This window comes from Propithecus coquereli, unplaced genomic scaffold, assembly GCF_000956105.1.
Source record: "Propithecus coquereli isolate 6110/MARCELLA unplaced genomic scaffold, Pcoq_1.0 Scaffold8, whole genome shotgun sequence".
Lineage (NCBI taxonomy): Eukaryota > Metazoa > Chordata > Mammalia > Primates > Indriidae > Propithecus > Propithecus coquereli.
In genome coordinates this window covers 15610640-15682728 of record NW_012154173.1, presented here as the reverse complement: position 1 = coordinate 15682728, position 72089 = coordinate 15610640, and the positions used below count along the sequence as shown (strand labels likewise).

Sequence of the window (72089 nt, the reverse complement as noted above, 5' to 3'; positions counted from 1 at the left end):
ACCTCAACCTCCTGGGCTCAAGCAATCCTCCTGCCTCAGCCTCTGGAGTAGCTGGGACTTCAGGCATGCGCCACCACGCCCGGCTAATTTTTTCTATATATTTTTAGTTGTCCAATTAATTTCTTTCTATTTTTAGTAGAGACGGGGTCTTGCTCTTGCTCAGGCTGGTTTTGAACTCCTGAGCTCAAACAGTCCGCCCACCTCGGCCTCCCAGAGAGCTAGGATTACAGGCATGAGCCACCGCACCCGGCCTATTTCTTTCTTTTATTTAAAGTTTTTTGGTATCGCTGTAAAATTAGGGAATGCTTTTTTACTATATAGAGCAGATAAGGAAATCACTTCAGGGAAGTATTATTTAGTCTACTCAGTTTTGTTTAAGGTTAGTTTCTGTACATAGCTTATAGCTGGTATTAATAAGTGTGGTATTTTATACCTACAGGCATAATATTTGTATTGACTTGTTTCATGTAGTGCATCCATAAGTGACTGTTCCAGAAGTAACTTCATTAGGGACAATGACTGGCTTAGAGTTCTAGAGTTTGTTGTAGGAACCTGGGACTCTTAAGAACTACTATATTTTTCTCTTCTGATCGGGAGTCTTAGCTGAGTTTAGTTATCCTCAAATAAATGCATCATCAGGCACTAGAGAGTCAGGGACTCCTCCCAGGCAACACTGGAAGTGAAAACAGTGTTTGAGAGTTAGATAACTCTGGCTGTGGACCCCTGCTCATCTATGATTAATTAGAGGTTAAGCCTCTACAAGGTGTTCTTTGGGGGTTTTTTTTGGATTTTTTTGGCTTTTTTTAAACATGGGCTGTGAAGTTTAATTTAGGTAACACTTGTAAAGCACCTGTCAGTGCATTGCACATAGTTGATACTCAATAAATATTAGTTCCCTTCTCCCTTTTCCTCTGTTTGGGAATGTGTCAGTTAAATATTTATTGGTAACTTAGTTAGAAAATACAAATACATAGGACATGGAGACTGTCTTCAAGAAAATTACAGTTAGTTAAAGAGATAAAAATCTACAAAGAGAAAAAGAGTTTAAAAAACTCTATGGTTAGCACATATTAGGCATTCAGTATTTTGGTTGAATCGAAATATATAAAATGAGGCAAAAAAACAGATGCCTCATAATAACTTATGATTACATCTGTGCAGGAAAAGCAGTTGACAGAAATTGTCTTTGATGCTTACTCATCCTATGAACAAAATGAATTAATTGATTTTTCAGTCAGGTTAGTGTTTTATATTTTATTTTTATTTTATTTTATTTTTTTCATATTGTCTTTTTTTTTTTTGAGACAGAGTCTCACTCTGTTGCCCGGGCTAGAGTGCCGTGGCGTCAGCCTAGCTCAAAGTAACCTCAAACTCCTGGGCTCAAGCCATCCTACTGCCTCAGCCTCCGGAGTAGCTGGGACTACAGGCATGCGCCACCATGCCCAGCTAATTTTTTCTATATATTTTTAGCTGTCCAGTTAATTTCTTTCTATTTTTGGTAGAGAGGGGGTCTCGCTCTTGCTCAGGCTGGTCTCGAACTCCTGAGCTCAAAGCGATCCACCCGCTTGGGACTCCCAGAGTGGTAGGATTACAGGCATGAGCCACCGCGCCAGGCCTGGTGTTTTATATTTTAAATAGGATTCGTTACTAGGAAAAGGAAGAGTTGAGTTATTGACCATGCTAAGCCTTGACATTTTTATAATGAGTGTTTCTAGCAGTTAATAGATTGCAAAATCCAATAGATTGCCAAAAGTATTTACTTCAATTATATATTCCCAAGTACTCTTCATTATAAAAGGATTAGAATCAGTTTATTTCCCTGTCAACAATGGGTGAAATGCATTCTGAATTCTTTTTTTTAATCCACAGAATTGAACTTATACTTCTAGCTATTTAATTTGTCCTAACTAGCATTGGTGGCTCAATTTTATTCTCTCAACAGTTGATAGTTTACTATAAAAGAGAAGAAATAATAGCAGCAATCTAAAATTCGCTAACACAAGCAATGTAATGGGTACATTATTATATTTCAAACTCTTTTTGCTATAAAACTCATCAACAGGTAGTATTTATTTATTTATTTTTGAGACAGTGTGTCACTTGGTTGCCCAGGCTAGAGTGCAGTGGCACAACCATAGCTCACTGTAACTGCAAACTCCTGGGTTCAAGCAATTCTCCTGCCTCAGCCTCCGGAGTAGCTGGAACTATAGGCACGTGCCACAATACCCAGCTAATTTTTTTTTAATTTTTTGTGGAGACAAGGTCTCTATACGTTACTCAGGCTGTTCTTGAACTCCTGGCCTCAAGTGATCTTCCCACCTGCACCTCCCAAAGTGCTGGGATTACAGGTGTGAGCCACCATTCTCAACCTATTTATGTTTTTTAGAGACAAGATTTCCCTGTTGCCCAGGCTGAAGTGCAGTGCTACAGTCATAGCTCACTGTAACTGAGCTGTCCTCCGGCCTCGGCCGTCCTCCGGTCTTGGCCTCCCAAAATGCTGGGATTATAGGTGTGAACCACTGTACCTGGCTCCAACAAGTGGTTTTTGATACCTTGAAAGATTTGTTCCTCAGTATACCATTTCAGAACAACCAAAACAAAACAAGTCCCTCCAAAATAAGCAATGTTCAGATAGGACTTCATTGAAACTCCATTTAAAATCTTCTAAACTACTATGGAAGCTTCCCCTAACACTCCTCTATGTTGGGTACATCCAGGTTGCCATCCTTGCTTCCACTGTAATCCTCAGATAACTTACTTTTTCATTGCTTTCATTTTGGCAGCTTCTGGAATACAGCTTCCTCAGGTTTTTGGCTCCCTCTTTGAAATATTGACTGTTCTGCATAGCTAATAGTTTACAGTTCCGTGACCTCAGTCCCCACTTTAGGAATTTTTGCTTATTACATACATAAAAGTCTACTGTGAACTTAGATTTAGAAAAGTATGAAAACAGAGTTGATTATTTGATGGGAGAGGGCTCACTGACATTTCAAATTAGGGGTTGCCAGGAAATAATCCCTAAATTAAAAGTGCCTTTATCAGTTGTCATATTAATGTATTCAATGTATTAAGCAGTTTGTAAACTATGAAAGCGTTATACAAAGGTAAGGTGGCTGATGCAAGTAGAATTGCATTGGGAATGATTGGCACACACATCTGTGTGAGTTTGGCAAGTAGTGGAGCCTTGCCCTGAAGAGATGGGATGTGGTGTGGAGCTGCAGTGCGAGTGGCCTGGCCATGCTCACAGGGTCATTCAGAAGCCACATCTGAGGGCTGAGTCTGGACCCCAGGGAGAGGCTAGTACTATTCTAATAATTCTATAACCTGAAAGAAAATGTTCATTCCTAGGTCAATGAATCACTCATATTAATGGCTTTTAAAATTAGTTCAGTGTACCAGGAATTGGTGAGGTGAGACAGGGTTACTGTGGAAGTATAGGGGTCTGGAAGGTTCAGATTGGCATAAGTGTACCTATTAGTACCAGGACATATTTATGCAATAAATTTCCAAGTAGAGAGGAAGAGAAAGGGAGTGAACTTTTAGTGATGTTAGGTCCTTTTTATATATATTACCTTGGTCCTCAAACATCTGAGAAATTAAATCCTAATATTACTTTATATGCATCCTTTTACTTAATCCTGATCCTATGAAATAGTACTGTTTCCACTTATTGTGGATAAGTTAACTGAGGCAAAGAAAAGGTTCGATAACCTGCCCTAATTTTAGTTAAAGTTGCAGAAATAGAATTTGAACTCAGGCACTCCAAAGACAGAGCCCTCATTCTTAACATAAACCATACAGTATTTTTGAGTATCTCTTATCCAAAATGCTTGTGACCAGCAGTGATTTAGATTTCAGATTTTTTTTGGATTATGGAATATTTATTTGCATTATACTTACTGGTTTGAGCATCTCAACTCCAAAAATCTAAAATCCAAAATGCTCTAATGAGCATTTCAAACTTTCAGATTTTTTATTTTCAAATTTGGAATGCCCTACCTGTATTATCCCTGTCAGTGCCAGCCATGAGGGCATCCATAGAATACTTATAAAGCCAAGTCAGAGAACATTTGCCATCGTTTATTGAGCACTTTCTACATGTCAGATTCTGGGAATTTTGTGTATTAATTCATCATATCCTCACAACAACCTTAAGAGGTAGGTGACGGTATTCTTATTTTACAGAAGAAGAAATAAGCTCATAGAGATAGATAGGGTAGTTTATATAAAGAATTACAGCTAGCAAATATTACAGCCAGAAATCAAGGGCCTATGGTTTTTCTAGGATTATATGTAAGAATTTGAGGAAAAAAATACATACACAAACACACATGCACACATACAATTTCTAGCATTCTTTGTCATCTGTGAGGGATTTTCTCTTACAGAGGGATCTAGCATTCTGGGTTTTCCTGGTCTCTCCTCTGCCCGGTTTGTGTACCAGGCTAGCTATTATCCTTAGCTTATGATATCTGCTCTGAATTCCTATCTGTTCACCTCAGTTACATTTGATGACTTGCACATTTTAAGGATTCCCTTTCCTGTAGAGCAGAAATAACCTAGAGCCTCAAGGATGGGCTTTAAGAAGGAATCACCAGAATTTGTAGCCCAGCTTTTATCTGCAAATGCATTGGAAGGGGAGAATCTGTTCGCTTGCATCAGGTTTGTAAAGGAAGGTTAAGAGCCACTGCCTTTGAGACACTGTCACCATGCTTCAGTTCCCACGTACCTGGACCCCATAGCCCTCCAGAGCTAAGAATGCCCTAGCCAAATGCGTCATGACCTTGTCTGTAACACAGTAAGAGTCACCTTTCAGAATTTTACTTAAAACCTTCTTTATACCTTCATCAGAAGGCTTCACCCACCCAGAATTGAGAAACTAGATGGGCAGGCATTTTGTGGAAGTTCAAATGCAAAATGCTATTCTGAAAACCTACCTGAGCCTCTTTTCTGAACTTTGAGGTGGTGATGGGTAAGGGAGAAAGGGGATCAGTTACAGGGCTTGAGATTCAAATAGCTTAGGTATGCACTCTGCTAGCCTTCCTCACCCTTCTCTCCTCCCCCACCCAACAAGAACCTTAACTGTTAGGACAGGTAACCTCCTCTAAATAATAAAAGTCTGGGAAGGAAAAGCAGAAAAATGTTTCAAAGAAATGAATTAAGAAGACATCCAAACTTGCTAGGAATAAATACACAAATTCTTTTAAGGGAGTTTTTAATAAAGGACTAAATTAATGAAAGGTAAGCTAAGGTGAATAATACCATCCTTTTGATGTTTCAGGCTGGACCAGATGATATCAGGAACTTTGACACAGCATTTACAGAAGAAACAGTTCCGTATTCTGTGTGCGTATCTTCTGACTATTCTATAGTGAATGCCAGTGTATTGGAGGCAGATGATGCATTCGTTGGTTTCTCTTACGCACCTCCTTCAGAAGATTTATTTTTGTGAATGGTTTGCCATTCAGAAACCATTGAGCAAATATAAGCCTAAGGATGGGACCGAAACTCCTATTTGTGTGAATATATTCAAATATGTATAACTAGTGCCTACTTTTTACATGTAATATTGAAAACTATGGAAAAATGTATTTTCTGCTATATGCAAGAAAATAGGGCATTTCAAAGAGCTAAGTTTTGATTAAAATTTGTATTCTTGTTTATTAAGCTTATTTTTAAACAGAAATTTTTAAAGCTATTCTTAACATTAACCTATTTTTAAAGAAAACTTTTTTGCTGTTGACTGTTTTTTTCCCTCTAAGTTTACACTAACATCTACGCATGATAGACTGTTTCTTAACAGTCTCTTTCAGTTCAGTTAACACATATTAATACCTTTGTAACTCTCTACTATGACTTTTGTTATCAAATCAGAACTATGCAATTGATACATGGTTGTTTAAGAAGAAATCATATCTTTCCATGATAAATCACTGTTCGAAACAATTAGTTCTTGGTAGGATTAAAATGTAAAAACGCATAATTAATGCACTGGCTGCTAGTTAACACTTTGAATAACTGTTCATTCACAAGATCATTTAAGAAGTAACAAAAGGATATCATTTGCTTTTGAAATACCCGTTCAAATTTGTGGATTATTTTTCCTCTAGAGGAAAAGAAAAGGTTTAATGGTTAGGAATTTTAAGTATTCCCAAAGATCTGAAGGGTAATAAATTACTGCTGGATTTTTTTAGGTGGTGTCACAAATGAATGTCTCTATGTGATATATTTATATTACAGATAATATTCTATTTATGTTCCTGTTGGTCTTTTGAATGTTTAATATACTATCAAGTAGTTCTAAATCTTTGTATTTGCTTTTGCAAATAGCTATTTAAAAATTCTCTTCCAAATTGGTTAAGAAAAAAAAACACTGAGCTTTCTAAAGCATTTGCCTAACTGGAAATTAAAAAGCAAAATAACAAGTTCTGGGTCAGTGTAAATATATATAGTTTCATTACAATGTGACAAAAGTTAAAAATAATTCAGGCAGATGCATATTCAATATTTCATGTATCTTAGAAAAAGTACAGGAAACTGACCTTAAAATTATACCATACCAACTAAGTCGTAAACTTGTAAGAGTAAAAGAGAATAACTACAGAAAACTTTGAAAGAATGCTTAACATGCAATTCTGATTCTTAGTTTAGAGGTTTTTCAAGTCACGTAGGAAACATTCTTGTGAAAGAGTCCAGTGACCTAGTTTATGTGCTCCAAGAACACACATTTCTTCATGTTTTTCTTGAGAAAGAAATCACCAATACTCTTTGGGTTAATAATGTTCAGCAGAATGGGGGAAGGGTTAGATGCTTTTGTTAGATTAATATTTACATTCAATACAAATACACTGAATCTTCCTTTAATATCTACGTTGTAAATATTTGGTTTATTTGGCACTACTGTAAGTTTTGCTTTTACACAAAGCTCTTTGCTTATTATAAAGCAAAATAAAAATTGTAGTTTCTTGTATGATTTTTTTTGTACTCAGTCATTCCTTAACTAAACTGCCAAAAACTAAAGTGCAATATTGTATATTTTTAAAATAGAATTTTGGTGTTTCTCAGATCACAAGAAATACAAATCTATATAGTATAATAAAATTAGCAAAAAGATTAATGATCATCTAATGTCTGTCATTATTTGAAATTAAAATTGGTGATGGCTACAGTGGTCATTACAAAATAAATTACTTACATGTGTGAGGGGGGGAAAAGTATAAAATTTTAACTGAAAATACTTGGACACAAATTACTAGATTATCATAGGTTGATGTATATAATATTCAGGGAACAAAATTTTTTCCATGTTTCAAGTTAATTTTTTCTTTATAGCATAAGTCTCTTAGAACAATGTATGCCCTTTGAATAGTTGAACCATTTCATGGTTATTACCAAAATAAACTCATAAATGAAGACTCTGCAACATTCTCTATGTTACCCATACCTCTTATTTTATTGCATATGGTACAATGTAGGGCTTTCCAACCATTGTCACATCATAATACACATGGAAAATTACAAAATTGGTTTGGCACACCTGGGGAGTAGGTGCCAAATGATGTAGACACTGGTAGCAGGTGCTCTATACAAAGTTATAATATGCCAAAATAATTTTTGAATTTAAGAAATTTAGAAAGAGTCAATAAATACAGGTATAATTTCAGCAACAGTAAACATTTTAATGGGAATTTAAATAAATTTTTATCACTATAAAATTTATCACAGGCCAGGCGTGGGTCACTAACACCTATAATCCCAGCATTTTGGGAGGCCAAGGAAGGAGGATCGCTTGAGGCCAGGAGTTCAAAACCAGCCTGTGCAACATAGCTAGACCCCATCTCTACAAGAAAAATTAAAAATTAGCCAGGCATGGTGGCATGTGCCTGTAGTCTCAGCTATTCAGGAGGCTGAGGCAGGAGGATCACTTGAGCCAAGGAGTTTAAGGCTACAGTAAGCTATGATCGTGCCACTGCACTCCAGCCTGGGTGATAGAGTAAGACCCTGTCTATTTAGAAAAAAAAAGTCACTGTAAAAATTTACCATTACCAATATCTTATAGCATGTTTGTAACTAGTATAGTGATTTTCCATAGGCATAATGATATAAAACTGTACACAAATATTGTAAGTCTTTCCTTTGTATATCAGACAGTCTATGAAAAGTTAGGAAGTGGATATGCAGGAACATTTTTGGTAATGCTGCAATGGCCTTTTCAATACATTACGTTAAAACTTAATTCCTCATATATGCAGTTTGGAAGTTAGCTCTGTTTTGAAGAGGAATTTTCTGCTACTTGCCTTTAATGGCAGTTTTTACTTTTATTGGTTTTTTATAGATTATTCTATTTCCAAGGTGATTGTTAACTTATATGTGTCTTAGTCCATTTGGGCTGCTATAACAAAAATACCATAAACTGCGTGTTTGATAACAAATATTTATCTCTCACAGTTCTGGAGGCTGGGAAGTCCAAGATAAAGGTTCAGTATTTGCCAAGGGCACATTCCTCATAGAACCTTCTTGCTGTGTTCTCATGTGGTGGAAGGGGCTAACTAGCTCTCTGGGGTCTCTTTTATAAGAGCACTATTCCCATTCACCTACAAAAAGCCCCACCTCTCAGTACTGTTCACATTGCAGATTAGATTTCAACATATGAATTTTGTGGGGACACATTCAAACCACAGCAATATGAAACCCTTAAGTGTACCTAAGTGAGTTTCAGGTGGCTTGAGTACCTTGAAATGACAGGCCAAGTTTTGTGTATAAATGAGATTGCTGGGAATAAGTGGGGCGGGGGGGGAAAGGGGAAGGGGTGCTACATAGTTTTATCAAAAGGATTCATGTGTATAAAAATATTGGGGCTCTTTGCCACTTTTCCTCTTCTTTACTCACCTAATATTAAGAGATATTGGGGGGAAAAGAAATTGCTAACTTCCCTTATAGCATTGCAATGGGAGATTTATCTTACTTATCTGACATTTTTGGTGTCTTGCCAGTGTTGTGTACGTCTGTAATCCTTTAAACATATCCCTTAGCTAAAGGACCCCTACACAAGCATTTCTCATTTCACTATTTCTTTACATAATGCCCATTTTTACAGAGGTAATTAAGTCCGAAAAATTGTTAGCTGTCTTAAAATGTAATTTTTTCTATAATTTACCCAAAGTCAAGACAGTAGAGAACAATTTAAAGCAATATTACACAAAGAAAAAAGCCAATAGAGAATTATAGAGAATGATATTTATAGCAGTGAAATAGCCAACGGATCCTACAAATGAAAAGTAATTTATTTTTACATATTGTATGGAAAATGATGGATCACCATGTGAATATTACGGGAATAGTTTAAAACAAGGATTTACTCTTCAAACAGTGTTACTGGAAGAACCAGGCACATTTGGTGATTTTGCAAATCTTGCATTCAAATGTGACTTGTAAATTTTTAATGTAAATTCTCTTTTGCAGGAATGCGTCTCATAGGTTCATTTTTTTCTAATATATTTTCTAGCAATTTATTAGGGAGCAGAGATTTCCACTTCAATTTTAGTTAAATCTTTGTGAGAAAGTCTACAATGAGTTGTCAATGTTTAGATGTTTTTGTTTTAATGGTTAAATCATGGGATCCAGAAGGCTTATCCACAGTAAAATCAATCCACTCAAATGGTGAAATTTAATCTCAGCAATATTGGATTTTTTTCAGTTCTTTCCAGATAGTAGTTAATATAGCCTGCTGTGTTGAATCTTTCTCTTATGTTGCCCCAATGATAGTAAATGATAATGCAAAAATTACAGCTTTCTTTGTTAATGATACATTGATGAAGTTTGGGGAGGTGATTTGTTTTGTTTTTAATTGAAACAGGGTCTCACTATGTTGCCCAGGCTGGTCTTGAACTCCTGGTCTCAAGCGATCCTCCTATCTCAGCCTCCTGAGTAGCTGGGATTACAGGTGTGTTGTTGAACACTAACACTTACCTGCTTTAGTATGATATCTCCTAGCAGTATGCATCAAGTAGATATCAAAACCAAAGCTTTATATTTGTTGAAACTCTTAAGACTTAACACTTAAGAGCTGTTCATCTTGCTGTATGTAAATTATATCTCAATGAAAAATATCAATAAAAGGCAAAAAAAGTCAACTATAAAAGGCAAAAATAAAAACAATTCATACTTCTACCACTTTAAAAGAAGTATTTGAACCATTTTACCAGATCACATGTAAGAGGATCAGGAATTTAGAGCAAAGGAAAAATTAAAGGGTGGTGGGGGGAAAGGATTTTGGGTTGCATAAAACAGTCCTGTTCCACACATACACACCCCCCAGGTTAAAAAAAATAAGATGAACATATTGGTTAAAAAGTATTCATCCATTCATTCATTTTTATAAATCTGCCCAACAGATGCTCTATGTGAATGTATCTAAAAGTAAATATTGTTCCTTATGTAAAATGGACTTGTTTTATACATTGGATATAACTTAAAATTTTCAACCAATTGGGAAATTTGTAATTCAAGCTACCCCTGAAAATTTGTTTCTGATGTTCCATGATGTTCTGTAATAATAAAGTTCTGTAAGTATTTATAGCAGTGTAGCAATAATTTTTAGTTGGAATAATTTTTAGTAGGAATAAGCAATGAAATTTTGATTTTATTTTTATTTATTTATTTATTTTTGAGACAGAGTCTCACTGTGTTGCCCGGGCTAGAGTGAGTGCCGTGGCGTCAGCCTGTCTCACAGCAACCTCAAACTCCTGGGCTCAAGCGATCCTCCTGCCTCAGCCTCCCAGGTAGCTGGGACTACAGGCACATGCCATCATGCCCGGCTAACTTTTTCTATATATTTTTAGCTGTCCAATTAATTTCTTTCTATTTTTGGTAGAGATGGGGTCTCGCTCTTGCTCAGGCTGGTCTCAAGCTCCTGAACTCAAACGATCCACCCTCCTCGGCCTCCCAGAGTGCTAGGATTACAGACGTGAGCCACCGTGCCTGGCCTGAAATTTTGATTTTAGATATCACTATCATTTTCAGAGAGTTTGCAACGTGTGGTAATTTGCTGAATTCTTAAGGTTTTAAATTCTATTCTCAGATCTAACCGGTATTTCAGAGGATGATTAAGTATATAAAAAGCTATTAGAATATTTACTAGATTTGGTTGATATAAAACTATTACTTTGGCACAGAAATGAACTGTTATGGCTATGAACTGATTAATCAAAACTTTTGAAGTATATGAATGCCTTCTTGAAGAACTGATTCTACTTTAAAATACAAGGCCCATCACCAAACCATAGCCTGTGCCCATCTAAAATAGTGTTCATGGCTGGGCATGGTGGTTCATGCCTGTAATCCTAGCACTTTGGGAAGCTGAGGCGAGAGGGTTGCTTAAGGCCAAGAGTTCAAGACCAGCCACATATCGAGACCTCATCTCTACAAAAAAGTAGAAAAATTAGCTGGGCGTGGTGGAGCGCGCCTGTAGTCCCAGCTACTCTGGACCCTGAGGCAGGAGAATCTCTTGGGCCCAGGAGTTTGAGGTTGCGGTGAGCTATGATGACACCACTATACACTCCTGCCCGGGCAACAGTGAGACCCCGTCTTAAAAAGTTTAAAATGGTAAGTTTTATGTATGTTTTACCACAATTTAAAAAGAAAGTAAAAGAACTTCAATATCCATTAGCAATCACTCTCTTTCTCTCCCCAACCCCAAACCCTAGGCAACCACTAATCTACTTCATGCATGGATTCACCTATTCTGGACATTTGATATAAACAGAACCATACATGTGGGCTTTTGTGTGTGGCTTCTTTCACTTTGAATAGTGTTTTTGTCATTACTTTCTATGACCAAAAAATATTCCTTTATATGGATACACCACATTTATCCATCGATCAATGATGGATATTCAGGTTGTTTCTACTTTGGGGCTACCAAAAGGTGGTCTTACTAATAACCTATCTAACAGAGGAAAATAAACTATCAAACAGAAAGTAAGACACAAACTGCCCTTTGTTTAATTAAAATATTTGTGGCCTAACTTGTTATCTCTGAGTTCTTTCTCAGCCTTGAAAAAGTTCCTGAATGGACAGTAGGACTGTGAGCTTCCTCTGCTTCCTCAAGAAGAGACAGTACCAGATGCCTCCTGCTATCCAGAAGAAAGAAGAAACTAATTTCTGCTATCAATCTGCTATGTGAGAAATGGAAAAGCCAACACAGCAGCTTCATAGCCACCTTTGTTATCAGTCCACTGAAGCAGAGGAAAAAAAAAAAAAAGAATCCATTTCTACCTTTTAAAAGCACCAAGCAACTTTCTTCACTGCCCAATATTTCTTCCCCTCCACCCCCCGTGTATCGTGGCCACACTCTCTCTCTCTCTCTCTCTTTTTCTTTCTGTCTCTTTCTCTCCCTCCCTCTCTCTCTTTCTCTTTCTGTCTCTACCTTTCTTTCTGTCTTTCTCAGGAAAATAAACTTTTATTTTACTTTTGTATATCCTATTCAGTGTCTGAGAATTCTTCCCCTTCCACCCCCAACCCACACATGGACTTCACACCCTAACATTCGGTGGCCCGTACAGGGAGGAGAAACTAAGTCACTGAGTCACTTCTCTGCCTCCAGATGAGGAGCTCACTTCCCAGCTTCTGTCTTGAGACTGCTCCCTCCTCTGCCTCACAGCTCCCAGGACTTCGTTCTCAGTGCCCTCATTCGGAATTTGGTAAGTCTCCTGGTCTCTGGAAACTCTGGGAATGGTCATATGCACAAGGTTGAGAGTGGTAGCTTTCTGGTTTGGTCAAGGGAAAACCCAGCCCTGGGTCTACCATTCAGGAGGGTGCCTTGGAGTGGTGCTTCATAATCACCCTTCCCCCAGGGGTGCCTTGGAGAGCTGCATGCCTACTAACCACCCCCATGGGTCTTCACCCAGACCCAGAGATGCCTGGCTTTGGGGAAAATCTCTAGGTCTTGGCCTAAGTCAGAACTTGGGGATGCCTATCTTCTGGCCAAATCTCTACATCTCGGTCTGACTCAGATTTCAGGGACATCCGATGTCTGATCAGCACCTCAGGTTGTCTAGTGGGGGACGCCCCACTCAGACTCTCAGTATCTCAAGGTATGACCATTCCTAAAGTCCTTCCCCTTCTCTTTCTCGTAGTAGCCATCAGGGGCAACATTGCATTAAATAAAATTTGGCCCAAGAATGGATCTCTTAATCCACAATGCTATTTTACCACTCAACCTTCTGTTGCTGCTGGCACAGCAAGGGGGTCTAAAGTTCTCTGTTCTCAGGCTTTCTTTAAACTTGCTAGAAATCCTAATCTTCACTCTGCCTGCCACGTTACTTTTTACTCCTGCATCTCTCTCACTGTCTTCACGTTCCAGATAAGGTTTCTCTTTAGACTCCCACTGTTCCCCCTCCTCCTCTTTCTTCTTCTCTGTCTCCGCCACTCTTTCCTGGCCACACTTGCTAAGGCCAGCCAGGCTCCCTCCCCACCTGTACACCAGCTCCCTCTTTGGGAGGCTGCAGGGTCAGAAGGCATTGTAAATTACTCAGAGACGCGATAAAAATCCAGTTCTTTTCTTTTCATGACTGTCCTCTTTACTACTTAGATCCTGACACCCATGAGGGACAATCCATCTTAGCAATGCACTTCATTTCCCAGTTGCCCCCATTATTCAACATAAACTCTGAAAACTTGAAAAGGGACCTCAGACTCCACAAGTGGAACTTTTAAGCCTGGCCTTCAAGGTCTTTGATAACCAAGATGGACAGAGGAGAGAGAAGGAAGGGTAGTGGGGCCAGCAGCAGGCTCTGAGAGCAAAAAAATCTTCTCAAATAGTGGCTGCTGCTATAAAAGAGTTTTCCAGAGACAGAGTTACTCAGAAGGCTCAGGCAAGAAGTCGCCAGGACCATGCCCTGCTCTGGTACCTACACCTTGTTTCCTCTACAAGCAGCTAGGTCCCTGGTGTACGAAATGCCCCAGGGAGCAGAGCTCACCGAGACTACATTCTCTACAAAAGGGAGGAGCCCTGGAGAAGAGAGTGCTCTCTCCTGAAGACAGGGGACCACACTCGCCCTCCGGAATCAGGAGCCCCACCATGAGCCAGCATCCTCCACACCCATGGACCCTCTAGGACTACTTCAGTCTGATGGACAGACCATGGCTTTGGAACAAGCTCACACCAGGATGGCCAAGCCTTAGGTAACTCTCTGTCACAGATAAGCAAATTGACTTTAATAAACACTGGGGCCACTTCCTCTGCTTTTGTTGAATTTTCAGGACCTCCGTTTCCCTCTCCTGTCTCCATCATTGAAGTGGAAGGTAAACTACAAACCACCTGTGTATCCCACAGTTTCTCTGCCCACTGGGAGATGAAATCTTTGCCCATTCTTTTTGTGCTTCCAAATTGCCCTTCCCCAGACTGGAAAAAAATCTTGTGATTAAATTAGACACCTAACTCCTTTAACACCACAGGCTTCCTTTCTTGGGCTCTTGGAAAGACTTAACTGAGACTTTACATGTAACCTTCTTTTTCCTTTTATCTAGGCCTGGAGTAAAACAACAAAGTTTTCTGTTCTCAGTTTATAAGACTTATGTTTGAAACCTCTTAAATTTCTGTTCTTGCACACATGTTTAAACTAATGGACAAAATACACCAAAAGTTCAAAACTCGAATGGTCAATCTACCACTATAGAGTTAAAATGCAAAGTTTATTAGACTGTCTATCTTTTGCCTGCTAAAGCTGCGGTTGCTAAGTTACAAACATAAGATAAAGCTCACTGTCTATGTCTATGTTATCAAGAATTCAGGGTAGGCCGGGCGCGGTGGCTCACGCCTGTAATCCTAGCACTCTGGGAGGCCGAGGCGGGTGGATCGCTCAAGGTCAGGAGTTCGAGACCAGCCTGACCAAGAGCAAGACCCCCCGGCTCTACTAAAAAGATAGAAAGAAATGATCTGGACAACTAAAAATATTATATATAGCAAAAACTAGCCGGGCATGGTGGCGCATGCCTGTAGTCCCAGCTACTCGGGAGGCTGAGGCAGTAGGATCTCCTGAGCCCAGGAGTTTGAGGTTGCTGTGAGCTAGGCTGACGCCATGACACTCACTCTAGCCCGGGCAACAGAGTGAGACTCTGTCTCAAAAAAAAAAAAAAAAAAAGAGAATTCAGGATCACTTAAAACAGTTCTAATAATAATGTAAACACTAAAAACTCACTTAAAACTAAAACTTTGAGAGAAGAGATTTATACCCACATAGCTTCCTACACTGCTGTTAAAGTTTTCTGATGACTATCACTCTTGGTTAAATAAAAGCCATTGTTTTATAGTGACTTGTGATTCTATTTAAACAAATGTTTTAAACCTATAATGTTTGGCAGGCTTTCCAAGAACAAAATTCTAAATCCAATCCTTTTAACCTCAAACTAGCTTTTAATAATAGAGCCACTAAAAGTCCAAGAGAAACCTACTAGGCTTATTGATATATTAAACCACACAGGAATGCATTGTCAAATATAAAATGTTTAACTTTCTTTGGATTGTATTTATATAAACATATTGTAAGGATCTGTTCCAAAGCTGTGTGAGATTTCTAAAGTTCTAGTATGCCTTAATATATATAATATCTATATAAATAATAATAATTATCTATGCTAAATTGTTGTGTGCCACAAAAATGACCAAGTCTCCTTTGCATCTTTGACCATGGCTATTATAAGACTTTTATCATCCACAATTACTATTTTACTTTGATTCTTCTTAAACAACAGTTTATAATCAGCTATGGTCCAAAATTTGCTTCTTTAAAAAAATATAAAAAGAACTAAAAATTTTTTATGTAACTTTTTGTTTAAAACATTGCTGATTTTCTTGCTTTGTTTTCCAGAGTCATGACAAGTATTAAATAAAATAACAAAGTTTATCTGATGTCTGCAGGATTTAAAAACTTTTAAATCCTGGCCCAAACTTATTTCACTACTGTTAAGGGCCGATTTCAAGGAATAAAATTAGTAAACATCTGATTCCCTTGTCATCTTTCTCCTCAATTTGTCCACTTCCACCCGATGCCCACCTGCCAGCCGTAAAACTCATTTGACAACTTCTTAAAGAAACCACAACATTTATAGCCTAGAGACTATATTTTGCTCAAGGACTTCCCAAGACAAACTGGGCCTCTTCAACCTTAGAAAAAAAGATCTTTTAAATAATTCTCACTACTACAGCTAAAATTCTGAGAATTCTGTCCTGAATTCATCTCCCACAGCTCAAGCCTACAAATCCTCCAGAAAAACCTGCTTCCACCCACAGCGAACTGCCTGAGAGTACACTGGGGGCTTATACCTGCCAGCCCATCATGGACAACAGACTCTGCTTCACTCAACAAAAGCCTCAAACCATGAGCTTTAATATGCTGTGGTACAGAAAACATCTTACTGTTCTTGTCCTCCTTCTTTTACTTCAAAGTATTAATACTTAACTCACATACCAAGACTATCCCTCTTTTGCCCATGCTGAGAAAAAGACTGTTGTTTCTTTATTGACTGACCAGAAAAAAAATACAGACTAACCTTCAAAACATTCTAAAAAAGGGCCAGGCGCGGTGGCTCACGCCTGTAATCCTAGGTCTCTGGGAGGCCGAGGCGGGCGGATTGTTTGAGCTCAGGAGTTTGAGACCACCCTGAGCAAGAGTGAGACCCCCGTCTCTACTAAAAATAGAAAGAAATTAATTGGACAGCTAAAAATACATAGAAAAAATTAGCTGGGCATGGTGGTGCGTGCCTGTAGTCCCAGCTACTCGGGAGGCTGAGGCAGGAGGATTGCTCGAGCCCAGGAGTTTGAGGTTGCTGTGAGCTAGGCTGACGCCACGGCACTCTGGCCCGGGCAAGAGAGTGAGACACTGTCTCAAAAAAAAAAAAAAAAATTCTAAAAAAGGACTAACACACTTTATGAACAAACCAACTTCTGGTAGATTTGACTGATAAGGTTTTAAATCCTGTCTGTGGCCATGGTTCTCTTGGTTAGCTCCTCTTAGGGCCTCTAGTAGATTTGCTTTTAGCTCTCATTTTAGGACCCTGCCTTCTCCACCGACAGCATTCATACAAAGCCAAATTCAAGCTCTCGCTGTTTCTCTTCAGTGAAACCCCCAATCTGCCTCTAACTTTACTTTCAAGACCTTCCGTTACAAACCCCCTCTCCCTTCATAATACAAATAAACTAACGGGCTGGGACATCTCAACCTCCATGTTCAGCAGGAAGCAACTCCAGAAGATGAGACATCCACCCATATTCCCCAGATTCTGAGTTCATTAAATAGAAATTTTTTTACTAAAGAGGGGGGGGAATGAAAGGTGGTCTTACCAATAACCTATCTAACAGAGGAAAATAAACTATCAAACAGAAAGTAAGAGAAATAAATTCACAACCACCCTTTGTTTAATTAAAACACATGTGGCCTAACTTGTTATCTCTTATCAGGAAGAAAGAAGAAAGCGCTTTTGTTATCGGTCCACTGAAGCAGAGAGACAGAGAAAAAAGTGGCCATTTCTACCCTTTGAAAGCACCAAGCAACTTTCCTCGTTGCCGGACATTTCTTTCCCCCTTCTGTGTGTCAAGGCCACTCTCTACTTCTTTCTTTCTCAGGAAAATAAACTTTTACTTTTGTATATCCTGTTCACTGAGAATTCTTTCTATCCCCCGTATGGATTTAACACCCGAACAGCTACTATGAATAACACTATGAACATTCGTGTATAAGCTTCTGTATGGACATTTCAGTTCTCTTGGGAGTGTGTATATATATATATATATATATATGCACACCTAGGAGTGGAATTAATTTTACGTTTAGTCCTTTGAGGGCGTACTGGAATGTTTTCCAAAGTAACTATGCCACTTTGCATTCCCACCAGCAATTTTAAATTTTTTAGACAAACATGGACGCCCTTGGCCTGTGATAACAAGGAAAATCAAAGGCAGCGCTATCTCTTCTTTGCTTTGGCGGGAGGGAGTCAGCGGGAAGAAATTAAATGGGTGGCGACAGGCCCGGCCGGTTGCCCTGGCGACCGGAGGGCGCATGCGGTCCCGGCAGCCCCCGCGCGCTGCCAACGGCCGGCGGGGAGAGCGCTCATGCGCGCGAGGGCGCAACTCCGCTGGCGTTCCGGGCGAAGCGCGACGGGCCCGCTGGTGGGTGTCAGGGTCGGTGCAAAGCACTGCAGGCCTCGGGGCCCTAGTACAGGAGGAGGTTGCTGCGGTGGGTGGGAGGGGTCCTGGATCCTAGTGTGTGAGGCTGGATTCGCTTTCATCCGCTTTGGTTATGAGGTGTTTTCCTGCCGTCCTCCCCTCACCAGTCCAGACCAGGTGCTGACGGGGTGAGGCGAGGACACGGTCCCCATCTGTTCCAAGTGAAGCAACACTTGGGTTCTTTAGACTATGGGAAGAGTTCGTGAATTAGAATTTTATCCCTGTTCACTTATTTAATGCTTTTCCACAGGCTCCCATCTTTACCGCTATTTAAGCTCTTTCCTTGAAAATGCTTCCGCTCCCCAGCCCTACAGCTTTACACGGTGGCACCCAGACTTTAGCCCTAGTTCTTCGAAGCTGCTGAGCTCCAGGCCCTGATTTACGTCCCCCGCCCCCTGCTGCCCCCCACCCCGCCCTTAGATCTATCGGGGCGTCCCAGGGGCCTGTCAAAGTCAGGTTATCTCAAATGAACTTTTCCTTATCTCCCTCCCCTTCTCTCTGGGGGCCACATTTCCATCAGAGCAGCATCACCCACTCACACCGTGTTAAAAATCTACTTACACTTTGACTACTTTTTCTTCCTTATATTGTACAGACTGGTTACCAACCAGGTCGTGGGTGAAATCTTTAAAATTCTAGAATCCGTGTCCTCCATTCCATTTCACTCCTAATGCCCTGGATCAGTCCATCCAGCTTTTAGGAATGTTGCAATGGCTAGAAACTCATTATTGACTCTTCCGCTAGTCCACCCTACTTTCCACATTGGTGGCAGGCATTGATTTCCAAAATAAAAATCTGACCCGATTACTCCCTGTTTTAAAAACTTTAATGGCTTCCCAAATAATCATCATGGACTTTGAAAGCTTTCATAATCTGGCCTCACCCAACCATTTCATTATAATTAGTCTCCCTTCATCCAATCCCGGAAACCTAATGTTCCGATGAAACAGAGATGTAACGTCCTGAATACAACACACATTTTATTTTTTTTATTTTTTTGAGGCAGAGCCTCACTCTGTTGCCCGGGCTAGAGTGCCGTGGCGTCAGCCTAGCTCACAGCAACCTCAAACTCCTGGGCTTTAGCCATCTTCCTGCCTCAGCCTCCTAGAGTACTAGGATTATAGGCGTGAGCCACCGCGCCCAGCCAAGATCATTGTACTTATGGCCACAGAGAAATAACAGAAATTTCACCCCTAAGTAATAGCAAAAGGGGCAGTCTCAATTATTTTTCTTTGGAAAGTAGCCTGAACTCCAGGTAGCAGGGGTATGGATCCAATAGTGTAGGACTGATAATGGAGGTGGGGGGTGACCCCTGTCTCTGGAACACTTCCTCCTCTTTCTCCTCACCTCTCCTCCAATTAGTGAAATATTCATCTATCAAATGTCCTCTTTAAAGTAGAATTCATAGCTTCTTCTTTATGACCCCACTGTCTTCAATTTAAAATGTCCTAAAACAATAGAAAATACCATGACCCATATACAAGGATGATCCCAAATTCTATGAAATATTTCATATATGTTGTTCTTTTGTGCTCCCTAGTATATTCATATTTCTATTATAGCACTTAAATTGTCACATAACTGTTTACATATATGTCTTTCCTCACTGTTTCTGAAGGATGGAGGCTACATTTTACTTATCTTTGTATCCTTAGTGTCTAGTACAGTCTGGTATCCAATAAACAGTAGATGCCGAATAAATATTTGGTAATGAATGAATAAATGTGTTAGTCATTATTTCTGACTTCTCTAAGTTGGCAACTTCTTGAAAGGCAGTATCTAATCTTAATCATTTTATTCCTAGAAACTGTCACAATTACTGGCATATATTGTTTCCAATTAGTGCTTAAATGGATTTTATATATTCCATTCTGTACTCATTACTATGCTTTAATGTTTTATGTTGGTGACTGACACAAGATCTAAAACTGAAAGGGCCTTAATCATCTAATAACAACCCTTTCATTTCCTGCAGATAAAGATACTGAGCAAGGAGAGGTCAGGTGATTTCCCCACAGCAACCAGGAAATACTGAGTCTAGAATCAAGCTCTCAAATTTCCCAGATTAGTACTCATTCTACTACATTTTGCTACTTAGATTGAATTTATGAAACAACTTTATCACTTTAATTTTTTTAACAACACCTACAAGAGATCCTCATGATCCCATACTGTTTATTTCAACAAGCATTTTTTGGCATTACCTACTCTGTTAAAAACATTTGAGGCTCCTGTTTTTAAGTTTGCGATCTTGTGGAGGATCTTATAACCCAGTGTTGATAAAAATATTATTTGGCAAAATAAAACAAAGCTTTGTTTCTCTTTGAGTAGGAATTTTTTAAAATTGTAAATTTTTCCTTAGTTTTATTTCACTCTCAACTTTAATAGTTTGTAAAGTCTTATTAGAGGTCTTCAAATGTAAAATTTCTTTTATTTTTTTTCTAGGTTTTCTGATCCTTTCTATGAGTTTCACCATCTGTGGTCTTTACCAACAACTGTGGTTTAATCGATTGGTAATAGAGAAAAATCATTAACTAGGAGAAAATGTCGAATCTAAAAATGAAAGAGGCAGCCCTTATCTATCTTGACAGAAGTGGAGGCCTCCAAAAGTTTATAGATGATTGCAAGTACTACAATGGTATGTTCAACAAAGGTGCCTTTATTTTAGAAACTCTCAACTAAATTCCTACATATAACTATCCTTTTACTTTTGTCTATTTTCACAGATTCAAAACAAAGTTATGCTGTCTATCGATTCAATATTTTAATAAATCCTTCTGATGTTGTTGAATTAGATGCTGAACTTGGAAATCACATTTTACACCAGCCTTTAAAAGCTGCTCAAGTTTTTCAATCAGTAAGTTAAAGAAAGAAATAATTTTATACCACATGGAATTTTTGGTAACTTTTTGTTTGTTTGAAATCACAGGTCTGTTTTATTGCTGTTAAGACTCTCTCATTAATTGGACAGTTGCAGACAGAAACTCAAGTAAGTTTTGGTGAAATTTAACAAAGGAAATTCAGGTACAAACTTTCCTGATGACTCGTAAATCAATATTTTTATATTCTTTATTTATTAAGAAGTATACTACATTTTTTCAAAGTTCAATGGAATATCTTACATGCACACTTTTATTTCCTATACTATCGCTTATAACATTAAACACTCCTGTAATAAAGTATTTCAAACATACCCAGAAGTAAAAAGAATAATACAATGAATTTCTATGTATCTATCACTCAGGGTCAATGTTACGATATTTTGCCATACGTGCATCATCAATTTTTTTCTGAAATATTTTAAAGCAAATCCTAAATGTTCTATTATTTTATCCCTACATACTTTAGTATCAACCTCTAAAAACTATGGGCATTCCCCTCCCCCTCCCTTTTTACTACACTTGATCTTAGCCAGAAGGCTGAGAAGTGATTTCCCTCCCTTTTTATACCAATGACTTTTTGAAGAAACTAGTTAATTGTCCTATGTTACATAACCTGAATTTGTCTAATTGCTTCCTTGTGGTGCTATTTATCTTGTTCCCCTATACTCATATTCCTAAAATAGAAGTTGGCTCTAAAGGATTTTTAGATTCAGATTCAACTCATTTTGACAAGAATACATCATAGTTGATGTCATGTATTCCATATTGCAGTATATCAGGAAGGTATACTATCTGTTGTCCCACTTCTAACAATGTCACAATTGATCAGCAGGTTCATGTGATGTCATTCTGATCTCTCCATTATATGGTTTGCCATCAACTTTTACCTACTTGTTTTAGCGGCCATTGATGTTCATTGCCTAGAACCCATTATTTCATTAGGAGTTGCAAAATTGCAATTTTTCCAATGTTAGCATTCTTTCTGAATTTGTTAGCTAAAATTATTCTATAAGAGAAATTTTCTCTCGTCAACTAGTTGGTTACTTTGAAATACAATTTGTACAAGAAAGACAGGCTAAATGTTTGATTCTTTGCCTTTATACTTTTTCAGAGAGTAACAAATTGAAATCTAGCAGCCTCCAATGATGATCTTTTTTTTTTTTTGCTTTTTGTTTTTCTTTTATTAAATATGAGGAACTCATGAACTTTTTAATATAGCTGATTTAATATAGCTGTTGTATTTCAATGAATCTCTGTTACTTCTTTTAATGCTTATATTATCCTACCTTCGGTCATTGGGAATCACTTCAAATTTGCTCCTATGTCCTTTTGACATATGCTGTTTGTTTTTTATAGCTCCCTTGATTTCTAACACAAGAAGATATCCCAACTCCATCTAGCATATTTTCTGTCCCAGACCTGGAATCAGCCATTTCCCCCAAGGAGCCCTGATTCTTTTTAGTGAGAAATGATCTTTAGAGATCACAGTCTGGGCACTACGAGTGTTCTTTGCTATTGGGTTGACATTGTTTTTGAAGTCTTTTCAGTGAATTTAGCAAGGAAATGTGTATATTTAAGGAAAAATAATGAGTTCATAATGATATTTTGTTCCTAACAACATTAACAAATCATTTACTAAATTTACTCAATATACTTACTATATTATAATGCAAGTCAAATGGGATCTGCAATTTTAATACCATTTTTATGTTCTTATTAGATTAATATTGTGCTGAAATTAACACATTTACCTCCTCTGCCAAGCTATGGTCTTGATCTTTGTGACTTTCCACGTGATTATACATCTCAGAGATTTTATATGATGCAAGGAATTGTGATTGCAATGACAACAGTAACTAAGTATACACAAGGTGCAAGATTTCTTTGTTCAGATGAAGCATGCCCTCTTTCAAAAGGTAAATATTAAAATGTAAAACCAAAACATCAAGCAATTTATCTTTTAATCCTAAATCCTATTTATGATGAGTTAGGAAACATAAAATAGGAAGAATGGAATAAAATTCGATATCTCCTAATGTTTATACATGTGGTTTGCGTAATCTTTAAATGCATTCTTTCTCCTTTTCTCCCCTGTCCCCAACTTAACAAGTGTGCCTATGTCGCTGAAGTACTTGTTCTTCTCACACATTGTTTCATGACTGCTCACTCTGTTCCCTCTCCATTTAATGTCCTCCCTCAGCCCTTTGGCTTGACTTCAGGTCAGTCCTTCTCTAAGATATCTTTTCCTTTTATCCCTAACTCTCATTGGGTTGAATACCCCTGCTCTCTTCTCTCTGAACACTCTGCAAATGAATACCATATATTGAAATTGTCTATTTCTTATTGCCAAATATAGAAATTGTGTGTTTCAGTATCCATATTACCAGTGCCTCAGCATAGTGCCTGGGAAGAACAGCCATGCAATAAGTGTTAATTGAACTAATCTGAACCCAAATGCAAAATTGAATTAATTATACCTTGAATTAAATTAATTATAAAGGATTGAAAATAACTAAATCTGAAAGCAAATTTAGCTTATCATGTTTTCTTTCAGGATTTCAGTATATAAGAGTGCATGTGCCTGGTGCCACAGAATCTGCAACAATAAGAAGTGACTTTTTGTGTAATCTATGTGCATCTTCACTGCAAGAAGACAGAAAATTTAGAGTACTTGGTGGTAAAATGCATTTACATTTTGTAATTACAATTTTTAAAATAGTGTCTGATATTTCATGTGGAATTAAATTGAATATATATTCTAAATCTAATTCTTTTTTCACTTTGCCTTAAGATAAACAGATAGTTGAAATAATTACCACAAAGGCACTTCAGGCTTTTCAAGGTAACAACCAGACATTTAGGTTCCAATCTCTTACAATTTTCCTAAGAGGTAAGTAAGTTCTGTTTGAACTCAAAATAAATTGCTATAAATTATGTAATTAATGTGCTTATACTTACATATTATAAATGGTACTTCTATAGCTTAAGAATTACATCTTCTTATTCCTGAGTGTTTTAAAAAATATTCATATTTAGCTAATGTATCAATTATTCAGTTAGTCATAGGACACTCTCACTTATAAATGATATTAGCACCTGCTATGTCCATAGTACTGTGCTACGTAAGTCATAGTCATTTTGAGGCAGTGATCTCTCACTATTCTGTGTGTGTCTTAAATACATATTGGAGTTATTGCTCAGCCTTCTGGAGCTAGAGAGGAAAAAAAAAATGGAGATCGTTGTTTGATCTTCACAGAAAGAAGTTAGCCCTTGCTCCTCCTTGTCAACCTTTCTTTCATAGCTTTACCACCAGCCAACTTCTAAGTGTGGAATGGAGGAACAAAATTTTTAGTGTGATTTTTAAAATAAACTTTGAACTCATGCAAAGCTTCACCCATTCTGTAGATACAAGAGAGGAACCTAGTACAATACAAGAGGGTAAACTTTGTAGATAGACAGACCTAGATATCAATTTCAGTTCTGCCACTTACTAGTAATTTAGCCTTGTGCAAGTCATTTAACCTCTCTGTTTCTTCATATATAAAGTTGAGATAAGAATATCTACCTGTCTTACTGCTTACAATTAGATAACGTATGTACAAGTACTTAGATGTATTATAAATAGATAATGTATGTGCAAGCACCTTATATGTATTGTAGCCAGTAAAATTTTCTTCCTAAATAAAATTACTTATAAGGTCACTTTTATTAACATTCTTTGTTATTTAATACAAAGACATTTCATCTTATATAGAATATTTTTTTCCTTTTGACTATATTATAGGACAGTATCTATTAATAGTTGCTATGTCTTATGCTTCTTGAAGTTAATTCAGCATTGCATATAAGAATCAAAATTTATCAGCAATAAAATTGCATCAATTTACATTAATAGTGACACTGTATAGGGATATTAGACTAAACAGTAAATATTGCTAACTCATCTATTGAATTGTTACTGGTTCTGGATCTTTAAACCATATGTCATGTACAAGTTTCATTTAATGAATACACATTTTCTTCTTTGTTTAATAATTTTAGATGAATCAGTGAATAAAATGAATATAGGAAATGAATATAAAATTATTGGAATTCCAACATGTGTAAAAACCTCACAAACTGTCTGTATAGAAGCAAATAGCATAACTTTTTGTAATTCAAAAGGTAAGGAAAATATAAATATCATATATTAACAAATATTTAAATTTAAATCTGTTCAGCAAATATTGTTTGCCTGCATTCTGAGCACTCTTCTAAGCATTAGGAATACAGTTTGTAAACAAGACAGTCAAGGTTCCTGCTCTTAAATTGTATGGTAGACAGATAACATGTAAACTAATCAATAAGACAATTTAAATAATAAGTGCTATGAAGGAAATAAAATGGATAATGTGGAAACTTGCTGGCAGGCAGGACTTCTTTCTTTGAGCTAAGTTTTATTTTGATTTTTTTTAAATATAATTAGCAATAAGAAAAAATGTTTCAGGATGCCAAGAATTAGAGATTGCTACCCTTTATTTTCTAGCTAAGACAATTCTAAGTAACTGTTTTGGTCTGAGAAAAACTGTAAAATGGTATCATTTTCCTCAACTGAGTTCTGAACCAATCAAGAAATAAGACAAAAGCCAGGCACAAGGGGGCACTCCTATAGTCCTAGCTACTCTGGAGGCTGAGGTGGGAGGCCAGGAGTTTGAGATCAGCCTGGGCAACATAGGGAGACCCTTGTCTCTAAAAAAATTTTTTTAAATAAATAAGATAGACCAGGTGTAGTGGCTCATGCCTGTACTCCTAACACTCTGGGAGGCCGAGGCAGGAGGATCGCCTAAGGCCAGGAGTTTGAGACCAGCCTGAGCAAGAGTAAGACCTCATCTCTACAAAAAATAGAAAAATTAGCCAGGCATGGTGGTGCATGCCTGTGGTCCCAGCTACTCGGGAGGCTGAGGCAGAAGGATTGCTCGAGCCCAGGACTTTGAGGTTGCTGTAAGCTATGATGACACCACTGCACTCCAGCCTGGGAGACAGAGTAAGACCATGTCTCAAAAAATAAATTAAATAGATAAATAAATAAATAAATAAATAAGACAAAAGATAAAGGCAGATGAGGGCCAACATATCACATTTATTATTTCCTTTAACAATTCCAGCATATTTTAGCATTAAGTAAATAAAAGTAGAGAGCAAACCTTTTCTTTTAACTTGACTCACAAATATCTAAATGTAGGAAAGCCGGGTTAAATCTTGAGTAGGGTTGGATATTTTGGAATCAATAGATAACCATCTGTAGTAATAGAGACCCATGTTGAATTTAAATGTAAGTGGATTCTAGCTACTTCTACTTATCTTGAAGAGAAAAGCTTCTTAAAAGAACAAAAATGTTGAAAGAAAGCCTGGCTGTTGAGTATCTCAAGATTTATTGATTTTGACTTATATATAGGTGAAGAAGTGTGCTTTCTTATGCTGACCTCCAGAATTAGGCAAATTTAGCCACCCAAATGTGGCAAGAGTTGGACTAAAAGTAGGCCTCTCTTAGTCCATGGGCATGGATGAATAGAGGAAATCATTGCTTTATTATGGCAGCCCAAGAGGAAGGAGAATGGGATTGAGTTATACATGCACTGATTTTCCTCCCAAACTGACCAATTCTATAAATCGGTCATTCCTTTCAGGAATTGGAGAGACTGAGGGGGTGGAGAAGATCTAGAATGTTACAATATAGTACAGTGCTTTTAAACTAGTAGAATATAAATCTTTCCTTTTTTTTTTTTTTTTTTTTTTGAGACAGAGTCTCACTCTGTTGCCCGGGGCGAGTGCCCTGGCATCAGCCTAGCTCACAGCAACCTCAAACTCCTGGGCTCAAGCAATCCTTCTGTCTCAGCCTCCCAAGTAGCTGGGACCACAGGCACGCGCCACCATGCCCGGCTAATTTTTTCTATATATGTTTTAGTTGTCCAATTAATTTCTCTCCATTTTTGGTAGAAACGGGGTCTCGCTCTTTGCTCAGGCTGGTCTCGAACTCCTTAGTTCAAACGATCCGCCTGCCTCGGCCTCCCAGAGTGCTAGGATTACAGGCGTGAGCCACCGCGCCCGGCCTAAATCTTTCCTTTTAACAACAGCATTCAAATATTTCCCATTCTACTTATCATCATTCATTGAAAGTGATGCTATTTCAAACATAGACATATAGGTGCAAACACAGCAATACAGGGGCTCCATGATCTGCCTTTGCTCACATCGATCTTAAAAGGAGAAGAATGAGGGATTTGCTTGGTGCTCACAGCTAGTGTATGTGAAAACACAGGGTGACTTCTTCCCTTTATTATATTCCCTGGGGTAGAAATGGTAGACTCGTGTGACCTCCAATCAAAATTTAATATCATTATAAGAATTTGAATATGGCATCATTAAAACTATAATTTGATATTTTAGGTAAATGGAATCAAATATCTATAATGTTGTATTCTTGTTTTAAAACTCTTTCTAATATATGTGTCAATATTTACTTTCAGTTCCTTCAGAAATTAGTAACAACTTCAGGTGTCTCCTCTCCTTGACTTCCAGTTCATGCTGGAAGTTTACAGCAGTACTTGCCAATATCTTTGCATCACAAATTGTTCCTCCTGGGACTTACAATTTGCTCAAGCTCTGTTTGTTGATGAGTCTTGTACAGACAAGTGACCATAAAAAGGAACTGGAAGATTGCCTGGATATTTTAATTATAACAAGTGATACTCTACTAGTAAAAAGGTAAATACGTGACATGAATTTGTAAAATATTAATTGGTCACAGGTTTGCATAAATCTTTCCCATGAGCATTATTGGAAGAAGAATATTTAGAATTTATCTGAGCTAGTATAATTATTTAAATCAATTTTTATCAATAAAGTTTGAAACTTTCAAAACATAAATTGATAACTGAGATATTTGCTTTCAATATTTTGAGAGTCTTCCCCACTCAGACTTTTACAAATAAATACCAGCCTTCCTTTTCCCCCATTTCCTAGCTCTGTATTCTGCTTTTATGCTTTGTTTTCATTTTTCAATAATCTCTCCCTAAGGAGCCAATATGCCATTTCTTATTTTTCTTCAAGATTCCATTCAATAATGTTGATTTGCTGCACCCAAAAGACTCTTAAAATACCAAAATTACTGTTTTGAGGATACATCATCCTAACTTTGGCATAAGCCTCTACTTAACATTTTGTGGCTCCTCATTAGCAAGTACCCTTTTTTTAAAAAGTTATTTAAATGTTCACAAATCTTGAAATTACCTCCTTTTAAAATATCTTGTATGTAATTCTAAAGCAAAAACTAAATTTATAAAATGAATTTAAGATAGAAAAAATAAAATTCAAACTACCATCAATTTAATTGTATAAATGATGTTTTGCTAAAATTAAATTGCCACTGGCAATGTAAATATGATGCCAAATTCTACAGATTTCATCACTTTTTTCTTCTACTCATGGAGCATGAAAGTATTTGTTTCCTCACAGACTCATCAATTCTGGATATTATCAAACTTTTTTTTTTTTTTTTTTTGAGACAGAGTCTCTCTCTGTTGCCTGGGAGTGAGTGCCGTGGCGTCAGCCTAGCTCACAGCAACCTCAAACTCCTGGGCTCAAGCAATCCTTCTGCCTCAGCCTCCCGAGTAGCTGGGACTACAGGCATGCGCCACCATGCCCGGCTAATTTTTTCTACATATATTTTTAGCTATCCAATTAATTTCTTTCCATTTTTTGGTAGAGACGGGGTCTCGCTCTTGCTCAGGCTGGTCTCGAACTCCTGAGGTCAGAACGATCCGCCCGCCTCGGCCTCCCAGAGTGCTAGGATTACAGGCGTGAGCCACCACGCCCGGCCCAAACTTTTAAATTTTGTAATCTGATGGGTAGAAAATGGTATTTTATTTTAATTTGCATTTCTTTAACTGGAAATAACTTTCAGCATCATTTAAATCTTATTAAACAATTGCATTATATTTTATAAACCTCCTAATCTTGCCCATTGTTTATTTTTCTAAGTTGCTTATCTATTTCTTATTGATTTGTGATTGCTGTTGTAAATTAAGGCCTTTGTCTCCTTTCCTGTTTGTCATTAACCTTTTGACTTATGATATTTTGGGCTGTATGAGAGATTTTCATTTTTTGTTTATCTTTAGGTAAAATTTATTTATAGTGAAACTATCATATCTTCTTATCATTAAAAATAATCAATGAATTTTACCAAATACATACACTCATACATACAAATACAAATACATACAAATACATACAAATACATACAACCACTACCACAGTGAGATATAGAACATTTACATCACCCCAGAAATTCCCTCATTCCCTCTTCCAGTCAGCTCCTATCCCCACAGGTGATTTCTGTCACCATAGATTAATTTTCCTGTTTTGGAATTTCATAAAATGGAATCATACAGTGTATCCTCTTTTGGGTCTAGTGTCTCTCATTCAACAAAATGTTTTTGAGATTGATCCAGTTGTGTGCATCAGTAATTCATTGTTTTTATTGATGAATAGTATTCCATTATATGAATATACCACAAATTGTTTATACAGTCTCCTACTGGTGGGTGTTGAGTTTTGCATGTTTTGACTGTTATGAATAAAGCTACTGTAAACATTCTTGTACAACTCTTTTTGTGGAAATTATTTTCATTATCTTTGGTAAATACCTAGGAGTGAATTGCTGGTTCATAAGGTAGATGTATATTTAACTTTATAAGAAACTGATAGTTTTCCAAAATGACTGTACCATTTTATATTCCTACCAACAGTGTGAGAATTCCAGTTGTTTCCAACCTTATCAACATTTGGTTTTGTTAGTCTTTTTCATTTTAGCCATTCTAGTGAGTATGAAATGGTATCTCATGATTCCAATTTGCACTTCCCCTGATGAGTACTGATCTGAGCTCTTTTTCATGTGCTTATTGGCCATTCATATATCTTCTTTTATGAAGTGTCTGTTCAAGTCCTTTGCTTGCCTTCTCGTTGGATTGTTCTGGATGCATGTCCTTTGCTACACACACACACACACACACACACACATACATACATACATACATACATACATATATAATTTTTGTCCCAGTCTAAAGCTTGTTATTTTTAAAATTTTCTTAATGGTATCTTTGATGAGCAGACTTTTTAGTTTTGATGAAGTTCAATTTATTATTTTCTTTTATGTGTAGTGTTTTCTGTGTTCTGTTTAAGAAATCTTTGTCTACAACCAGGTCATGAAGATTTTCTTTTATATTTTCTTCTAGAAGCATTATAGTTTTTAGCTTACTTTTTATTTATTTGTTTATTTGGATGAGGTCTGCTACATTGCCCAAGCTGGTGTCAAACTCCTGGGCTCAAGCAATCCTCCTGACTCAGCCTCCTGAGTAGGCGGGACTATAGGCATGCATCACTACCCCTCACAAGAAGCATTATAGTTTTAGCTTTTATATTAGGTTGGTTATATTTCTCAAGTTAACTCTGTATATGGTGTGAGGCATGAGTTAAAATGTTTTTTCTATGCATTTATCCAACTTTTCCACACCATTTGTTGAAAAGACTTTTCTTTTCCCATTGAATCATTTTGGTACTATCGTTGAAAATAAATCGAACTGGGTAGAAACTGAGTATAAAATTGCACTGGATATAAATCTATTTGAACTCTCTTTTCTATTATTTCAATCTATTTGTCTATACTTATACCAATACTATAGTGTCTTCATTATTGTAGCTCTGTGCTCAGTCTTGAAATCAAGTGATGCAACTTTATTCGTAATTTTCAAGATTTTTAAAAAGCGCTTTAGGTCCTTTGCATTTTCTTACAAAGTTTAGATCAATATGTTAATACCAACCTCCTCACCAAAAAGAAGCCTTTGAGGATTTTGATTGGAACTGCATTTAACGTATTAATCAATTTTGGGGAGAATTCACATCTTAACAATATTGAGTCTTCTAATCCATAAGTATGGTCTATCTCTCCATTTATTTAGATCTTCTTTAATTTTTCTCAGCAATATTTTATAAAGTCATGCATATATTTTGTTAAATTGATTTCTGAATATTTTCTACTAAAAATAGCATCAAATTAAGTGTTTTATTAATTTCGTTTTCAATAGTTTGCTATGAATATATAGAAATATAATTGATTTTTGTATTTTGACTTTGTATTCTGTGACCTTGCATTAGTAGTTTTAAAAGTTCCTCAGATGATTTCAATGTGTAGCCAAGTTTGAGGCTCATCATTCCATATCATTACATACTAAGCCTGGCTACATATTAGAACACCTGGGAGAATTTAAAATATATATATTTATGACGATGTCTCACTCCCAGGGATTCTAATTTAGGTGGTTTGGGGTAGGGGGGGATGACACTGGAATTTTTTAAAGGTTCCCCTGGTGATTTTAATGTGGGCTAGGGTTGGTTTTATTTTAGAAAGAAACTGCAAAACTCTCTTATTTTATATATCTTGAAACTAACATCCAAATTCCTTGGAATGGCACATACTCTAGACATATTTTATACTATCTGCCTATCCAAATCTAATCCTCTTTTGCATTGCATGTTTATGCCTCACCCTCTTTTGCTTTGCATGTCTATATCTACTCATTATAGTTGATTGTACCAGCAAGCTATGCTTTCTGTGGCAATTATTTGAAAGCTAAGCTAAGATAATCATATTCCTTTCTTAGAATTTAAATTTGAGAAATAAAGATACCAAGGCAATTAGAAAAGAGGTTAGAAACTAAAAAACTGTATCAAGAGTTGCCAGGATACAGAGGCAGCAGGGATAGTTATGATGGGACATTGATAATCCTAATGCAAAAATTCTGAATAAGCAAAAGAAAACAATCCATAAAAAGAGGAAGGCCCAGTTCAAATGTCATTTCTGTATAACTTTCTTTGACTCTCTTTCAGGAAGAAATAATACTCCCTTATGGACATTCTAAAGATATTATTTTAGTACTTATTGCATTATGTTTTAGTTTTTTATGTCTCTCTTTTTAGGCAGTGAGGTTTCCAAGTTAAGGACCAAGTCTTATGTATGTTTTTATCCCTAGCAGATAGCTGATATAGTATAGGACACATGTTCGATAAACATTGAATCAAATTAAATTTATGTTAACACATTATGACTTCTGAAAATCAAATAAAAGTAATGAAAATTTTATTTTTTTCCCCTAGGCTTTTGAATTTTAGCATAAACCTTGTTCCTCGTGGTGTATGTCATCCAGTCTCTACTGAAATTTTTCCCACTCTATCCAGGAATAAGTATGGAACTGGAGCAGTTAGCATTCAAGCTGGCAGTGCTTTGCTAGCCAAAGGTGGTGTCTGCTTTATAGGAGACTTGGCTTCACACAAGAAAGATAAACTTGAACAGCTTCAATCAGGTAAATGGTTTTTTTTTTTTTTTCAAATTAATGTTTACCTATTTAAGTATGCTCTCATCAGTGCCAAGAAGTTACTTAACAGTTAAGATAGTATTGTGCATGTTTTAGGAATTGAGAAATTATATTAAATGCCATTTCTTATTTCAGTTTTATAAATAACAACAGAGGAATTCAATGTGCAAATGCCCTGTTTTAGCCTTTGGTTTCGGTTGGTCTCAATACATGAGTTTGTATTGGGCCAGATTTATTTCCTCTTCTTGTCTCATTGCTTTAGCTAACAACTTAAGTATAATGTTGAAAAGTAGTAGTGAGAAGGGAATTCTTGCCTTGTTCTTGATCTTAGTGGGAAAGCTTCAAGTTTCTCACCATTAAGTATGTTGGTTGTACATTGTCTGTAGATGTTCTTTATCAAGTTGAAGTTCTCCTGTATTCCTAATTTGCTGAGAGTTTTTATCATGAATGGGTGTTGGATTTTGTCAAATGCTTTTCTGCATCTATTAATATAATCATGCAATTTTTTCCTTTAGCCTGTTAATGTGACAGATTACATTACTTAATTTTTGAATATTGAACCAGTCTTGCATACCTGGGATAAATCCCACTTGGTCATGATGTATAATTCCTTTTATACATTGTTGGATTTGATTTGCTACTATTTTGTTTAGGATTTTTGTATCTACATTTGTGAGAGATTTTTCTCTATAGTTTTCTTTTCTAATAATGTCTTTGTCTGGTTTTGGTATTAGGGTAATGCTAGCCAGGCCAGTTATAACTAACAAGAATGTGGATAGCCATGGACTGGGCAAAGAGCAGTCAGGGCCTTGCTTTCTTGACATGTCAGCATGAATGTACAAGAGTGCTCAGGGGACATAGCATATTGCTTCACCCTGCAAGAGAGGGTAGAAATAGGTCCACATTAATATGGTCAATGGATTTCTGACCATGGCACCAAAGCCAGTCAATGGGAAAACAAGTTTATTCAACAAACAATGGTGGAACATCTGGTTACATGTATGGAAGAAATTAATCTTAGCCCATACCTCACAACTGTACACCATAATTAGTTTGAGATGGATCATAAACCTAAATGTAAAAACTAAAAATATAAAGCTGTAGAAGAAAATATAGGTATCTTCATGACCTTAGGGTAGGCAGAGATTTCTTGGATGGAATTCAGATTGCACTAAACATAAAAGAAAAGAATTGATAGACTGAACATCATTATAAAGTTATATACATTAAAAAGCCCCATTTAAAAAGTGAATAGTCAAACAAAATGAAAATAATTGCAATACATATATTTGCCAGAACATTAAAAAATTTCTATAAGTCAATAATATTAAAAACAAAGAATTCAACAAAAAATTGGGAGAAGACTTGAATAATGACTTCTCAAAGGAAGATAGACAAAATGACCAATAAGCACATGAAAGAGTGCTTAACATCGTTAGTTATCAGGGAAAAGAAAATAAAAACCACAATAAGATACCAACATCAAATACTAGGAGAGCCAGCTTCATGAGTATGGAACAAGTGCAGTTGTACAGAGGCCCTCCTCCCCCCACAAAAGCTTGGCATTTCATTTAAAATTATGCTGTCCCCATCCACCAATTTTTTTTTTTTTTTTGGTAGTTAGTCAAAGATTTATTCAGGAGGAACTTAACATACAAGGCAATCTTGGGTGGCAGCAAGACAAGGTCGATCTCCATGCTTGCAATGCATGCCTGTCTAGTCTTTTATACCATGCATGAAAAAAAAGGAAAGGTAAAAAAAAGTCACTGATGTTAAGCCATCTGGTTGGTTTCTTTCTTTACTTTCTACTTAAAGGAATTGTTTGGGTTCCCAATGATCTGGTCAGTGCTCTTAAGTGTGAGTGGAGGAAGTGCAGTGTTCTGGGTAGTAGCAGTTATCTAGGTCCTCTGGTTGCTGCATCCTACAACTCACCTTGTGGTCATGTACCCAGAGTACATTTTTACAATGGCAGCCAAAGAACCATTACCAGCTGTAGTGTTTACTGAGGGCAAAGGGGAAATGCAGCAGAAGTCCTTATTTTTGGAAGTAAACAGTGGTAAAATGCAATGGTTCTGTTACATGTAAGGGTTTTGCAGAGCCTTACACAAACTCCACCTTACCCTTATGGCGGTATTCACAGATCCTTCAATGAGCTCCACTTTGAAGAACTAATTTTAACAGCTAAATGTGAAGACATTTTGGTTTTCCTGAAAGCTTCAGTTTTTCCAGTATTTCCAGATATTCCAAGTCAAGCCATTTAGTGACTGTTTCTTCTGTTCTCCAGCTGTAGCCTTCTAGGTTTTCACCCCCATTTGTTTCCACATCGACATAGGTTCTAATCCATATGTGGGAGCTAAATGATAGGTACACATGGTCATAAAGTGGTATACAGGACATTGGAAAATATATATTTCATCAATTTTGTTTAACTCAAATTTTTAATAATTTTATCTTTGAATTTGTATTTTATAAGGAAGTCCAATGATACAATGGAGTAGAGGAGACATGTGCATGCATGTATCTACTGTGCCTTGCTGCCCTATTTCATACAAGATTTGCAATCACTATGCTGCTTCCATAACACACTTAACGTGTACTTGCTTTGATTCTTGCTGGACTCCCATGTATCATAGGTACACTGAAATTCAGTGCTCATATTCCATATCAACACCTCTTCAACTGAGTGTGAGGGAGTGCTAATAGCCCCAAGAAGCCATGCCTTCTGTTTGAACCAGACTTACCTCTAATGCAGAAAGAAGGCTATGGCATTTGAAGAAACACAAATGAACAAGGATCCTTATCATAGCCTTTCTTACTTGGTTACTTCCCTATATTTGCCAATCAATTACAGTAAAAATGATGACACAGGAGGAAAGGGGAAAATAGGGCAACTCCATTGTTCCTTATCTTTTCAGTCCTTCCTTACTCATCAGAAAGCTATAGGTAGAGAGTTTTAGTAAAATGTGTGACAAAACTGGAAGAATCACATTACCTGACTTCAAATTATACTACAGAGCTATAGTAACCAAAACAGTATGGTACTGGCATAAAAATAGACACATAGACCAATGGAACAGAATAGAGAACCCAGAAATAAATCCACACATCTATAGTAAACTTATCTTTGACAAAGTTGTCAAGAACATGCATTGGGGAAAAGATAGTCTCTTCAATAAATGGTGCTGGGAAAACTTGGTATCCATATGCAGAAGAATGAAACTAGACCCTTATCTCTCACCACATATAAAAATCAAATCAAAATGGATTAAAAGATTTAAATTTAAGACCTGAAACTGTGAAACTATTAAAAGAAAACAGTGGAGAAGTACTTCAGGACTTTGGTCTGGGCAAGGACTTCTTGAGTAATACCGCCAAAACACAGACAACCAAAGCAGGATTGGACAAACGGGATCACATCAAGCTTAAACGCTTCTGCATAGCAAAGGAAACAATCAACAAAGAGACAGCCCACAGAATGGGAGAAAATATTTGCAAACTACCCATCTGACAAGGGATTAATAACTAGAATATATAAGGAACTCCAGCAACTCAATAGGGAAAAATCAAATAATTCAATTTAAAAATGAGTAAAGGATCTGAATAGATATTTCTCAAAAGAAGACATACAAATAGCCAACAGATATATGAAAAAATGCTCAACATCATTAGTCATCAGAGAAATGCAAATCAAAACTACAATGAGATATCATCTCACCCCAGTTAAAATGGCTTTTTTAAAGAGACAAGCAATAATGAATGATGGTGAGGATGTTGAGACAGGGGAACCCTTGTACAGTGTTTGTGGGAATGTAAATTAGTGTAACCACTATGGAGAAAAGTATGGAGATTCCTCAAAAAACTGAAAATAGAACTACTATATGACCCAACAGTCCTACTGCTAGTTATATTTCCAAAAGAAAGGAAATCAGTATATCAGAAAGGTGTCTGCACTCCCATGTTTATGACAGCACTATTCACAATAGCCAAGATTTAGAATCAACTTAAGTGTCCATCAGTGGATTAATGGATAAAGAAATTGTGGTACATGTACACAATGGAATGTTACATAGCCACAGAAAAGAATGAAATCCTGCCATTTGCAACAACATGGGTAGAACTGGAGAACCTTACATTAAGTGAAATAAGCCAAGTACAGAATGACAAATCTCACATATTCTCACTCATATGTGGGAGCTAAATATTAAAAACAATGATCTCATGGAGACAGAGAGTAAAATGATGGTTACCAGAGGCTGTGAAGGGTAGCAGGGAGGGTGGGGGATAAATTGGAGATGGTTAATGGCTACAAAAATATAGTTAGATAGATAGAGAGTGAATAATATTTGACAGCACAACAAAGTGACTATAGTCAACATAAGTTATGGTATAGTTTAAAATAATAAGTTATGGTATACTTTAAAATAACTAAGAGTGGAATTGGAATGTTCCTAACATAAAGAAATGATAAATGCTTGAGGTGATGGGTACCCCAATTACCCTGATTTGATTAATACACTTTGTATGCCTATATCAAAACATCATATGATATATTTTATATATATATAATATATATATTAAAAATATTTTTTAATTATTATGTGCCCATAATAATTAAAAATAAAAATTGAAAAAAAGAAGTGAAATAGCAGTTTTGTGTAGCATTTCCATTGTTCTGATAAAAACAAAATACATGTGCATGTGTGCAAAATACTAGTGATTCCACATGAGATAAATGCTCATATGTTTGCATTTAAGAGGTCATTGTACAATATAAAGATAAAATTCATGCCAACAAAATTTTGATTTTTCTCTATTTAGAATGGCAATTACTGCTATTACATTTTTTGTAACATTTTTATTGAGATTCACACATCATACGATTCACCACTTGAAGTGTACCATTCAGTGCTTTTTAGAATATTCACAAAGTTGTGTAAAACTATTACCACTAATTTCAGAATATTTTCATCACTCTAAAAGGAAACCCCATACCCATTAGTAGTCACCTCCCATCCCTGCCTCCCCCCACCCACTCCACCACAGTTCCTGGCAAACACTAATTACTTTCTCCCTCTATGTATTTGCCTTTTCTGAGCATTTCATATTCAGTCAAACCTCAGTATTCTCAGGGGATTGTTTTTCAGGTCCCTTGTGGATACCAAAATTGGAAGATGCTCAAGTCCCTTACATAAAATGACATAATATTTGCATATAACCTGCACACATCCTCCTGTATACTTTAAATCATCTCTAGATTACTTAGAATACCTAATACAATGTAAATGCAATGTAAATTGTTTTCCACTGTATTATTTTTTAATTTGTATTATTTGTATTGTTTTTTTGAAATATTTTTCTTTTTTTTTTTTTAAATTACACCTACTGATTCTGGTCTATTGAAATATTTTTCATCCTCAGCTGGGTGAATCCTCAGATGCAGAACCCTCAAAGATAGAGGGATGACTGTAAATGGAATCAAACAATTTGTGGTCCGTGACTAGCTTCTTTCACTTTGCATAATGTTTTCAAGTTTCATCCATGTTGTAGTGCAGCAGTCCCCAACCTTTTTGGCACCAGGGCCTGATTTCATGGAAGACAATTTTTCCATGGATGGCAAGGGGGCAGGGTTGGGGGGAAGTGGGGGATGAGGCAGAGCTCAGGTGATGGGGTGATGGAGAGCAGCTGTAAATACAGATGAAGCTTCCCTTGCTCTTGCTGCCACTCACCTCCTGCTGTGTGGTGCCTCCTCCCTTCCATTTCTAAGCCTCTCCTCCAGTTTCTAAGCTTTATGGAAGACAGTTTTTCCACAGACCAGAGGGGAGCCTGGGGAAGGAGACAGCGGAGGTCTGTGCCTGGTGTGTGGCCCAGGGGTTGGGGACCGCAGTTGTAGCATGTATCAGCACTTCATTTCTTTTATTTATTGTGATAAAATATACATAAGATAAAATTTCCCATTTTAACCATTTTAAGTGTACAATTCAATGACATTAAGTACATTTATAATGTTGTGTAACCATCACCACTGTCCATTTCTAGAACTGTTTCATCATCCCAAACAGAAACTCTGTACCCTTTAAATAATAACTTCCTATTCTTACCTCCCCCCAGTCCCTGGTAACCTCTAGTCTATTTTCTGTCTCTGCATTTGCCTATTAATAGAATTCCATTCCTTTTTATAGTTGAATAATATTATACTGTATACCACTTTTTAAAAATCTATTCATCTGTTGATGGACACTTAGGTTTTATCCATCTCTTGGTTATTGTGAATAACGCTGCCATGAACATTGGTATATAAGACTCTGCTTGAGCCCCTGCTTTCAACTGTTTGGGGTATATACCGATACTGTTTTCCCCAGTGGCTGCACCATTGCATATCCCCATCAGTAATGCACCAGGGGTCCAATTTGTCCACATCACCTCTATTACATTTTATAAGTAAAAAAATATTTTTAAAGGAAAAAGCTTTGTATAGTAGTACTTTTAACAACAGTATTTTTCCTGCCTTTTGAACAAGAGGCCCAATTTTCATTTTATACCAGACTCCACAAATTGTGTAACTGGCCCTGACTACTAGAATAGCAAAAATTAAAAAGATTGATAAGAAAAAATGTTGTCAAAGATGTAGAGCATCTGGAATTCTTATACATATATAGTTGGTGGGAGTATAAAATGTTATAACCATTTTGCAAAATGCTTTGGCAGTTTCAATAAAGTTAAATATACATTTACTCTATGACCCAAGGTAAAGATAAATGTACACAGAAGACTCTGTTATCATGAATGAAGAAAAGATTAATTTGAAGAGTACTTGAGAAGGAGAATCCTAGGAATAGTATAAATCCATAGATTAAATAAGTATGAGGGGTGAAGGAAGAAGAGCAGGGAGCATAGGATGTTTCCATATTTTTTGTTTGAGTTTTGAGTGGATGGATGAGGATGCCACCAACTGTGAATAGTGAACACAGAGCCATTGGAATAGGGGGAACAATGAATTTGGTTTTGAACATGTTGAATTTGAGATATATTTCCCTCCAATCATTATAGTTCACATTCTCTCTGTCTTTTCTCTCTCACTCCCACATAGTTGACCTGCTTTCTATTGATAGTTTTTTTCCACATAAAAGAATATTACTTAATTTTAACCTCTCTTGTATGCCTGCACTATGTGACCAATCTCATAGACCTCTGCCTATTCCACCCAGATGCCTGAACACAATTTCAGCTATATGCTTTGGATTGCTGGTTCTCATCAAGTCATGGGACACATAAAACATTCACATATTTTTCTTGCCTTGCTCTTTTTTATGGCAGATGCTCTAACTTAGCAGTATCTTGCACAACAAATTTACTTATGTCTTTAGTACCCAAAGTCTGTATAGTATAATTCTATGTAATAATGTTTGTTATTAATTTGTAGACATGTAGACCAAAAAGAACTTAAATAACAAATGGATAATGTCTTCTGACTTAGTTCTGGAGAGCAGAAGCATTACAGTATACATCCCAGGAAAGAAGTTTGGGGGTGATATTGATCAACAAATGACTTTTCCAGTTCAGTGCAGTTTTTGGTCTTTTCTTGATATGGATTCATCTTCAAGGAGAACTGCACAGAAAAACAACGCTTTAATTGGTCAGATGGTATGGTATATGTATGTTTTATTATTAGAATGTTGTTCAGGGTATTTATTTTGTCACAGATTTTAATATGTCTTCTTAATGTTTTTGTTATTAACCCATTTCTATACTTTATTGGGCACAGGAACTAAATGTTTAAAAATTGTTTAAAAATTGTGGTGTTTTTTAGATCAGGTATCTGCACACTAGAAATTACCACTTGAATAGATAGTTGGGGAATCTTTAATAAATGATGTGTAAGAAAATAATAAAGATTTTTAAAAAATCAATCACCACAGAATTCCCAGACTATTGATAAATTGCTTTAAATTATAATTATACAAACAATAATTAATAATTTTAATAATAAATTACATGTGATGATTAATTTATAATTATTTCCAAATTGTGAAAATGCCAAAGTTTAATGTATGCTTGTTACCCTTTGGTTTGATGTAGGATTGCAGTTTGATTCCAGCTAACCTTGTGGAGGCATTTGGATTATTGATTAATTGTAATGAATCATCTGCTTGCCACCCACTTCTTCCTACTGTGCAACACACTTTAAAGAAAGCCATTGATCCTGAAAGGCTGCTTTATGTAGCTTCTAAACAGTTCAGAACTGAAGATTTTGAAAAGGTAAAGGTAGATAAAATTGTTACCCTGAATGCTTGTGCTAATGTTCCTCAATTTAAATCGAAGTCCTTCGAGCATTCAGTTTTCTTTACTTAGGATTCTTTTATTCCAACTTGCTTCCAGCTTTTAAACATTTTAAGGGCATTGTATAAAAATTATTTAAAGTTATAATTCAACAAATGGGTAAGGAAACGTATATTAAAATGTTGAGTTTATTCACTGTCCAAATCACCATAGCTTAAAGAATCTCAATGAAAAGAAAACCAAAATAGAATATGTCTATGGAAAATTATGATAGGCTATATAGATATACAGTTATTTACATTTTATAGCCGATTTGAAGGGATTTACCTTATATGAATGCCTTCAGAGTTCTGACTTTACAAAATATCTAACATGATTCACTAACTCATTTTAATGTCCTGGCATGATGAAAACATGGCATGTTTTGAGAACTTGAGGGTAGATGATGTAAATTTAGTAATAATTCTGATAGCGTTAAAGGTGCCCAAGTATTTACAACTGAAACCCTTTTAACTATTGAGAAATCTGTCCACAGTAGAGTGGAATATCTGGGTATGATAGATAAAAAGTAGGGGATATTAGAAAGTGGAAGTCCATGGGTCATTAAAAAAATTGTTTTCATACCTGCCTTCCTTGTAAGCATATTGCGTGACTAAAATGTTCAAAGGTGGGGTGAACTTAAAAGATGAATTATGAGCATTGTTTATTCACATGGGTTAGAATAGAAAAGAATAATATTTATGATATAATAAGGTTTTGTTTTTGTTTTTTAGTATGTAAGAAAAAAGTAGTTAGTCTTTAGAAATTAGGGTACTAAGTATAGACAAACTAATTACCCAGAGAAATTTTTGCCTGTTTTTTCCTGAAAAACAAACAAAAAAAACCTATGGATTTATTAACTAGTCAGGTATTTACTGAATACTTAACATATATGAGCCTATTTTTGTTCTTTTGTATTCTCGCAGAAACATAAACTTTCTTCTTTAAATAGTTTATCATTTTAGTGAGATTAAAAAAGATACATGAAACAAGGGGCAATTAAAGTACTAAGCTGAGTGGTGCTGACTATGAATATTTTAGGAATTCAGAAAGGAATTTTGTGGAATGTAGAATGCAAACGTTGGGAAGACTTCATGGAGGAGGTGGGACTTTGTGTTTTAAGAAAAGGTAAAATTTAGATGCCAGGAAGGATGGATATTCTAAGCAGAATTAATAGTAGGAGCAAAGATGCAAAAGTAGAAATTAGTATACATGGAAAACAATGAGAAGACCAGCTTGATTGGAGCAAAAATTGTATTACAGAGTCCTAGGGGTTTGGCAAATTTACAATAAGCCTTGAAGCACAAGCAGAAGAGTTTATAGTTGATTTGTCAGATTGTAGAGAACAATTGTATGCTTTACTAGGCAAGTGAAATAGTGAAAATGGTTTCTCTAGAAGATCAATATGTCCATCACAAAAATTTGTTGCCGTTTGGACTCTCCAGAAGGCAGACTGAGATGGAGTTTAGTGAAATGTATTTGGCAGTGTTCTGTCAATACCTGTGGGTTATATAATGCCTTCCCTGGCTTCACCTCTGTCAGTCATATGATGTGGACTGTGGGCTGTCCTGAAGGGACAGCTGGAAACCATTACTGACAACATTCCCAGTAGAGCTGGGGCAACAAGTCCTTTCCAGAAGGGAGATACAGGTGGCACATCATCATGCCACCAAAGGGTAGAACTTAGAGAGGACTGATGATATTATTAATAGTAGTATTATCCAGTTCTGAAGGCCTAGAGAGAATTATGGAGTATAAACAGAACAAAGAAGCCAGGACATAGTCAATCCAGGACATGTCCAATCCAGGATATATCCATATACTTTTTAAAAAAATATATTGTTCTATAACCTTTATATAAATATTATTGTTAATAGCAACCTTATTATAGTTAATATTTTCCTTGGTTCTATGTTGAAAAAGTAGAAAACAACTAGGATAATAAAAAAAAAAAATCTAGAAATTATGTCACAGAGTAAGGACTTAAGGAACTGGGAACCACTAACTCAGAAAAAAAGCACAAAACTCAGAGAAAACAGCAAAAATCATTGTGTTGGAAAATTATTCTCTACCCAAATCTTACTGAGTCTCCAAGGCCTACCTTCATAGCAGTTAACACAAGGCCTCCCCTCTTTGCAGTGTTAAGTGTTCTTTAAAAGGAAGGAAGTAAGGAGGGCAAGTAGCTCTAGGGCCAATGAGGGAGAGTTGTAAGGAAATAAACTGTAAGGAAATAAAGAATTAAAGCTATTCAAAGGGAAATGAGATTCTGAAGGAGGTGAGCCTTTCTCCCACTGGAACAAAGACATCACAAAATCATTCAAATACATTGCACAGAACATTTCTGCACGGAGAGGGAGGAGATTATTCTGGGTAAACTTTAATACTTTTTACAAGTATAACACTATGATTTAAAGTACTCAATGACTTCAGGATGGCCCCAGACATTTACTCAATTTTATGCAAATAAAATCTGCAAACTTTAAAAATAAAATGGCAGTATACTTTTGATTTTTGTTATGTAGATTCTATAGTAAAGCTTTATCTCTTAAATTTTTCACCCTTTTTATTTAGCTACTGGCTTTTGCAAAGAATTTGAATGTAGAATTCAGCTTGGAAGCAGAAAGAATGATTCATGGCTATTATCTAGCAAGTCGCAGAATCAGAACAGATTCTATATATGGATCAAAACTCTCAGCATCTGCATTAAGATATTTGTAGGTATTTAAGATTTTGAAAGCCAGTATTGACTTTTAAATGATGCATTTAATTTATTTATCTATTTTACTTGTTTCTCTGTTTGCTTGATTGCTGGTTGGTTGGTTTATAATTTACCTTGTTCCAAAAGAACTTAAAGTGGCTTAACAATTCCTTTTGTTATATTGTAACATCATTTTAACCTCCAGTAATTTTTTTCACTAAATATATTTTTATTGGATCCCCTGTATGAGATGTGTCTGAGAAAAATCACACTGATTTCAAATGTTTTTAAAAAATGTGGCTGTTTATATTTCCAGGTATTTTGTAGTTGAACCTAGAAAAAATTTTTAAGTATATTATTCCTTGTACTTCTAGAAACATTAATAGACTCATCTATTTTTGTTCCTTGAAAAGTTTTTAAAAACTAATTTTTATTATAAAAGAAAGTATGAACATTGTAAAAGTCTAAAATGAGTAAAATATCCTGCTAACACTATCCATTCCTACCCCAATCCCCAGAGATAATCACTGTTAACAGTTTTTATGTATCCTTCCAGAACTTATTCATTCAAATATTAGCATACACATATTTGTAATTTATTTATTTATTTTTTTTGAGACAGAGTCTTGCTCTGTTGCCCAGGCTAGAGTGCCGTGGCGTCAGCCTAGCTCACAGCAACCTCAGACTCCTGGGCTCAAGCAATCCTTCTGTCTCAGCCTCCCGAGTAGCTGGGACTACAGGCATGCACCACCATACCCGGCTAATTTTTTCTCTCTATATATATTTTTAGTTGTCCAGATCATTTCTTTCTATTTTTTAGTAGAGATGGGGTCTCGCTCTTGCTCAGGCTGGTCTTGAACTCCTGACCTTGAGCATTCTACCTGCCTCGGCCTCCCAGAGTGCTAGGATTGCAGACGTGAGCCACCACGCCTGGCCCACATATGTGTAATTTAAATATGATATATAAAATATATTTTTATTTAAATGTTATATATGTTAAATGAATATATTATTTAAACATATATAAGCATATAAATATATATATTTTATATGGATAGGTATATTCTTTTTGTCCAGATGGAATCATGTATGCATGTAAAGAATTATCTCATTCTGTTTTAAATAGCTGCATCACAGCTTCACTGTGTTATGATGTGGCTGTACCATAATTGAAACAGTCCCCTATTGATAGACCATTACTTTACTTGATACAATATTAAAGTATAATGTCAAACAAATTATGAGGTAGGACCAGGAATAAAATAATCCATTAAATAAATAAATATCTTGTTATAACTACACTTTATAAAATAAGACAGATGACGCACTGGCAGGAAATATCAGTGTAGGTCTATAAGACATAGCTATGTTTAGTAATTTGTCCATCTGTATATTTATCTTGATAGAGCTGAAAAAAATGCAAAAGATAAACCAAGGTAGAAATCAACTCTTTGATAAACGTTTTAAAATGGGACTGGGTGTGGAAGTGTACACCTGTAATCCCAGCATTTTGGGAAGCTGAGATGGGAAGATCACTTGAGGCCAGGAGTTTGAGACCAGCCTGAGCAACATAGCGAGACACTATCTCTACAAAAAATACCAAAAAATTTCTAGATGTAGTGGCACATGCCTGTAGTCCCAGCTACTCCAGAGACTGAGGCAGAAGAATTGTTTGAGCACAGGGGTTTGAGGTTGCAGTGAGCTACGATCATGCCATTGCATTCTAGCCCATGTTGATCAAGACCTTGTCTCAAAAAAATTTTTTTAATCTTTTTTAATTTAAAAATGGTAAACAGAATTATATAATGCTCTGTATTTTCTGAAGTAATATTTAAAATACTCAGATCAAATTATACTGCTTAAAAGCTTTGAAAGTCCTATTTTCTCATGTTTTTTTCTCTGTAGTAAAAAAATATTTTTTATTTAAACTGACAGATTCAGTTTATATATGACTATATTTATTCAAGAATAAAGCAGAGTTGCTGGGCACAGTGGCTCACACCTGTAATCCCAGCTACTCAGGAGGCTGAGGCAGGAGGATTGCTTGAGGCCAGGAGTTCAAGACCAACCTGGGCACATAGCAAGACCCTGTCTCTAAAAAAAATAAGAAAAATTAGCCATGAACATACCTGTAGTTCCAGCTACCCAGGAGGATTGCTTGAGCCCAGGAGTTTGAGGATGCAATGACCAACGGTTGTGCCACTGCACCCAGCCTAGGAGACAGAGCAAGACCCTGTCTCTAAAAAAAATTAGAGTTAATTTTAATATGTTAACTACTTTTTCACATTGTGGAAATAAATACTGAGGGTCATTTATGAAAAAGCAGAGTAAATGAACCACTACCCTTAAGAGTCATAAACCTTGAATTTTTCTCCCACTTCTATAGACAGGTACCCAATAACATCATTTTTGCTTTTCTAGAGAAGTGGAGCTGAACAATAAATACTCTCTTCTCTTTTCCTGAAAGTCTCCATATGTATTCTGTTCTGACCAGCATTTTTAGAAGGAGCTTGGATGAGGACATCAGGGACATGATAATCAAATTTGTACGTGAGCAACATTAGGGAGACCTTCACAGCCTTGAATTATGATCTTAATCTAACAAGAAGTCAATAGGATAAATGTAAAGTCCTCTATTAGATCCCCAAACTCCTTAGTATATGTGTGAATTGATGGGAAAAGGGTAAGTGGCTTAATATGAAAAGATATGAAAAGGCCTTGAGATTTCATTCTTTTTATGTTTCATAATAGTAAATGATATAATATGGCTGTTAATAATACTGAAATTTAGAGTTGTGTTAGTAGAATATATATCAAGAGCAACAAAATGCTAGTTCTGCCTCATGTCTACGCTGATGGTTAAATCACACCTGTGGTAATGTACTGAAAAGGAGTATTAACAAAATCTGGCCATGAAGAGAGTAGCCAGGATGGTAAGGAGCTGAAAATTATGACTCATAATATATTAAAGGAACTAAAAATATTTACCTTGAAGGAAAGAAAACATGGGGCAACTATAAAAGTTATCTTTGAATGTTTGAAGAGCTGTCATATTTAAGAGGTCCCAGAAGACGGAACAACAGATTAGTGAATGGAAATTGCAGTGAAACTAATTTCAGCTTAGACTTATATAACCTTGGTTATAGTTAGTTATAGATATTGTTAGTTGCAGAATTTTCAAATGTCTTTATTTATTCTCATTTTATAGCTGAGTTTTAAAAAATCTCATAAATTAAGTGATTTCCCGGATGATGATAAAGCAAATACTGACGGAACATGGTCTTAATTAGCTGTAACTGATTTCAGGAAAAAAAAATAAAAATAAATTAAATGATTTATACAAAGTCACACAGCTAGTAAATTCTAGAGACTCAGTCTAGGTTTTTTGATTGGCAAGTCCAGTAATTGTTCAAGTACATCACATCTGCCGAATAAAAGCTTCAGGGAGATCTTTCAGGTAATTGAAATTGGTTAAAAAATAAAAAATAAAGGAATTGCCTTATGAAGCAGTGAATGCTAGGAAAGGTTCAAAAGAGACTGGAGAATGAATAGCCTGGGATGTTGTAGAAGACAAGCGGTTATCTGATGGGAGTTTGAACTTTGAACTCCAAGATTCCTTCCAACATGGAAATTGCAAGATTCTATGAGGACTTCAGATAGATGAGGAACTAGAAGAAAGGGTCAAGGATTTGTCTATAAGAGATACTTAGTTAGATTAATTTTCCCAGCTGTGTATTTATCTGAACACAACCTGGGGAGGGGAGTGTGGAATGATAAATATAATAGAAGCCTTGATGGAAACTCTTTGTTGGAATAAGTCAGGATACTGGCTTGTTCTGGAACAGTCTAAGTTTGTAGGGAAAAAATGCTCTGAAAAAGAAACTAAAATTTTTTTAAAGTAAGAATATGCTGATCTTTTAGGTGTAGCTAGTGTTCATATGTCTTGGTTTGTCCCTGCCAAAAAATGTATTAGTTTTATAATATCAACATATTTTGATTGGCATCAATTTTCTTTTTTAGAGTTTCCCTATCTGAAGCCCATGCTCGACTGAACTTAAGGAACAAAGTGCTTAAGGAAGATGTACTAATTGCAGCCTTATTATTTGAAACATCTCTCACGTTGAAATATGGTAATGTATTAAATTATTAATGATCACTACAAATAATTTTACCTAAACTTAAATATTCTTAGTCTCTTAAATTAAAATGTTACCTACATTTTTAAAATATTATTTTAAAGAATAATAAATATCGGGTAAGGCCTGTTTGAATTTTAACATTTACTAATTGGTTATAGGTAGTATCATCATCTGATATTAAGTTCCTTATTATACATGATTGTTTCCATACTTGAATTTTTGCATTGCTTAAAGAATTCTGGGGAAAAAAGTAGTTAATACAATATATGAAATAATTTTGTAATAGCTTTAATGATTTTGAAATAACTTCTTTTTAAAATAACATGCAACATGTAATTGTCAGACAATCCCCCACAGTGAAGTTGGGGACAAAGTGAAAGAAAATGTGATCATCTCGTATTGCTGCCTTCTCTGAATTGCTAGTCTTAATACTATGACTATAGAATTTAAATTATTTGAAATGAATGGCACTTATTATGCTTTGGCTAATAAAAACACAAAAGGGCTCTTATAGTAAAGGGTAAGGAGAATTATTCTCCCGAAGTTCTTTGTTGAATTAGATGAGACATTAATTTAGAGATATCATTCTTTAAACCAAACTTTGGTTCCAACCCTGGGACTTAAAGAATGTGTTAACACTAGCTTTTCTGTATGTATGTGTTTAGTGCTTAAATTTGCTTTAAATTACATTTATATTGTATTAACTTTTTATAAAGATTCATTAGAACTTTAGAACCTTGTTCTGTAATTGTCTAAATCAAGCATCCTTAACCTAGGATCCATAGATGCTTGGTGTCCTAGGGGCTTGTGAATCCCTAACTCGTATACAATTTGTATGTGTGTTCCTTATACATTTTCCTTAGGAAGATAGATCATAAGTTTCATGAAGTATGTCTTAGAGATTCATGACCCCCAGAAGAGATTAATTAATTTCCTAAATTAGTTTTATTTACCAAAAGAGAAAAACACTGGTTCCTAACCAATATGAAATAATAGGAAGGATATATAAATATTTTTAGTTTTAATTTCCTTTGTCTTTACATTCTTCTCTTATTCTATACTTAAGACCATATTTCATCAAATCTAAGGCACATTATTTTACATATAAGAAAGAAAAAATGCTGCCAATTTTACTATGACATATCATCAATTGTTAAAACACAACTGGATTTCAGTAAGAAGACAAAAATGTGTGACTTTGAATTGTAAAACAAGGTATAATATTAAGTACTCCTGTGATAGAATATGACTGAATATTTTTACTTGATGACTATTTTTCAAGACTTTCTTGAAGCATTTCAGAAAGCATTTATTGAAGAAAAAAAAACTGTGTGAAGATTTTTTTTTTCCCTTTAGTTTTGTTTTCATAATGAATTTTAGTTAGGTATATTGATTTTTAAGTTTTAAGCAAAACAATGTTAAGAGCTCCTTAAATGTTACTTTAAACATATCAGGAAAATGATCCCTACCAAGGGATAGTTTTCTTGGGTAGGCATGAAACTGACATAGAAAGTAGCAGCAGCCTTTATATGAAGTCATACTTGGGTTTCCTAATGATTATACAGTACCTTGAGTATTAGAATTAATTTACCTCCTTTTTAAATTATTTACATACCATATGTTAAAGTGCAGGCATACTTCATTTCATCGCACTTCATTTTATTGTGCTTTGCAGATATTGCATTCTTTATAAATTGAAGGTTTGTGGCAACGCTGCATCAAGCCAAGTCTGTTGGTGCCATTTTTTCCAACAGAATGTGCTCACTTCATGTCCTGTGTCACATTTTGGTAATTCCCACAGTATTTCAAACTTTTTCATTGTTATTATATCTGTTATGGTGATCTGTGATCAGTGATCTTTGATGTTACTATTTCATTGTTCAGGGGCACCACACACAAACCGTGTCCATATAACACAGCAAACTTAATAAATGCCGTGTAAGTTTTGAATGCCCCCCAACTGACTATTCCCCTGTCTCTCTCCCTCTCCTTGGGCCACCATATTCCCTGAGACACAACAATATTGAAATTAGGCCAATTAATAACCCTACAATGTCCTATAAGTGTTCAAGTGAAGGGAAGAATTACACGTCTCTCACTTTAAATCAAAAGCTAGAAATGATTAAGCTTAGTGGGAAGGCATGTCAAAGGCAGTGATAGGCCAAAAGCTATCTTTTTGCATCAAATGATTAGCCAAGTTGTGAATGCAAAGAATACATTCTTGAAGGAAATTAAAAGTGCTACTCCAGTGAACTCATGAATGGTAAGAAAGCAAACAGCCTTATTGCTGATATGGAGAAAGTTTTAGTGGTCTGAATAGAAGATCAAACGAGCCATAACGTTCCCTTAAGTCAAAGCCTAATCCAGAGCAAGGCCCTAATTCTCTTCAATTCTACGAAGGCTGAGAGATGTGAGGAAGCTGCAGAAGAAAAGTTTGAAGCTAGCAGAGGTTGGTTCATGAGGCTGAAGGAAAGAAGCCTTCTCCTAACATAAAGTGCAAGGTGAAGCAGCAGGTGCTGATGGAGAAGGTGCAGCAAGTTATCCAGAAGATCTAGCTAAGATTGTTGATGAAGGTGGCTACACAAAACAATAGATTTTTCCATGTAGATGAAACAAACAGTCTTCTACTGGAAGATGATACCATCTAGGATTTTCATAGCTAGAAAGAAGAAGTCAGTGCCTGGATCAAAGCTTCAAAAGACAGGCTGACTCTCTTGTTAGGGGCTAATGCAGCTGGTGACTTTAAGTTGAAGCCAATGCTCATTTTCCATTCCAAAAATTCTACGACCCTCAAAAATCATGCTAAATCTACTCTGCCCATGCTGTATAAATGGAAGAACAAAACTTGGATGACAACTCATCTGTTTACAGCACAGTTTACTGAATATTTGAAGCCCACTGTTGAGATCTACCGCTCAGGAAAAAGATTCCTTTCAAAAGATTACTGCTCATTGCCAATGAACCTACCCAAGAGTTCTGATGGAGATATACAAGAAGATAAATATTATTTTTATACTGCTAACACAAGGTCCATTCTGCAGCTCTTTGATCAAGGAGTAACTTTGACTTTCAATTCTTATTATTTAAGAAACACATTTTATAGGTATATAATTGTCATAGATAATGATTCCTCTTCTGGATCTGGGCAAAGTAAATTGAAAATCTTCTAGAAAGCATTCACCATTCTAGATGCCATTAAGACCATTCATGATTCATGGGAGGAGGTCAAAATATCCACATTGTCAGGAGTTTGGAAGAAGTTGATTTTAACCCTCATGGATGACTTTGAAGGCTTCAAGACTTCAGTGGAGGAAGTAACTACAGATGTGGTGGAAATAACAAGAGAACTAGAATTAGAAGTGGATCCTGAAGATGGGACGAAATTGCAACAATCTCATGATGCAACTTGACTGAATCAAGGAGTTCCTCCTTATAGAGGAGCAAAGAAAGTGGTTTCTTTCTTTTTTTTTTTTTTGAGACAGAGTCTCGCTTTGTTGCCCTGGCTAGAGTGCCGTGGCGTCAGCCTAGCTCACAGCAACCTCAAACTCCTGGGCTCAAGCGATCCTCCTGCCTCAGCCTCCCAAGTAGCTGGGACTACAGGCATGTGCCACCGTGCCTGGCTAATTTTTTCTATATATTTTTAGTTGTCCAGATCATTTCTTTCTATTTTTTGGTAGAGACGGGGGTCTCGCTCTTGCTCAGGCTGGTCTCAAACTCCTGACCTTGAGCAATCCACCCGCCTCGGCCTCCCAGAGTGCTAGGATTACAGGCCTGAGACACCATGCCCAGCCAAGAAAGTGGTTTCTTGAGATAGAATCTACTTCTGGTGAAGATGCTGTGGACATTGGTGAAATGACAACAAAAGGATTTAGAATAGTATGTAAACCTAGTTAATAAAGCAGTGGCAGGGTTTGAGAGAATTGACTCCAATTTTGAAAGAAGCTCTAACAGCATTACATGGTACAGAGAAATCTTTCATGAAAGGAAGAGTCAATCGATATGGCAAACGTCATCATTATTGTTTCATTTTAAGAAATTGCCACAGCCACCCAACCCCCAGCAGCCATCACCCTGATCAGTCATCAGCCGTCAACATTGAGGCAAGCCCCTCCACCAGCAAAAGATTAAGACTCACTGAAGGTTCAGATGATTGTTAACATTATTTTAGCAATAAAGTGTTTTTTAATTAAGGTATGAACTTTTTTTAGACATAATACTAAATAGACTTAATAGACTACAGTATAGTGTAAACATAACTTTTATGTGCACTGGGAAAACAAAAAATTTATGTGACTTGCTTTGTTGCAATTTTCACTTTGTTGCAGTGGTCTGGAACCAAAACTACAATATCTCTGAGGTATACCTGTATATATTAAAGTAAAACTGTAAAGGTAATTTGAGGTTAATTATAATTTCAGGATGGATATATTAAAATTATAATGTTATGTGCTATCATAATATGCCTCATAATTATCACTATTTGAATTAAATATTCACGATTTTTTTCAGTCAATAAATATTTATTGAATGATAGCTAGGTGCTAAGCACTAGATATACAATTGTGAAAAAAAACAGACAGTCTCTAACCTGGTAGAGCTTACAGCCTAGTGAGAGAACAGACATCAAAAAGTAAATACACTGATAAATATCTAATATAAATTGAGACAGAAGCTATGAAGAACATCAATATGTTCTGAGAAAGAACAATAGAAAGGTCTTACTTTGACTGGCTTTTACGGAGACCTCTCTAAGGAGGTGATATTTATTTAAGCAGATACCTAAAGGATAAGAAGTCAATGTGCAGGGAAATTACATATGTAGGTGCTTTTAAGAAACTGGAAGCCAGGGTGGCTAAAATATAGTAAGCACAATAGTTGAGGTTAGAGAGGAAAGTAGGGCCAGATCCTGCAGGGCCTCAGACTGCAGTAGAAAATTGGGATTTTATTCCAGGTGCAATGAGAAGCCATTGAAAGGTTTTAGACAGAGGACTAATGTGATCAATTATATTTTTTAAAATATCACATCAGGAGTTGGTATGGAGGGGGTTAAGAGCAGAAACAGGGAGACTAGTTAGAAAATTGTTGTTATAGTCCAGACAATTGATGAGAGATTTGATGAGGGGGAGTCAAGAGAAATTAGTGAATTAGAGATACACCTTGGATGCAAAAACCAACAGGTTGTGCTCATGAGTTAGATTTAGGAGTTGGGTGGGGGAGAGGGAGGAATTAAGGAAAACTCCCAGGTTTCTGCCTTCAGCAACTCGGTGGGTCATGGTGCCATTTACCAAGACTGGGAAGAAAAAGAGAAAGAAAGGTTTGGGAGAAAAATCAAATTATAGGTATAACTTAAAGATATCCTACAGAAGAATTTGTAGCTTGGAAGAGAGTTCTAGCCTAGGAATATAAATTAGAATCATCAGCATAGAGATGTTATTCAAAGCCAAGAAATGAATGAAATCACCTAGAGAGAGACTAGAGGGCACTCCAGGACTGCCCTTGAAGATTCCAATATTTAGAAATGGGGTTGAGGAGAACTAATAAAGGAGACTGAGAAGCAGCGGGTTAGAATGTACGAAGTGTGGTACCAGAGCCAAGAAAGGAGAGTGTTTCCAGAAGGGAGCAGAATGGTGAACTGTCTCATATGCTACTGAGAGTTTGAGTAAGATTAGATTTGGTAACCTAGTGGTTTTAGGTAGCCATGATCAGAACTATTTCAGTGGAGTGGGAATGGAGGTGAGACAGCACACATAGACAATTTTGAGATGAGGAAAGAAATGGGGCATTAGCTAGAGAAGGAGGAGTGGTCCAGGAAAGGATTTTGTTTTTAAAGATAGAAGGTATTAAATCATGTGATGTGCAGTGGAGAGTAAATTAATGATACTGTAGAAGAGGGGGAGATCCAGGAGTGAAGTCCTAAAAAGGTGAGAGGGGATGGGATCCAGGGCACATGTGAAAATACTGGCTTCTGATAGATGAGTCACTTCCTCATTTTATAGAAGAAAACAGAGTGGATACAGAACCAGGTAGGTTTGTAGATTTGGTCATGTACCTTACTCAGGATCACCAGCTGAAAATGAAAGGTTTGAGGAGAGAACAATGGAATATAATAGTCATTGTGGGAGCTAGAGAAGTGTTCTAGGGAAACTCAGCAGGGTTGCCAGGCAGTGCAAGTGATTGTTTGAAGTTATTGATTCATTTAAAATGAAAAGAAGAAATGCCAGTTGTGTGATTTTCTGCCTAGCAGCCTTAGCGCCAGCAAGAGCGAATGGTTGGGTTCATGCAGTGCTGCAGAGGGGCAAGGAAGTGGGGGGGCTGGAAAGGGAGGGACTCTTTTTTTTTTTTCTTAATTATTCCAGGGTTTTGTGAGGGTACAAATATTATAGTTACACTTTATGTCTTTACCTCACCCAAATGCGGGTTAAAGGCATGCCCTTCGAGGGAGGGACTCAGGCTGGTTAAGGAGGGAAGTGAATGGGAGGAAGCAGATGAGAGATCTCTGAGTTAGAAGACCTGGAACAGCAACTGAGCTGGACGCGTAGGAGGTAGTGTAGGGGAGTGGATTTTGAAGATACCAGTTTCCAGTGACTGTGGGAATGTGTGGCTGAGGTAGAGGATAAAAGGTAGGACACAGGGAGGTCAGGAGTTAAATGGGTAATTCACATGGAAATCACTGAATGTCAGATATTAAGGAAGAAAGGAAGGCTGTGCACCAAATGCTAAGAACTGGTAAGTTGACTGTGGAAGGGGAAAAAGTTGTAAAGCTAGGTGGCACTGAGCATGAAAGAAAAGATTTTTACCTCCCGAGAGGGAAGCAGGGGAAAGAATGGTCTCAAAGCAGCAGAGGGGTAGCAATGGTACTCCTGGCCTGCCACACTTAAGTACTCATTCAATGAATCAATGAATAAAACAGAATAGAAGAGCTTAGCTCCTATAGTAAAAGTCAATGTTTCTAAAATACCCATAAAATCTACTGTCTTAACCATTTTTAAGTGTACAGTTCAGTGGTGTTAAGTATATAGGCACATTGTTGTGCAATCGTCACCACCATCATCTCCGGAAGTTTTTTATCTTCCCGAACGGAAATCTGTACCCATTAAACACAAACTCCCCATTTCCCTCTCTACCTAGCCCCTGGCAACTGTCAGTCCATTGTCTTTATGAATTTGACTATTCTGGGTACCTCATATAAGTGGAATCATACAATATTTGTCCTTTTGTAACTGGCTTCTTTCACTTAATGTTCTCAAGGTTCATCTATATTGTGCATGTATTAGAATTTCCTTCCTTTTTAAGGCTGAATATTATGTAAATTATAATATGTATACACCACGTTGTTTATCCATTCATCTGTCGGTGGACACTTTGGTTGCTTCCACCTATGCTATTGAATACTACTATGAACGTGAATGCACAAATACCCCTTTGAGATTTTGCTCTCAGTTCTTTTCGGTATATACCTGGAAGTGAAATTTTGCTGGATTATATGGTAATTCTGTTTAATCTTTTTGATGAACTACCATACTGTTTTCCATAGTGGATGTACCATTTGCATTCCCATCACTGCACAAGGATTCCAATTTCTCCACAAATTACCAACACCTGTCATTTTCTGCTTTTTATTTTTACCATAGCCATCCTTATGGGTGAGAGGCAGCATCTCATTGTGGTTTTGATTTGTATTTCCCTAATGATCAGTGATGTCGAGCATCGTTTTCATATGCTTATTGGTCATCTGTTTATCCTCTTTGGAGAAATTTCCCTTTTAATCCTTTCCCCATTTGTTTTTTCCTGAACCCCGGTCTCCTGCATGACCCCCATTTTAAAAATCAGGTTGTTCTCTTTGTTATAGACCCCTTTATCAGAGATAAGATTTACAAATAATTTCTCCTATTCCATGGGTAACCTTTTCACTACTGATTGTATCTACTGATGCAGTTTTAAGTTTTGATGTGATCTAATTTATCTTTTCTTTTGGTGTCATATTTAAGAAATCACTGTCAAATCCAAACTCATTAAACTTTCCTCCTGTTTTCTTCTAAGTTTTATAGTTTTAGCTCATATATTTAGGTCTCTGTTGCATTTTGAGATAATTTTTGTACATGATGTAAGCTAAGGGTCCAAGATCATCTTTTTCCATGTAGATATCCAATTTTCTCAGCACAATTTGTTGAGAAGTCTGTCCTTCCCCCAAAGAATGGTCTTACCACCCTTGTTGAAATTCGATTTAATTATATATGTAAAGGTTTATTTGGGGGCTATCCTATTCTATAGATTTATATATCTGCCTTTATGCAAGCAGTTTTAAGAACTGAGAAATGTACTGCAATGTTTATCTTTGATCATCCACTTAATCTTTATCAAGATTAGTGTATCGCCACATTCCAATACATTTTCTCCCTATCACCTCTTCACATTACTATTCAGCTTCAAAACTGTAATGATTTTTATAATTTCCAAGCTTTAAAATGTAAACAACATACTTCTTCCATAGGCCCTGGTACTAATATTTGTGCATTTTACTGAAGCTGCTTCCTGGGTTTCAAAAAACAAGTGTCAGATTTAAAATGATTACTGAAACATATTTTGCGTGATAGTGTGATTCCACATTTTAGAGTATTCCTCATTTACACTGTATTTCCTTTTTCATTTAGGGGCCACTGTATTTTGTGTCGCTCCAAATGCAGTATTTCCATTTGACTTGTATGATGAAGAGTATTTAGAGCAAAGGGATCTCTATCTAACTCAGTGCCAGCAACAGCTTGAACAATTTATTGCCACATATGGACCTGGGACAGCTATTTTCTCTAGTGATGAATAAGTAATTTGAGGATATTTTTCTTCATTCCTACTTAAGCAGTGGGAAAGTGTGAGTATTTGAGAGTGACTTTCAAGTAATGCTTCAGATAATACTGTAAATAGTACATTAGAATACTACTTTTAAAAATATAAAGTACAGTGTCCTCAAGATTAATTGCTAATGAGATAAATATTAATCCAAACTCCCATAGCCACCAGCAGACTTTTAAAACTTGGAACAATGTGGACAAATTACAAGTGATAAAGTTGTCAAGAATACTGTTTTTTTAAAAAAAACCCTTCTGGTTAGCCCAGAATATCAATGGTGAAGAGATAAAAAATGTAAGAATGTTGTAAGCTAAGCAGTGTGAAAAATGGTAACTTTTATGTAGTTTGCTCTATTTGTCACAGATTGCCAGCAACACTTTATCTACCAACAACTTTAAACTATTTTTCCCTTACACTTGTGAACTTGCCAAACGAATGAGTAAATAACTATAATTATATAACTTTTTGTCTCTTTGCAATAGATCAAAAATTTTTTAAAATTAAAAAATTAGATAACTTTAAGCTTCAAGTTTATGGCCATTTCATACTTTATTTTTGACATGTCCATTACGTACTGTTTCAGAAGCCCTACATATGGAGTCAGGAAAAGCCTTGGGAATTTTCCTTATATATACATAAGCATGCCAGGTAAAATGAAAATTTACATGGAATCGAGGAGCCTATAATTTATAAATTGGCTCGTTAGCCCTGACTACTTACAAGAAAAGTTCCGAAAACCAAAGAAATCAATTTGCAAGCCCAGTCTTCACTTTTGGAGGAAAGGTCATCTGTTCTGAAAAGGCAGGGACATTGTGAGAAAACATACCTATTTTGTAAAATTCTTAAATCTTTTTCAGTTCTCACTTTTCAAAGCTTTAATAAAAGATCACTTCTATTCATAGAAAAGCAAAATATCACCAGATTGCCACTTTGTTAACCAAGATGCTACCATGAATCGAATCTTTCAAAATTGGCACTTCAGATCTTCTTAACCAAAACTTAGGACTTGCCCACTCTCTATAGGATCTAGAAGTCACTATCATTGAACACCTGCTGGTGCCAGCTAGGGACCATAGAATTAGTTTTCAGAAGGCAAAGCTAGTTTTTAACAAAATATTTATACATTACAATTTGATATTATTAGCAAGACCCTTATCCTGTGCTTCTCATGTACATCTCAAACTTTTCTGGTTCTCTATGGGATGAAGGCAGAACACTTCCCTATCTTATAAAACTAGGATCCATAAAATAGCCTTCATTTTACTATTGGGAAGTACAGAACACAAATGATTTTTACATGTTGCCTCTGATGGGAAGTATAATATTAGAATGTTGCTGTACAAATTTTACATTGTTTGATTTACCATATGCAAATTGCATCCTTGATAAAAGCAAGGAATTTAAAAGGAGAAAAAGATTTAGCTAAACTTAAGCCTCGCCCAGGTAGAAATTCAGTTTTAGGATTCCTGTCAATTCTTTTTATCCTAGACATACCTGCCTGCCCAGCCGCTGTTTCTTTCAACGTAGCATAATTGCTAATTATTACATGTACTAGGATTAGGATTACTTTTTTGTTCACAAAGATGAAAGCAAACTAAAGAATAAAATTTAAATTTTAAATACAATCTGTAGATCACAGAAAAGTAAAATTTTACCTGTAAGGGACAATTTGATTGCATTAAGGAGGTAAAGATTCCAAGCACCTGTTTTTCAGGTATAATAGCAGGTTATGAAGGGAAGGTCAGATATCAAGTATGCAGTGATGAGGTCTCCAGAAATTTCCAAAGGCTAGCTAGGGAAACTGGAAGCACAAGAAATATCTCCTTACTGTCTACCTCAATTGAGAACCATCACCCACAGATGAGCCAGTTAACGACAAGAACATTATATCCTTAAAGTATGTTAAAAATAGATTTGACTAGTAGTGACTATGAGAATGGCGCTATTTTAAAGAAAAGACTTTACTGCCCAGCAATTAAAATAATTAGTGGAAGCATCTATTTTCTACATAATTTATTGTGATGTTAATAATATCAAGCAAAACATTCACTTTCATCACTTATTTCTGTTCATCTGTTTTCTTGAACAGTCTTCATTCCTTCCTCCAAAATAGTTCATGCCACACCTCCAAAAAAATCAGAAACAGTGAAAATCATTCCATAATCAAAGATAAAGTTATCATATAACCTCAATATTTATAAGTGCCCTTAAAAAAATTAATGCTGAGAAAAGGAAACCAAACTCTGATATGCAAAGACAACTTCGACAGGAATTGGACCTGACCCTGTGAAGTTTTATCAGACATTTCGGAACTGTCAACAGATATGGTTGCTTCACAAGTCACAATTACTTACTTGAGGCAATGAAGAAATATTTTTAAAAACCGCAGCTGAAGCACACTCCTCTGCAGCTACCTATATGCTAAAGAGAAAGAACATTTCGCCTCTTAATAAAAAATCGTATTACATCCATTAACATAACCAACACAGATTACTGGCAACTCAGTCTTAAAATTATCTCTTCAAAGACACCCTCAGCTGGGTAAACGGCAAAAAGTAATTTAAGTCATCATTGTGCCAGGTATTAAACCTATCAATATCAAGAACACATTAAACATTTTGGGGTACTGCCCCTTAGTAACAATAGCACAAAGACCAAAAAAAAGCACACAACATTAACTTTTGGTACCTTAATGCACGCAGTGGTGGTCCCAGCTTTTTCACTGCCATCTTCTATAGGTTTTTGGAAAACATTTGTCACAATGACCTTCATACATCTTCAAAACTCATAGGCTTTTTCCCACCTGGAAATTGAATATTTCATTGTCAATTCCCGTTTGTACTTGCATTTGTTTGTTTGGTATGTTATATGAAGGAATGGTCTCATAAGAGAATTTCATTCCTATAAGGAACCATAAAACACCATACTTGCAACCTACCTTTTGGGACTCCAACACTTTTTAATAAAAGTACTAATATCTGTTGTTCAATATATCTCTAATGGAATAAAGGAATATAATTCTTGTTCTATTACTTTTTGACAGTTGTAACTGACAAACTCCAAATTTAAAACATCTATAATGACTTGAGTATGTCAATTCCTTTGACTGATTAGCACCGAATAAGTCCATAAACGAGCTTTTTCTCAAGCAGGAAAAATGGTGTAAACATTTTATGATAATCATCACAGTTCTGATTTTAAGACACAATGGTCCTAATGAGTACACTGCCATTGCTTTTCTGTCTCAGAGATTCACTAGGATGAGCTAAGCCAGGTTAAAGGTTAGATGTGTAGAAACTTGTGTGCAGATTTTCACCTAAAAACATTACAATGTCAAATTATTGGGCATATTCTTGTAGAATTAAATCCCAAGTTAACTGAATGTACACAGAATCTGTGTACCTGTGCAAAGGACATTGCCAGGGCCACAGATCAAGCCATACAGCACCCCAGGTGTATAAATCATTGAGCCAGACAAGTACTGGAAATAATTTATGAAGACATACAAATTAGGACCCTGCTAAACAATTTTTCATTTTCACATCTTGAAATGCTGTAATATTTCACATAATCAATATGAGGAATACAAACTATTGGCTGTGAATAATTCTGATTTGGAAAATTTCAGTTTAATATTATGAGTCACAGGAACTACAGACAACTACATGCATACTTGTATATTTTTATAAAGCTTAAGAAAACGTATGCTTAGAGATGCATGTGTATAATTAAACTGCTATCCATTCCATTACCACTCTCCCCAACAACCAAGAGACTGATGGGCACAAAATTCCAGATGATGTTTACCTCTAGCTGGGAGGCAGCGTAATGGGAGTGGGAGACAAATAGACCACAGTACTGGTAATATTACAGCTCCTAAATGCATCAGTAGGTTCTTTTTTATTTATTATGCTCCAGAATTTTCACTCACTCCTCTATTTTTATCGAACACTTCGCTTGGAAATTTCTAGAAATCCCACCACTTAGCAATGAAAAAGGAATTCAAGCCACATATGGCTCGAAATTAAGGATGAATGCCAAATAAATCCAAAACCACCACATTAGTCCTGTTGAAAGCTAACTGTTAATTGCAGATAAAGCAACGTATTTCAAATTTGGGAGCAAGGAAAAAAACCACATGAATATACCAAGTCTCACCAATGCCTTACCAGTTTTACAATTTGTTTTTGAATAGGTAGCATGTTTTGCCAGTCTGCTAGCGGTTGACCATTTTATGCCCAGAAATGCGTATCTCCATGTAAACACAAGCATCTGCATGTGTAGCGGGCATTTACAGCCTAAGGGCCTTGTCTCACAACATATTTACAAGGAAGATCAGCAACAAACGCCAACTAGCTCCACTAATGTCTGGAGACCCGTACGGACCCACCGTCAGCAGTTAAACTGCGTTTATTAAATAAAATTTAAAAACCACACACAAAGTGCGGTTAACGAAGGGTCGTCTTATCACCTAAGAGATAATCACCTACCCCTTTATAAAATGCTCCCTTATTAGGGAAAAATAAGCCGCCCACTTAGAGGAACCTGAAACCGCCAAGGCCGCACGCACAGCTTTGCCGGAGACACAAAGGGGACCGGCGAAGGCCGGGCGGAGCACGAAGCCATCTGGCCGTTCCTTCGGGTTCCCTTGAGTCACAGAAGGCCCTTTACTAGTTTCTGAGCCGACAGTCAAAATCAGTTTATGGAGTAAGCTCTAGACTCACAGGCGGTTACTCACAAACCCGACTGCTCAGATGGCGCAGAGCGTTAGCCCGTGGCCCTTGGGGCGCGGGGAGCGTTGCCTCCTGCGCCAACCCTGCGGCTGCCGGCGGCTCGGCTGGGCCCGGGCAAGGGACGGAGGCCGCGGGAAAGAAGGCGCCGCACTCGGTACCCACAGAGCGGAGGAACGCGTACGTAGGAGAGGAGGAACTAACACCGCGATGACTCTCACCTCCAAGAGCCCAGCTACGGGCGCGCAAGCTCAGCCGCCGTCCCGCCGGCATAACGCACGCTCTTGCCCTAACCCTACTCCCTCGGCGGCAGCGCGGAAAAGGAAGCGCGGCGTTTGGGGGCAGCTCTTGAGCCTTCGGAGTTGGCCCCGCCCCTTCCGGTCCATGGCCCCGCCCCTCCGGGTGAACAGTCGGGGCTAGTGCAAGGGGTAGGTGCTGGAGTCTGTAACTCGTATTTAAACCGGGGAGCTGTGTAACTTACCTAGAGGTTTTTTTTTTTTGAGACAGAGTCTCACTATGTTGCCCGGGCTAGAGTGAGTGCCGTAGCGTCAGCCTAGCTCACAGCAACCTCAGACTCCTGGGCTCAAGCGATCCTACTGCCTCAGCCTCCCAAGTAGCTGGGACTACAGGCATGCACCACCATGCCGGGCTAATTTTTTTTCTATATATTTTTAGCTGTCCAATTAATTTCTTTATATTTTTGGTAGAGACGGGGTCTTGCTCTTGCTCAGAGCTGGTCTCGAACTCCTGAGCTCAAACAATCCGCCGGCCTGGGCCTCCCAGAGTGCTAGGATTACAGGCGTGAGCCACCGCGCCCGGCCTACCTAGAGGTTTTAAAGGCTTGTGAGTACTTCAGCTAGAGCTATTTTACTGAATATGCAAATGAGTTATCTACTCGGTGGCAAATGAGCAAAAAATGCTCTAAAAAAGAAGGGTCTCAGGCCGGGCTCCGTGGCTCACGCCTGTAGTTCCAGCACCTTCGAAGGCTGAGGCTGGAGGATCACTGGAGGCCGAGAGTTAAAGACCAGCCTGGGCAATATAGCGAGACCCCATCTCTACAAAATTAGTGGGGCGTGGTGGCGCATGCCTGTAGTCCTAGCTAGTCAAAGGCTGGGGCGGGAAGATCACTCCAGCCCAGGAATTCGGGATTACAGTGAGGTATATGATTGGGCCACTGCACTCCAGGCTGCAGAGACCCTATCTAAAAAAAAAAAAACAAAAAGGAAGGGCCTCCCATTCCTGGTCCATTACTTGGTCTTCTTCTCTCTGACCATATTTCAATTTAAAAAACTGGTAGTACTGGACAGCCTAATTAGAGTAAGAGTTCTGGAATTGGCCCCTTCACACACAGAAGAATCAGTTACAAAAACAGGAAAACCTATAATATTTTCCCTATATTATAACGATAGCTATTGTTACTATTTTATTGATAATAGCAAGTATTACAAAAGCATTCATAAAGCAGTTTACGAACATGTTATAATTTACTATTGATTTTCATGTCTTACTACTCTTGCATCTCTCAAGCAGTATATATTGAGACCTGGCTGCAAAGCACTATGCTTGGTGCTGGAGGAAAAAGGATTATGATCTTGTTACCAGAAGGAATACACATGAAAGCATATAATTAAACAACTGAATCAGTAAAAGGTCATCTCTCCTTTAAAACCTGGAATCTAAGAAACTGATACGAAATCCAGTACAAAATATAAATTTGCCTCAAAGGAACATGAACATCTAACCAGGCAAAACAAATTGTGATTGTACCTACTTTAACAAAGGATTCCTCTCTGTATAAAGGGTTTTCAAAGTGCTTTACAAGGGTTTAAAAATCTCTGGGCCCCAAGGGAAAGATGTTTCTTCTGTTAAGTCATTGTGTGGACTTCAGTCTACTTCACAGACTTGGATTCTTGGGTGGATATTGCTCCCACAATCTGATTTTGCAACCTAGGCAATCACCTCCAATCCTTTGCCTGCAACTGTGTGGGCAGCTGTGGGAACCACCATTACTGAAAGGTGTAAAGGAGGGTGAGTTTGGACACTAAGCCGGTAGATGCTATGGCGACAATTTAGGCAAATTCTTGGTGCCACTGAGCCCAGGGCCATATGAGAAAGAACTGAAGGCAAACATGGCCGCTCCCCCTGCCACAGTTCCCTACAGGATAGCTCCTGAGTTCTTGACAGCTCTCTGTTGCCTTCTTCTGCCAATGCTCACAAGGCATTCATCAGTTTCTACGGTGAGGAAAATAGCTGAGCTGGGTGGATAGATATGGAAAGAGCCACTGCCTTATTGACTTAATATGTTTTTTTCTTCAGACCAAATACAATTAAATATCGTGACTAAAATGTAGGTGTTCTTAAAACTGCACAGCTGCCCATTTTCAGGTTATCATTTTATGTCAGTTATTTTAATTGATTAATAATGTCATTAAATAAATGTCTGTTTTCAATTGCAAGTAAAAAAATATGCAACTAAAGTAGGTTTTTAAAAAATGACTGTATTATTCCACATTACAAGAAATCCAGAAGTAGGTGGCTGTAGGATTGGTTAATTCAGGAGTAAAACATTGTCAGGGCTTCTGACTTCTCTGAGATTCTTAGTTTTCTCTTAATAGTTGCAGAAAGTCTCACAAAGCTGTAAACATCACGTTTTTATGTAACAATATCCAAAGGCAGGAAGGAAGGACATTTATTTTCATGTGTCTCTCTTTTAACCAGAGTGGAAAATCTTTCCCAGAATGTCCACCGTAGACTTCTCTTTAGGTGCCATTGGCCATGATTGGGTTATAAGTTCAGGCATTATCAGCTTATGATGTGGGAAGGTGAGCCCTGACAGAAAAGGGAAGGGAGTGAGCTGTCAGGTAGGCTACCAGCAGTGCCTCCCACAAAGGGGAATCTTAACCATAAGGTTTGGGGATATTGCTGTGAATCTCGTGAGCTCCCTTCTCGTTACTGTACAAAGGAAGAGGAGAAAATTGCAGGGGCATGATGAAAGATCTAAGATTTCTGAGAAAGAATGGGTACAGATTTTCAGTTTAACTTCTGCTTTAAAAGTGGCCACAAAAGCAAAAACAACTTTTCTTTAACACAGCTTTATTGACATACAGAGACTGCACATAATGAAAATGAAAACTTGGATAAATTTCGACATATGTATCCACCTCTGATACTCAAGATAGTGAACATAGTTATTGTCCCCAAATATTTCCTCGTGCCCTTTGCACGATCTCCCTCACACCACTCCCCTCGTCCACCAGGCAACCACTGATTTGCTTTCAGTCACTATAGATAGTTGACTTTTTCTTTAATTTGTTTAAATGAAATCATACAGAATATACTCTTTTTTACAGTGTTATTGAGGTATAGTGGATATACAAAAAAACTGGACATATTTAATGTATTCAATCTGATGAGTCAGTACATACTCTTTTTTGTCTGGCTTCTTTGACTCAGCATAATTATTTTGAGATTCGTGCATCCTGTTGTGTGTACAACAGTCAATTCCTTTTTATTGCTGAGTAGTTGTCCCTTATCTAGACATACCACAATTTGTTATCAATTGACCTGTTGTTTGCTTATTAATTTTTGGCTATTTAGCAGCCATTCCCACTTCTTTTGATAAAAACATATACTGAGAATGCCCAAATTTACATCTCCGCCCAAGACCTCACCTCTGAGCTCAACACTCGTATACTTTCCTGTCTCACCATCCCCAGTGCTGAGGGTAAGGGCATGTAATGAGCATGGACCTGACTTTTGGCCTTTCATTTCCTTTTTCTCTCTCTCTTTTTCTGTGGAAACCTTTGTATTTCTTCTTCATCCCTATTAAAGGCTCCCTTCCTTCCTTGAGTTCATTGCTAGTTTCCTCTTCTTACATAAAACTTAATGTTCACACCTTTAAGCTTTGCTCTTTGTAAAGGGATTTTTGGAATTTAGAATTCCCCTTTCTCTTTCAAGTCTATTTCCAAAAGAGCTTAAGAAAAGCAATGTAGAGACTCAGAATTGCCTTATAATCTTGATTACTAATGTCGACAGCTTCCCATTATACTTAAAAAATATCCACCTGCATATATTGCCAATTGATTTTCAACAGGGGTATCAAGATTATTCTATGAGGAAAGGACAGACTTTCCAACAAATTGTACTAAGAAAACTGGATATCCACATGCAAAAAAATGAAGTCTGCCCTTACCTTACATCATATACAAAAATAAACTCAAAATAGATCAAAGAACTAAATGTAAAAACTGAAATTATAAAACTCTGGAAGAAAACATAAGGAACAATCTTCATGACATTGGATCTGGCAGTGATTTCTTGGGTATAACACCAAAAGCACAGACAACAAAAGGGGAAATGGATAAATTAGATTCCATCAAATTAAAAATGTTTGTGCATCAGACACTGTCAAATGAGTGAAAAGACAATTCACAGAATGGGAGAAAAGATTTGGGAAGCATATATCTGATAAGGGATCAATATTCAGAATACATAAAGAACTTTTACAACTCAACAACAAAAATACATAACAAACCAATTCAAAAATGGGCAAAGGATATAAATGGATATTTTTCCAAAGAAGATATACAAATGGCTAATAAGAACATGAGAAATATGCTCAACATTACTAGCTGTTAGGGAAATGCAAATCAAAACTACAATGAGATACCACTTCAGAAGCATTAGGATGGCTATTATAAAAAAAATAACAGAAAATGACCAATATTGACAAAAATGTGGAGAAATTGGAACCCTTGTGTATTGCTGGGAGAATGCAAAATGGTGCAGCCACTGTGGAAAATAGGGTGGTTTCTCAAAATTTAAATGCAGAATTACCATATGGCCCAGCAATTCCACTTCTGGGTATATATATACCCAAAAGAATTAAAAGCAGGAACTCAGTTACTTGTACACCAACGTTCGTGGCACCATTATTCACAATAACCAAAAAGTTGAAACAACCCAAATATCCATAGATGGATAGATTAATAAACAAAATGTGGCATGTACATACAAAGGAATATTATTTTGCTTTAAAAAAGAAGGAAATTCAGATACCTGTTACAATGTGGATAAACATTGAAGACATTGTGCTAAGTGAAACAAGCCAGACCAAAAAGGAGAAATAATGTATGATTTCACTTATATTAAGTACTAGAATAGGCAAATTCATAGAGACAGAGTAGAATGGTAGTTGTCAAGAGCTGGGGGGAGGAAGAAATGAGTTTAATGGGTACAGAGTTTCTGTTTGGGATGATGAAAACGTTCTGGAAATGACGGTTGTACAACGTTGTGAATGTACTTAACACCACTGAACTATACACTTAAAAATGGTTAAGATGGTAGATTGTGCAATGTGTATTTTACCACATAAAAATTTTTAAAAAGAAATCCACACACCTTCATATGGCCTAACTCATCTCCTGCTTCCCCTCTCTTGCTATGCTCACTTTAGCCTACTTTTATTAATAGTTCTTAGAACACACCAAACAATTTTCAGCCTTTGCTCTTGCCTGGAATTCTCTCCTCCCAGATATTTGAATGGCTGGTTGGCTGACTTCCTTCCTTCTTCTCTTCCTCCTTCCTTCCTCTCTCTCTCTCTCTCTCTCTCTCTCTCTCTCTTTCTCTCTCTCTTTTTTAGATAGGGTCTTGCTATGTTGCTCAGGGTGGTCTTGAACTCCTGGGCTGGAGGGACCCTCCCACTTCAAGCTCCCAAGTAGCTGGGACTACAGGCATGCGCCACCACGCCCGGCCTTTCCTCTCTCTGATCTCAACTTCGATGTCAACTTCTGAGAGAGGCCACACTTGCCCCATCTGTCTAAAGTGGGCCACTCCAACACATCTCCCTTTTGCCTTTATGTTTCTTTCATAGCACTTATCATAATCTATAATTATCTTGTTTTTCACTCATATACTTTTGCAACCTTGGTACAATATAAGTTGTGTGAGAAGAAAGGCCTTGTCTGTTTTATTCACCTTTTTATTCCTAACACATAATATAGTCCATAGCACTTAATAAATATTTGTTGAATGAATAGTTAGATAAATTATGTGTGTGCTGATTTGGAAAATTTTTCAAGATATTTAAATTTTAAAAGCTCGGCACAGAGGTAATTTGGAAATATCCCTTTTTTTTTTTTTTTTTTTTTTGAGACAGAGTCTCACTGTCTTGCCTGGGATAGAGTGCCGTGGCGTCAGCCTAGCTCACAGCAACCTAAAACTCCTGGGCTCAAGCAATCCTTCTGCCTCAGCCTCCCGAGTAGCTGGGACTACAGGCATGCGCCACAATGCCCGGCTAATTTTTTTTTTCTAGGTATTTTTAGTTGTCCGATTAATTTCTTTCCATTTTTAGTAGAGACGGGGGTCTCACTCTTGCTCAGGCTGGTCTCGAACTCCTCAGCTCAAACAATCCGCCTGCCTCGGCCTCCCAGAGTGCTAGGATTACGGGCGTGAGCCACTGCGCCCGGGCCTCATTTTTTGTTAAAGAAAAAGAACATGCATTATGTGCTTGTTTATGCATAGAGTATTTTTTGAGAGGTTACAAAAGAACCCATTTACAGTGCATGACTCTAGGGAATGAAACTTGGGGTTTATGGGGAAAGTGATTTTTAAAAATTTTATACCAATCTTTATCATTTGAATTTTTACTATGTGTATGCATTGATTTTACAATTAAATTAAATTTTAAAAAGGATTATTGGAGTAGCACATTTTCTCTGCAGCCTGCAAAAATAGACCATTTCTAAGATTTGCTCCTTCGTCCCGTCTCTCCTTCACCCTGGCTGGCATGATGGAAAGGATTCAGCATTTTCCAGCAACGAGCCCATCCCAGGGAGGCGCTGCTCTCTAAGTTGCTGAATTGAGTTAATGCTGCCAGTTACAAATACGACTAAAACCACTTCAAGGGACAAGATTCATGGTGTAAGTCTGATAAAACAAAGTAATTTTTTAAAAATAGCCATTCTTTGGTAATATAATCATGATTACTTTAGAAAGTTTACATTTTGTAGATAGACATACATGTGGATTCAGGAGCATATAGGATATTATTTTCTTATAAGCTGTCAGAATCTATAGTCTGCACTTACACATGTAAATCTCATTAGTAAATTAATACCTTTGGCCCTCAGTCCTTTTTCATATTAGTGAATGATTTGGAGAACCTCCCATGTCCCCTAGATGTTTGCAGCAGAAAAAGAGGTTGGAGCTGGTAGGAAGTTGGCTGTAATCACCACATCCTTGTGCTTTCCCTTGCTGGATAGTAAGCACGTCAAAATAGAGCTAACACAAGCGCAAAGTAAATGACCCTAGTCATAAAGGCATGACTTTTCTATATAAGATCCTTTTACCTCAGGCAAGATTATTTTTAAACATAATATTGACATTGAGATAATCATGGTATTTATACTTTTCGTCAAGGTTAAAGTTTCAAATCTGTGGAAAAATATATTAAATTGTCAGAAAATAGGGCACTGATCTGAATGAAAGTTGATTCTTAAACACTTGAAGTACGTGAACTTTACTGAGATAATTTTGGTGAAAATTATCTAAATTACTTATGATGTCTGCCAGGATCTAAAATAATGAGTTAACCACAGTGACTTTAATTGTCAATGTGAGACACTAGTGTTTTCCTTTTCTGTTTAAAAATTTAACTTTTATGTTAAGAATAAACTTTGAAAATAACTACTTAAATACTACAAATTCTGAATGTAAAGGAATGTTTTAAAATAATTCAAGCTGGCCGATGAGACCTGATGGGAAATCTGCTGGGGGAATTGAGGGGAAGTTTTCTTCTTTGATGAAGATCCATATTTGGAAGGTCCATATTTTTGCCTTAGACGTTCTCATCTGTGACAGAACGCCAGTGCTCACTGCTGCAGCCATCTTGTTAGATGAGAGGCACTTACCTGGGATGGCAAAGTGGAAAGAAGGAACCAGCAACTTAAAGACATTGAATAGTCACAGAATTAACTAGAATGAACCAGCCAGGGAGCCACTCCAGTGTAGGCTTCTTGTTATGTGAAATAATACATTTTTTGTATTCTTTAAAAAAATTATTCAAGAATGATTACATAGAGAGTTGAGAATGTGGAAGTCATTGAAAATTACGGTGTTATTTGTACCTCAGTGATAATCTAATATAAATTATGTCCTGAAATTAACATCCCGTTAAACCTTTCAATGAATTACAATAAGGAATTAACGGCTCTTTTCTCAAATTTTACCAGCTCCACTTTTAAGGAACAATAAGTATGCTGTTCTCAAAAGTCTCCAAGGGAAAAATAATGATTGACAAGGAATATGTTAACTGGAAGGAACTGTTAACCAGAGGGCATAATACTGCAATTACAGCTGCGCAGAAAACGAATTTGAATATCCTCTGTGTGTGCGTTTACACATTTGTTCTTGTGTGTTATGTATATGTGTGTGTGTCAGAGACCCCTGTGCCCCATTAAAATAAAAGAAAATAAATGAGTGTCTTCCATTTTGCAACAGCCGTCACAGATAAATCATGTAGTTTTCCAAATAAAAAACATTTTCTCATGGGTGTAGACCTCTACTCTCTCGCTGGCTGATGTACCACATCTGCTCTTTTTTTGTTAACTCCTATTAAGCTTTAGGCCCAGCCTGGCCACCAAATCCTGATAATTCTCCCTTTATAATGGGGCCTTCGTATTAGAATGTGACCTTGGGTGAGTTACTGACCCTCTCTCTGAGTTGGTTCCTTCTTCCTCCACAGTAGAACGTTGGGACAATAGAAAGAGACAAATTACTAAAGCCCAGGACCTGGCAAAAGTCGACTATCATTATGAGGATGACGGGGCATTCAAATCTATGCCATCCTGCCTCCTGTTTCTTCCTTTTTTAGGCCTTTTGGCACATGGATCAATCTTCCTAAAACACCTTTGGTATAAATTTGCTGCTAAAACAACAGCAACAACAACCTTTAGTCTGATCAAGTCCAACTCCAAAACCTGGCATGCTCCTGACTTTTTCCCTCCTGGACTTGCGGCCAGGAAAGTTGATAGATGTAAAATGGTGTCTATTCTTATTTTAGTTTGCATTTGCCATGAGGTTGAAAGATAATTTTACATGTGTTTATTTTTGTTTTTTCCTTTAAACGTTTTTTTCATATGTTTTTAATCCTTTGGGGTTTCTCTTCTATAAACTACAGCTTCATGGCTTTTGCCTGATTTTTTATTGGAGTTATTTGTATTTTAAAAAATTGGTTCATGGGATTTCTTTGGATGTCCTGGATACTAATCTTTTGTCGATTAATAGCTATATGCATTGCAAAAAACTTTTCCCAGTTTGTTTTGTTTCTCATTATATTTATGGAGTTTTATGTTGTTTAGAAGTCTGTCCCCATCTCCCTGCTTCCAGTAGCTCCCAGCACCCAAAACCTCTGCATTTCTTTTATTTCTTTCTTTGCTTTTATTTTTTTAGAGACAGCGTCTTGCTCTGTCACCCAGGCTGGAGTACAGTGGCATGATCACAGCTCACTGTAACCTCAAGCTCCTGGGCTTGAGTGATCCTCCTGCCTTACTTTCCCAAGTATCTAGGACTACAGGTGTGCACCATTATGCCCAGCTTATTTTTCTATTTTTTGTAGAGATGGGGTATTACTATGTAACTGAGCCTATTCTTGAACACCTGGCCTCAAGCAATCCTCCTGCCTCGGCCTTCCAAAGTGCTTGGATTACAGGCGTGAGCCACCACGCCTGGCCTAATCTTGTCATTGTTTTTGTTGAGACAGGGTCTCACTATGTTGCCCAGGCTGGTCTCGAACTTCTGGCCTCAAGCCTGTCTTGGCCTCCCAAAGCGCTGGGATTTACAGGTATGAGCCACTAAGCCTGGCCCCCACCTCTGCATTTCTGTGAAAGATTTCTGGTAACCCTTAAATCCAAATGCTTTAACATGCCTTTCAAGGCCCTCCTTGATTTGAAAACTGGGACTAACATAGTACTTATTCCTAGGATTTTGAGGATTAAATGACGTATAATATGTATGAATTATTCACCCTCCCCATGCTCTTTCTTTCAAAACATCACGCTCTTTTTGCTTGCTTTTTCCTATACCTAGAAGGTTCTTCTCATCCCTCTTTGCGTTCCCTGATCTCTTATAACTGGGTTGGGTATCCATGGCAGACGCTCTTGTTGCTGTCCCAGAAGCCATCCTCAGCCCTCTTCCCTGATAAAGGAATGTTGATTTTGTTTAGGGCTTAGTCCTAGGGCCAGGCCAATTACAATCATGTGCTGCATAATGACATTTTGGTCAACGAGGGACCGCATATACCACAGTAGTCCTATAAGATTATAATACCGTATTTTTACTGTACCTTTTCTATGTTTATATATGAAAATACTTACCATTATGTTAAATTGCCTACAGACCTCAGTATAGCAACATGCTGTACAGGTTTGTAGCCTAGGAGCAATACAATAGGTTATACCACATAGCTTGGGTATGTAGTAGGCCATACCATCTAGGTTTGTGTAAGTACACTATGATGTTTGCACAATGATGAAATTGCCTAAGGACACATTTCTCAGAACTATCCCCATTGTTAAGTGACATATGACTATTTCGATCTATTTTTGTCTGCTTCCCTTGCCTCCTGTGGTAGATGCTGCAGACAGACAAACTCAATAGCTAATCCCTCTTCCTTTCATTGGTTATTGTGTACTTCAGAGACTGAAAAGCTAAGTATTATTATATATGCATAGACTCTTTTGCAGCTAAGATTCTGGATGTGAATTAGGTCCTGCCTATCAAATACATTCATGCAAGACCTGAATGCTAAATCAAGTCATGTAGGGGCCAGGTGTGGTGGCTCACACCT

General features: G+C 36.9%; 2 protein-coding genes and 1 long non-coding RNA gene across 3 annotated transcripts in view; 2 read left to right on the top strand and 1 right to left on the bottom strand.

Annotated features, from left to right (window-relative positions):
* LOC105825431 (serine/threonine-protein kinase Sgk3) overlaps positions 1-5663 on the top strand; it is a 133806-nt gene extending 128143 nt beyond the window's left edge. The window contains exon 17 of the mRNA XM_012663205.1: positions 5282-5663. Coding sequence (XP_012518659.1) covers positions 5282-5452 — 171 coding nt within the window. The 3' untranslated portion in view covers positions 5453-5663. The remainder of the gene's footprint in view (positions 1-5281) is intronic.
* Positions 5664-20668: 15005 nt separating this feature from the next.
* MCMDC2 (minichromosome maintenance domain containing 2) lies at positions 20669-56608 on the top strand. The gene is made up of 14 exons (XM_012663141.1): positions 20669-20861; positions 20950-21080; positions 21153-21212; positions 22826-23021; positions 23660-23782; positions 23897-23995; positions 25147-25269; positions 27612-27849; positions 32299-32504; positions 39991-40157; positions 40593-40772; positions 43404-43546; positions 47551-47660; positions 56321-56608. Exons 1-14 carry the CDS (start codon positions 20768-20770, stop codon positions 56485-56487), a joined length of 2037 nt encoding a protein of 678 aa, XP_012518595.1. The 5' UTR covers positions 20669-20767; the 3' UTR covers positions 56488-56608.
* Positions 56609-58519: 1911 nt separating this feature from the next.
* Positions 58520-61524, bottom strand: LOC105825393. Its single transcript, XR_001138262.1, has 4 exons — positions 61465-61524; positions 59202-59316; positions 58868-58934; positions 58520-58638 (listed from the first exon to the last, which is right to left on the bottom strand). It is a non-coding gene; the product is annotated as an uncharacterized LOC105825393 (long non-coding RNA).
* Between the last annotated feature and the right edge of the window lie 10565 nt (positions 61525-72089).

Excerpts from the sequence above, each read along its gene's own strand:
- MCMDC2 (XM_012663141.1), top strand. The coding sequence starts at position 20,768 with ATGTCGAATCTAAAAATGAAAGAGGCAGCCCTTATCTATCTTGACAGA. Across the intron at positions 23,022-23,659 it reads AGCATGCCCTCTTTCAAAAG|GATTTCAGTATATAAGAGTG; the intron begins GTAAATATTAAA and ends GTTTTCTTTCAG. Across the intron at positions 40,158-40,592 it reads ACGCTTTAATTGGTCAGATG|GATTGCAGTTTGATTCCAGC; the intron begins GTATGGTATATG and ends GGTTTGATGTAG.